Here is a 72,089-nt window from a genome sequence, read left to right on the forward strand (position 1 = left end):
GCCAACTATGATTGTTTATCTGAAAACGCCTGATGTATGCCGTGCAGGAACTGACAGACTTTGCAATGCGCTCTTCATTCTCTGTTCGGGACAATCCTAGAAAGGCTGATACTGCCGCTCGCTTTGAAATAAAGCCAATGAACGATACATGGATTGAATAAGCCAGGATTTCCTCTTGCTAACAAATGATTCAGTGTAAGGCTGGCAACACTGGTGTTTGTTAGGACCAGGGACGGCGTATGAAGCAGGATAATTGTGTGGAAGCGAGGAAACTTTTTTTTGATAAATGAGCGTTAATCATATTCCGGGAAAGTGCCTAAGGATATCGTGGCAGTGAAAGTTATTATATATATTAAGGGAAATTTGCTTGCGGGAGGGAATAAATGTAAAATATTTCTGGATACTTAAACGGAATATCGGCTAGGTTGGTATTTATTCGATACTTAATAATAACACGCTGAAAATATCTAAACACAATATTAATTCGTTTGCATAGTTTTTTACGTATTTATCTGTTTTTTTCTAAAGATCAAAGTTACCTTAAAATTAAAATGTGTTTGTTCAAGTGATGGGAACCAAACAAAAGAAAGTAATGACATTTAAAAAAAAAACATAATTGAAAAAAAGTCATGCATACAATGCTGATAAATATGTGCGAGCCAAACGCTTTTCATTTAATTTTCTTTGTTCCGTGAATTAATTTTCAACGTCAAGCGTAACGCAATTCAATTACTTTGGGTGATCCTTGATCCAATTTTAAAACATATGGCAAACCCATTTTTTCATGCGTAACGAATATTTTATTATAATAATAGATTTAGTATGTTCTCATTAATCGGTCTAACAACACCCCTACAATACCCCACCCCCACCCTAGCGTCCCCAGTAAACTCTTCTTTATCTTGCTGACGGTAACCCCCCAAAAAACTGATAAATGAAATCAATGTTTATTTTGTGTTTAATTGCCAATGAATGCTGAACTAGAACGGATCAATTATGGACATCGGATTGCTTATTTTTTCATTAATGAATTTTGGGCAGTGTTTCGGTTCCATAACAAGTCAAGCAAATATTAATTAATGTAATATACTGATTATCATTCACAAGTAAATCATCAAAATGGCATCATTTACGAAAAATGTGCCGCACTGTCAACAAAGTGAAAGTGTTTGAACTATAAAATACAACTTTCTTTTGAATAAGAAAATTAAACGTCAGAGAAATATTGAATCGAAAAAGCGATCGTGATTTAAAGTGACATTATTCAAAATCAATACATATACATGTATCACAAACATCAATTTTGACTGATAAACCTTAACGTACTAACTAAATAATGCATTTATGGAAAATACTTATTACTGATAACAAGATTTTAACGGTGTATATATAGCAGGAGGCACAAAAATTTAATTAAATGATTGGTGAATGCTAGAAGATATCACTGTGACTTACTATAGTCTCATAAGGTAGAAATACCGTGTTTTATGCTGATTTCTTTCATATTAAACTTGGTATTCTTCTTAAGAACCATTGTTTTCGAAATCGTATTCATTTTTTTTTTTGGATATTGAAACATTACCATTAATTGCTGTATATTTCGTTTGGGAGTAAGGGAGCATCTTTAAGATTGAATGTAAGATGGCGCCTAAGTTCTCCCTACATTTCGATCAAGGGACCGCTAGTCACGTATATACGATATAACAATCACAATAAAGACTGATAACATTGGTATATCGACTATTTCTCAGAGAAATATTTAATTCAAAACAAGACTCGATTGTGCCGAACTTTGTTAAAATTCAACAGCGAACAGGACGGCCATTTTTAATATACTTACGACAAGGCTAACCCAATCGTAAAGTTACAATCGCAAGTTACGAAATCGTAACGTTACTATTACTTACGATTCTTAGTAAGACGCTCGGAAAATCGTAACATGGTGTTACGATGCGTTTACGATTACGATTTACGCTACGACCGTTGATAAGACGCTCCCATCATTGCTAACTTTAAATCGTAACTGCTCTGTAAGTTAATTGGATACTCTTGAGATCTGGTTCCAATATCACGAAAATACTTAAGTCAATTCTCAAACTCAGTCTTAACTCATTTCACCATATAAAAGCCTAATTTTCTTCAAAATTTTCCATGTTTTATGCTTTTTGAAAACGTATTTTCTAATAGAATTTGTTGATAAAAAGATTTTTTCAATATTTCAAAGAAAACTAATTCTAGAGCAAATATATACTTGAGTATTTTATAAAGAATGCAGAATTGTACTCAAATACATTTTTGGCTGTAGAATAGACTTCCTTTGGAATTTGACCAAAGATATGATAGAATGTGTTTATAAAACTGTAAAAAACATATATGATTTTTAAAAAGTTTGATGCTATTTGGTATAATGTGTTGAGACTGAGTTTGAGCTTTGACTTATATTTTCGTGATATTGGCGCCTGGTGTATTTCTAACAAGATGTAGGACAACTGTGTTAGCTGTTCTTGTTTATATCTAGATATTTGAGCACATTATCAAATATGTAACGCTTAAATGGTAACAACGATGCCGTTAACAGCATTGTTAACTTTGTTAAAATTTTGAACATTCGCCAAGTTGATAAATTGCCCGGAATAAAAAGGGTGAACAAATTTATAAAAAAAAATCATTGGGGTTTCTCACGGTCTTTAACTGATATTGTATCCATATATGGCGCCTTTTGTGTATAGTTATAATTTGATATAGCTTTAGACGGGTATCTAACGACTAGGCTGAGCATGGCGTGAATTCAAGCATGTCAATGAAAATACCATATGTTTGCTTGATATCTGCACAAACCTTCGGTCGCATTTCCAAAGTTTTTTTACTCGCTTTGCTCGTTCGTCATCTACGTTTATGATATTCAACTCTGGCATATTTACATTCCTGCGTGAAAATAAACATTAATTCTTCCTTGCATCCGATAAAGTTGAACGTAGGCATATATTACCAGAACAAAGTCTTGAAGTTCGGAATGTATAAAGTACGATTGTATATAACTCCGAGATAATGATTCCCTTGAATTCGCCGACACGACAGGTTTACGTCGTCTACAGAGGGCGGATTCGTAATGTATTGCAGTACTGCACCATAACTTCGATCTCATAATTGACAGTATGGTACAATATTAGTGCCACAAACGCTGTAAATGTTTATTTGCCTGGACCGTGGTCGGTAAAGGACCTTCAATAAAATTCAATTAATTTGTATTTACTTGATAAAACGGTGGCATTGAAAGTTCAGAGGAAAATTGTTATTGGTTTTTGATAATTCCCGTCAATAACTGATCCTATAAATCTACATAAACAATTTCGTGTTCGACTCTAAAATTAATTTATGGATACTCTATATTATCTTTATGCTATGCGATAAAGGCATTTCATGATAATTATGATTTAATTTCCCGTTTCTTTATTGCAGGCCAGATTGTAAGAAGAAATAAATATGGTCCATTCGTCGAGATCAGGTAGCCGGTGTTCCAGATCTTCGCGAGGCATCATTTCTATCATCTAATTGGACAACGCACTGTTTGAAAGCAGAAGCGCAGTGTTAAATGTTATAAGAATGAGCGTTATTTGTGGATTATTTGTTAATCTGCGATTCCCCCTTTCCCAACATACAGAAATACCAGGAGATAATCAAAATTCATTCATGATTTAGTCGGAAATTGTTCATGGAGGTTTGTTGCTTGTAATAGCAATTGGATGTCCAGAGTACGATAACTCTTAAGGGAACGATATGGATATTTGTTTTGGCAAGATGAATCAAAAGAATGATGTGAATCGACAAGCTCAAAGTAGTTAAACCGTCTGCTCTTTGGACAACAATGGAATATTACGTAATAAAGAAATAATACGAAATATCATGCAAGTGTTTGAATGACGCAGTGCTGTTTATTAAGTGAATTCAATTATGTAGAAATGGAGGGTGTTGACATGTCTTGCCTAAATGGTACTGTGTATCAAAGTGATGGAAATACACAATTAGTGGTGGCAAAAACCGTATTGTTTAGCCTTATAGATCTGGCTGTGGTTCTCGGAAACAGCCTTGTGATAGCCGCCGTGTTTACTACCCGAAAACTTCGGACGGTGACGAACATTTTTATTGTGTCGCTAGCGTGTGCGGATCTACTGATCGGGTTTGCGGTGTTACCATTCTCAATATCGTTGGAAGTGGACGAGTGGTTGTGGGGCCAGGTGTGGTGCAGCATGTGGCTCGCCATCGATGTCTGGCTGTGCACTGCCTCCATCCTCAGCCTCTGTGCGATCAGCTTTGACCGCTATATCGCCGTGACCCATCCAATCAAGTACCCGACTATTATGTCGGCGTCGCGTGGTAGATGGCTTGTCGCATCTGTTTGGATTTTATCATTTGTGATATGCTTGCCCCCTCTGCTCGGATGGAATGATAGCAGTATGCACAGAAAAACTTCCTCGACCTTTCTCAACGAGTTGCAACGCTCGTTTTCATTACTTAATCGTTCATCCCTAAATCAGGCTAATATGCAAGACATTCTCCCGGGACCGCAACAGGATATTGTCTTCAATCTCACTGGTGATGATTACCTCGATGGATTGTTTTCCAATATTAATACAACTGAAAATTGTTCCGAAGAAAAAGTAATGTGTGAATTAACAACGACTACTGGATACAGAATTTACGCCGCTTTGGGGTCGTTTTTCATTCCTATGCTTGTCATGGTATTTTTCTATTTTAGAATATATTTAACCGCTATAAGAACTGCAGCTTCAATCCGCAGAGGCGTGCTTACGACGAAGATTAGCAATGATATTTCACAGCCGAATGGGTACGGAGAGGACGAAATGTATCTACGGGTTCATCGAGGGGGCAGCTCATCATCATCTCGCAAAACAGCGAAACACTGTGATTTAGGCGTTAGCTGTAGGACACTTAATAGCGATACCGCGTCACGATCTCCAAGACTTGCTGCTAAGCGAAGTCCCTGTAATACGCTAAATAACATCGAGTCAAGTGAGCGATCAGTTTTTAAGTGTAGCAGAGATGACAATTTAGTGAAAACAAATGGAGAAAATGAGAAAAGTTTAAATGGCGTTTCCGGCGTAAATAGATTTGTCATGCCTGTTGCGAGACAAATTTGCAGATCGAAAAGAAGGCCCGAGAAATTGACAAGTGATATAACCGAGCTAGAAATGTTAAGCAAACACAACGACAATGGACACCCAGCTATTAACGGGCTTACACCAAACATTTCCCCTCTTACGTCCAAATCGTCCTCGCCAAATTCGCCTAGGCGCTGTAAGCTGTTAATTAGGGAAACAAAAGCTATTTCTGTAAAAGGTCATGCAAGAAAATTTAAACGAGAGGCAAAAGCTGCAAAGACATTAGCAATAATTGTAGGAGCTTTTATAATATGCTGGTGTCCTTTCTTTACAATATACCTTATGGGGGCGTTTTGTCACGAATGTGTAAGTGAATTGGTTTTTGCCGTATTCTTCTGGCTCGGATATTGTAATTCTGCTTTAAACCCGTGTATTTATGCGCTCTTTGCCAGGGATTTTCGTAGTGCATTCAAACGGTTAGTTCTTTGTCGTCGACGAAAGGGATTTACGCATGCAACGCGGGCAGACTTTGTCACCGGTATTACGAGAAATCGATATGCTGCCCCACATCACGACAAGGACAGCGGCGAGTCGGATTTTTAAAGTTTATGTATCACAAAAGATTGTTATTTAAATCGTTTGCTTTATTACCTTAATGTTTTTTAACCATTGATAAATATGAAAAGATTCTGTGTCATTTATTATCCATGTAATGTTTGATCGAGTTGAACTTTGTCAATGCAAATTACATTACGGTACTACCCTCCCAGAACATGAGATGCTGTAGAATGGTATATATTTGTAAAGCGACCTGTAATTAAAGCTGCACTCTCACAGATATACCATTTTTACGACTTTTGTTATTTTTTGTCTTGGAAAGAGCAATTGTTTGCGTAAATATCTGCAAACCAATTATATACGATTGCTGACAAAAAAATCAGATCGTAGATTTTCATATTTCAAAAATTAATGTTTTATGGCTTAAACCTTTACTAGCGGTTTAAGAAAAATTCATAAAACATCAATTTTTGAATTTAAATATAAAAAATATGCGATCTATTTTTTTGTCAGCAGTCTGATATAACTGGTTTCCATGGATTTTTGCAAAAATTGGCTCGTTCCAAGACAAAAAATAAAAAAAAAGTTGACAAAACGTTCAATCTGTGAGAGTTCAGCTTTAATGCGTCTAATTTAGTGTTCAAACGTCTTTATCAACGGACACCATAAATATGTACATATAATACACGTAAAAAGTTGTTCGTCAAAGATCTTCATGAAAGAAATAACGAGATGTTTACGATGCGAATAACATACTACTGATGATTTAAGTGGTAGACTAGTGGCGACTGTTTTAACAGAACTGGTTCATACACAAGGACATAGCCAGCGTTACGCACTTACGCATGTGCATCACATCAATTTGAAAATGCAAAAAATAAATATAGCCAAAAATGGCATCAGAGTCGAGGGCTAAGCTAAATATTGATATCAGAATAAAGGGAAGATCAGCTATAGTAAGCCTAGTTTCTCTGTGCTTGATAGCTTACTGAGCCTAAAGCAATCGCTTGGTAGCTACAAAGTCGGCGGCCTCGAACCTATAAATCTCTTCAAATACACATCAGTGCTAAAAATGTTAGTTCCATTTTCAATTTCCGCCATTGGGAGCCCCCCTACGGCTACAGGGACATTTCCCCTCCCACACCCTTCCCCTTTCGTGCATAACATTCAGAAAAGCCTGACCACGCCCCTGGTACATATGGATTTTCATTGCTTATATATAATCCAGCAAATATCAATGTTTCCTCTGAAGTTTATGTTCAATCATAAACAACATGTTTACTTTATTACATAATGCGATATACTTTACCTGCTTCAACCTCATGGTATTGAAAAATGCACTTTTTATTACGAAATAAAGTATGGCAAATCATTATGAGTGTTTAAACTAAGAAACTGTCAGCTTGAACCCTTAAGCAAATTTTGTTGTTCGGTCAAAACTATATTATTGTATTTGAAGACCTCAATTTTCAATAGTGTTTAACTTACGCCTTTAAGCGATTTGTTGTTGCGCGATTGGTTGATTTTTTCTTGACTTTACCAGTTCGCACCCAACTAAAACCAAAATAATTTAATACACTTTTTATGGTCAAAACACATCAGTAAGTCCCCTGAAACTAACGTTAAAAAGGCATTTACCTTTTTAAAACTTTAGCGTAAATATACGTTACAAATGTTTAATAATTTATTTTATTAATTAGAATTACTAAACTTCATTAGAATTGTGGTATGTGGATCTCATAAAAAATGAGATAGAGCTGATTTGTCATGGAGCAAAACGTTAATAATAATAATAATAATAATAATAATAATAATAATAATAATAATAATAATAATAATATTAATAATAATAAATAATAATAATAATAATAATAATAATAATAATAATTATAATAATAATAATAATAATAATAATAATAATAATAATAATAATAATAATTATAATAATAATATACCATACATTGCTATTCATTTTCACATGTGGTAGAATAAACCCGTTAACTAAAAAGGACTTCCTTTCAGGACTCTATGACAAAAACCCTTACAACTCAAAATTCCTTTATCTAATTGATTACCTTGTAGCACCCGGACGTCAAATTGTACATAGGTGTACAATACTTTTCATCATAGTTGAATAACATTCAAACATCATATCAGATAAATATTTGAGTTAGTAAACGTCTAAATCGTTCTCTGGTATATATTTAATTCAACACTTATAAACACACACATAATTATACAAAATAGGATAATCTTCTTTGCTGATCGTAATATACTATATCAAACTTTTTAAAATTATTTTCTAAATTTCGATTCATTAGGCCGAACGTTTCGAAGCTGAATGACAATTTAACGCCAGAAACCACCCATGCTACTATTAACAGGCTATCTATTGGACATTACATCGAGTTAAGTAAAGTGGATTTCTTTTTAATTGTAACTTCAAACGTAGAACATTATATTTTTCAATGGTATTTTTCAACATGAAGTTGTCCCTCTACCTTGACCGTCTTCTGGCAATTAGTTTCTGGGATGTCCGCATTTCCCTTTGACCATTGTTCTATAGTGCCTTAAGGAGGTTACGTCAACAGTTATTTACAATATATGTATAAGTATCAATGTACAAGTCCCTGAACTTTGTGTTTTTAATCATGACCATCGTTAAAGAATTTGCTTTTGTGAAATATGATTGCATACATGTGTTATGACGTACAGATTAAGATTGCATTTTTTCGAAACGTTGTGAGTTCACGAATTTCCCCTTTTCCCCAAGGTCTTCGATTTATATCATACTAATATTAGTGTTTGAAATCTAATATATGATAAACTAGAGTGTCATGTGAATATCTATTTTCTTGCATCAAGTATTATCAAATAAATGCTATGGGACTTTAGTCCTGTAGAATAAATTGGAGACATAAATTGGTGAGATAATTTGGAGACCGCAATCCATTGTGGTCGCATGAAATATGCTTGATAAAAAATACAAAAGCCGCGCGAGCGCAAACAGTTGAATGCCAGTGAAGGGTACGGCAACTATGTAAAAACCGACAAAAACGTCATAAAATGGCATAAAAGCATTTGAACGATTGCCAAGCGACTTGTCGAGCAGAGAGATCACTAATGTAAACGAGATGTTCTTGCCTCAGGGGTTATGTCCCTTGAATGGCACTCAAGAAGTTTGTCCAGTGTACATAACCAAACGCAAATGAATGGAAATTGAATATATCAATTCTAATAAACGATCATAAGAAAGCAGCTAGAAAATGCACGGTGAAAATTGGAAAGAATTAAAACGATTTCCTTAATATTTATACATCTTCTCTAAATACTAACCCCAAACACCAAACACAGACTCATCCAGATACCTTGTTGTTCGCTCAGAAATTATCATATATATATATATATTAAATGTTTGTGCGATAACTCTTAACTCCTTTTAGTCGAGGAAGCAAATCGCACATTCAATCCGGCATTTTCCGTTCTGAGCTTTCAATGAAAAAAAATAGTAAGAAAATATATCATTCGCTATCAAATCAACATTTCAGAAATTGGATCTTAATAATCTCATGTAATAGATATCTAGCAAAACAGTTCTTATATTTTTGGCATCGTTCATACATTCAATGAAATGAGTGATGCCAAAAATAATTCCAATACTTGAACCAAAGGATTACAGGATCTGCTACAACAGCAGAACCACACCACCGTGGACAGTAAACAATCAGTCTAGCTTATCTGCTCTTTCTAGCGTGGTGTATCTCATTTATATAGGATTGCTGGTCTCATTTACTTGAAATCGCATAAGCGTAACAAGCTAAATAGCTTAAATTCTTACTTAATCACGATTTTACAAAATTAAAATTAGGTTATTTCGATTATCACAAAGAAACTTTGTTTAACATTACTATTCGAGCATTCTAAACGTTTACTGTAATGGCAAGTTTGACAGTTTGACATTCTCCATATATGTGTGTGATTGTGTCCCACCTACCAACTACTACCGCTCGTATGTATGCGTGTGTGTGTGCGTGTGTGTGTGCGTGTGTGTGTGTGCGTGCGTGTGCTTGTGTGCGTACGTGCGTGCGTGCGTATGCGCGTGTGCGCGCGTGCTTGCGTGCGAGTGCGTGCGTGCGTGCGTGCGTGCGTGCGTGCGTGCGTATGTTAGCTGTGAAGTGTCGTGTCTCTGTGAAGTGCCGTGTCTCTTTGAAGTGCCGTGTCTCTATGAAGTGCCGTGTCACTGTAATGTTTCGGATGACGTACATAAATATATATAAACAAAATATTTGACAACTTGAATATAGCATATATTTACCATCTGACTAGTTTTTTTCTTATATGCTGTACTGTTAGTATTGTTCCATATCATCACAAACGTTTTTAAGATATGAGTTTTGCCCGTACGTAAATAAATGTTGTTTTTCCCCGCATAATATCTGGACCTTCACATCATCCCTCATGAAGTCATATCATTTTCTACGAACTAGACAATGTAGATTGAATGTCATTTTATCGTGTTGGTTTTCACTATAGAATGCTATATTGCAATTTCATATAGTCCCTCGTGTCATCCACGGAATCCTATACGCTCTCGGGGATGATTCGGGTAACGATATGAAATTTGACATATAATAAATTGATTATCATATATGCATTCTGAAATTCCAACGCCCAACTTTTCAGTTGTATGTATCAGTTTCTTATTGTTACAAAGGTATGGACTGGAACCTTTAAAAACGTGATTTCAGTGTTTTTAATTGTCTGATATAAAAGGCCAACCGAGACCATATCTTACCAATAAAATAAATACATACGTCAAGTAGTCTCAATGGCCTAGTGGTTAAGGCATTTATAATATTCTTGACCTTGAAAAGATAGATAATAAACATATAAATAAGGAACTATTTTATCTGTGCATTTATTGTCGGATAAAATTAGGTTACGATAGCTGTTCTAATTTACCCACCGTTGAGAACAACGAGAGAAAGAAAAAAGAGGAAATGCACTTGAATAATCAATTTATTTTAGCAGAAATGTAGATTTCAATGAATGTTAATATAAGTATTAAAATTCGACATGTTGCATTTTATTGGTCGAGTCCACCCATTTTGAACAGCCCCATTGCATACCATTAGCCGTTATTAGTCGCGTGTATAATTTGCCCTGTCCCAGGATATGATATTATTAAAACATTTCAACGGATTTACCGAAACAGTATAAAGGTAAAAAACGTATAGAAATACACAACCTGTTCTATAAAGATATCATGTAATATATCTCACTTCGAACGCCGTAAACTTTTTTCCCAGATCCTATTCTTCATCTGTGGTCATATCATATCCTATACTATGTACATTATGTCACTGTGTTTCATTTTTTATGGTATTTGTAGGCTAACGTGTTTGTACGTTTTCACTTTTTGAAGAAGCTACATTTCAGTGAAACGTAGTGTACACATAATGGATTTTCTGGTAAAATATTATAACTTGTCTCTCGTTTGGTATTATTATTAAAATGTTTTCAATAACTTTAAGTTATATAACTTGTTCGCTCTTTTAGCGAAACATTTGACTCTCCAAAACCATGCAAACAAGCTATAGAACTGTAGTTTCATGTAATTGTATTCTTAGCTTATGCTTAATTTTATATATCATGGTATAAATATTTCCTTGTTTTTTAGGTTTAGTTTTACGATTCCCGTGTATCTGGAAACAATTCAATATACTGCTTCTTAATTAATTCAAGCTGAATTTAAGTATCGTATTCAAGCACTTGGGTTTAAACTACAAAATAAACATGATTCAATTTCGGAAATACTGAAAATAAAATTATTTCAGAATTCGGTTGTACAATAAATTATATAATCATGTCGTAATTGATGAAACTGGTTTTGACTAGTTATTAATGGCAGTTAAATTAAACAAGTATTTACAGCGACATCAGGAAAATAGTTTCGTATTAATAATATTAATAAATGCAATTTGTGTACCCAGATTGGTTTTTAACCCAATAAGAATGTAAATTTTAACAAAAATGCCCAATGCTGTCATGGCATAAATTAAACTCCTGTTACTAATACAGCAGACTTAAATAGATGTTCAAGGGAAAAAAATGAAATCTTGGAAATACCTAAGAGGCCACACCACAAGATGATTTTTTAAAAAAGTAAACGCAAACAAATTATCAAAAAAAGAAGATAAAATCACTCAATTCAACGTGCAAGATGTAATGCGTGAAAGTTCTTATAATAATTGTTTTTTAGTAAAAGAACAAACATTTTAAATGTAAAATGATCAAACCAAAAATGACAACAACAGCTGCGGTGAACGGTTTGTTCATCCTGAAACATTTGAGAAGTTGCATTTCTGTGACAAATAAACTACACAGGCATACTTGTTTATGTCTTACTACGAAACGTGCTGTATTAAGTGTATCCGTTGATACAACACTGACGGCTATACATGTTTAAGCTTCACGTGCATATTGACGTGTATCTGATTATGAAAATTAGTAAAGACAAATGCACAGAATCCTCCCAACGTTCAACGAATTTCTCTAGCAAGAACGGTATCAGTGTGTGTATACCACGTGATAAATTGCGTCATAAATGTTACGTCGGAAGGCAATATTTTGCCTTGAAGGAAGATTTTAAACCAAGATATAGAGGATATTTGTTTATTTCAGTGTAAGATCGTATTTTATTTCACGAGTGTCATCGAAAAACATATTTTCACGAGTGGCGACACTAAAATAAACAAATTTTCTGTTTCTTTTATGTTTATTTTCGGAGTTTTATTAGTTTTTTAATTTATTTCTTAATAACCCCCTTTTTGGAAAGGGTGGTATTTACGCCGCTACCCGTGAGGCGTCCCTCACGCAAAATTATAGCTGTCAACTGTTCTATTTCCCGTTTGTTGAGAAATAGTTATCTGCTATTCATTCTTATAGTTTATTATTCACTCGTTTTTAGTGCAAAGCTTTTATGAACAGTTATCAATGAAGTTTTATAAGTGCACTTATGTTCCAAAAAAATAACGAAAACACTTTTATTATAAGTGGGGCATGAATACATAACCAAATTACTATACCGCTATATATGAATGGAAATTTGGAAGGTCAAATATGTTAGCAAAACAAATGCGGATACTCATTGGATTTTAAACATTCTTCTTAGTTCAAGACTGCATGTGTTTCATAGTCAATTAATATTCATTCATCTTCCTGTCAGAGACCAGTCTGTTACGCTTGAAAACCGGTTTGTTTTCCAGGTAAAGAGTGAATGCCACGCTAGTTTGTTGACAAATTTTGAGGCGTGGGTGAGGTAAAAAATATCGGATTATCTGTAATTTTTTTGTGTGAATTTTCCGGGAAGCTCATTTTACGTATTACAACGTCAAACAGTTCAAAATACATTTGAACGATGATATGAAATTCTTTTTATGTTCGAACAGTTGCTTTCGTCTGTAATTTGTCTGGTATGAAAGCAAATGTTCGAACATTCAGCTTCAAGATCAAGAAAATGTTTGAAAAACGGGATTACCGGTAATAAACGGTACGTTGTTTATTTCCAAATATATATTTATTTAAGTTTATTAAACATTTCTTTAATTTTTAAACATTTTTGTGCCAACATGTACTGGTTCAAAGTGAAGTGTTTTGATCAAGGCAAGTAACTACAAAGGAATTTAAAAGTATTTCTGAAAGTTGATATTTTCACTCATTATTTTGCAGTGAAAATATCAAATTGATATTTTCACTGTTGTTTTTTCACTGTTAAAACCCTATATTTCATCGAAAAGCATGAAAGAAAACTTCACAATTTCTTCACCATTTTTAATGAATCATAGCGCAGTCTACGCCGCTTAGCGAAGCCCCGTTTACGGAATTTATCAGAGTTTGATTGAGAGATTAGTACCTTAAAAAACTTCGACAAACCTTTTCATAATACGGCCGTCTGACGGAGCACTGTCAAAACATTTTTTGGCAACAGGTTTGTCGAAGTGTTTGATGAAACTAATCACATTATCAAACTCCGGTAATAAAACGAAGGCTGGGCTTGTTAAGCGGCAAAGACTGCGCTATGTATCATTTAAAATGGTGAAGAAATAGAAAAGTTATCTTTGTTTAAATGCTTCATTCGAAGCAAAATATTGCCTTACGACGTAGCATATATGACGTAATGTATCACGATGTATACACACAATGAGTATGCTTTACAGGTTTTAATATAATACATACGGTGAATGCCAAACATGCATCTCATTTAACAAGACAGCACCATGTGCACAATGAACGCTAAACGTATAAGTAACTTAACAAGAAAACCTTATGCGTACAATGGATGCTTAGTTTATATGTAACTAAACAAAACTAACCCATGCGTACAATGCATGCAAAACATGAAATTAATTAAAGAAAGACAACCCTATACGTACAGTAAAAGTTGCTAGTTATTAAACATGGCAACCCTATACGTACAGTGAAAGTTGCTAGTTATGAAACATGGCAACCTTATACGTACAGTGAAAGCCAAACATGTCAGTAATTTAACAGGACAACCCCATGCGTACAGCGAAAGCCAAACATGTAAAAGTACAACAGGTCAGCCCCATGCGTACATGAGTATCATACAGTGAGTGTCATACATGTTAGTTGGTTTAAACATATTTTATTGAGCAAATTTATCAACATTTCAAATTAAAATACATAATAAAATTTCAGTATTGGAACAGTAGAAATAACTTATAGAGTTCCTTCTCCTGTTATGATAAATTACAATTAGCATTTGAGGCGGATACTAGTGATTAAGTTATAATCATATTAATATACAAGCTCATATAAAATAATGTTTAAAATTTAGGCAATTGAATGAGAGACTTTAAATGCAATAACCTTTATTATAGAAAAAAACAAACTTTATTCTAAATTCATCAACTGTATTGAAGTAGAAAAAATATAGTATGAGAAAGAACGAAGAAGAAAAGAAGAAGATGCAAATTAAAAGATGTGTGAGTTTTGGTGGTTTGAGTCGATCACTGGCTTTCAAATCTTTTTGACAAATAAAGAAAACGATAAACTGCATCAAACAGAGTACTGATTTGCTCTTCAGTCAGTGTATCATCACCATACAATAAGCAACGGAGGGTAACCTCAGTTAGAAATTGAACAGTATTAAACATATTTTGCCTTTGTTCAGTAAAGAGAGGACAAATAAAGAGGTAGTGGTATGTAGTCTCCCGTCTTCCACACATACAAAATTGTGAGGGAACAATATTTTAACATAGAGATGGTGTTTCAGGGAACTACAATCGTTGCGTAGGCGAGTGTGCAAGCCAGCGTTTCCCGTAATAAAATATCCTAAGTGTTTTGGGCTTATCAGAATAGAGGTATGATTTAAAACCAGCGATATTGTTTGCGTCAGCTGGGAGAGAATTCCATGCAGATATTGTAGAAGGAAGGAATGAATTCATATACAAAGATGTGCGGGCTCGGAAACTAGATAAATTGGATGAATTTCTAAGTGTTCTTGATGAAGCTTGTCCTACTGTCTGGGGAACCAAAACCGACAAGTAATCTGGCGTATAACCATTTTTCATTTTAAAGAAGAGAAGAAGTTTGTGTTTCTCGCGTCTAGTACTTAAAGTATCCCAACCAGATTCAATTTGTAGTAATTGCAGAGAATCAAGTCTAGTACAACCAGTAACAATACGTGCACATTCGTTTTGAATTGTATCCAGTTCGTCTGTTTCGTATTTTGTACATTTATCCCAGATAGCATCTGCATACTCCAAGATAGGCCTAATAAAGGAAAGAAATATTACCTCCATCGACCGCCTATCAAGTAGATAACGAAGACGTTTCATTATATTAACTCTGGACCAGGCTTTATCTTTGATGTAGTTAATATGAGCATGCCAACTGCAATCATCAAAGAGAAAAATGCCAAGAAGTTTGTGAGATTCAACAGAAGGAATGGCTGTGTCGAACATATTTACTGGTGGGTGAATGGGTTTATTTTTTTAACGAGATATGACCATTGATTCTGATTTTGATGGATTGAACTTAACAAGCCATTTGTCGGCCCAGAGAGATAATTTGTTAATATCAGTCGGTAGTTTTAAGGCTGTAGACTGAGGGAAGTCGACAATAACAAAGAGACCCGTATCATCCGAAAAAGGTTTATATTTGAATCAACCTCCTTAACAATATCATTGATGTATACGAGGAACAAAATAGGACCTAGAATTGATCCCTGTGGGACTCCCGCTTTAATTTCAGATAATGAGGAAGTAGCTCCTGGAATACCAACGCGCTGAGACCTATTTCCTAAGTAATTGGAAAACCAAGACAGTATACGACCAGAAAGTCCTGCTTGTTCAAGTTTGTACAATAGACCACAATGCCAAACCTTATTAAACGCTTTACTTATATCGAAAAAGACAACTCTTATTTCCATCGTCGAGAGCTTGACAAAATGTATTATAGAGATAAGTTAACTGGTTAACAGTAGAGTCACCAGGCATAAAACCTGATTGGAAACTGGAAAAGAAGTGTGAATCACGAAGAAAATTTAATACATGTTTAAATAAAATTATTTCAAAGACCTTTTCCATTGTATTAAGAAGAGAGATTGGGCGATAGTTAAAGGGGTTTGAAGGATCACCTTTTTTGAAGACGGCGCAGACATTTGAACATTTCCATTTTAATGGCATAACCGAAGAATCAAGCGAAAAATTTAACAATTCACATAACGTTTGGCTAAGTTGGACAGATGCTTCACGTAGGATACGATTATTAATGCCATATGGGCCCGATGCTTTACCTGTCTTGAGACTATTAATTGCATCCTCAACCTCAGATGGTAAAATGATTAAGGATTCTAGTTTTCCTTGTTCAGCTCTAATTTCGTGTTGGGGAACAGCTTGACTAGAGTCGTCAACGTATGTTTGGCGGACAAAAAAGACATTGAGGATATTCGCCTTATGTTGTTCATCCGTAACAAGTTCACCATCAAGTGGATTGACTAGTGACGAAATGCCCCTTGATGTTGTTGGAGGATTTTAAAGTTTTCCACTCACTGGATTTGAGATTCGAAGCAAGTTTATAAAAAAAAGTGATTTAGAAAATGTTAGTTATTAAACCCAGACAAACATATACATTCAATGAATGTCATACATGTATATTATTTAACCAGACAACTCAATGCGTACAACGAATGTAATACATTGAAGTTATGTAACACCATATGCCTTGAATGAATGCCATAAATATTAATACATGCACATAAACACTAAATGTCATTTAGGTAAGTAACTATATACCCCATGCTTACAGTAAATGTCATACCTGTAAGTAACTATAAACCCCATGCCTACACTGAATGTTATTTAAGTAATTATTCCAATAACCCATGCTTACAGTAAATGGTATACAAGTAAGTATCAGAACACCCCATGCTTAAAGTAAATGTCATTTATGTAAGTAATTGAAAACCCCATTCTTACAGTAAATGAAAAACATGTTAGTATCCTAAAACCACATGCTTACAGTAAATGCAAAACCAGTAAGTATTTTAATGCCCCATGCTTACAGTAAATGCCATTTATGTAAGTAATTCAATAACTTATGCTTACAGTAAATGACATCCTTATAAGTAACGCAATACCCCACGCTTACAGTAAATGCCATGTATGTAAGAAGATGAATACCCCATGCTGACAGTGATTGTTATACATGTAAGTTACTCAATTATCCGTGCCTACAGTGAATATCATACATGTAAGTAACTCAATACCCCATGCTTTCAGTGAATGGCATACATGTTAGTATCTCAATACTCCACGATTACAGTAAATGTTATACATGTAAGTAACTCAATACCCTATGCTTATAGTGAATCTTCTTTATGTAAGTATCCCAATACCCAATACTTACAGTGAATGTCATACATGTAAGTATCAAAATACCTTATATTAACAGTGAATTTCATTTTTGTAAGTTACATTATTCCCGATGCTTACAGTCAACGCCACATATGTACGTAACTTAACACCCCATGCTTACAGTAAATGCAACACATGTACGTATCTTAATACCCCATGCTTATAGTGAATGTCATTTATGTAAGTAATTCAACACCCCATGCTTACAGTGAATGTCATGCAAGTGAGTAACTCAATACCCCATTCTTACAGGAAATATCATACATGTAAGTTGTTCAACAATCTATGCCAACAGTGAATATCATACATCTAATTATCTCAATACCCCATGCTTACAGTTAACGCAATTAATGTAAGTAATTACCAATGCTTACCGTGATTGTCATTCATGTAAGCAACCCGATACTTCATGCTTACAGTGAATTCTATACATCTAAGTAACTCAATACCCCATGCTTACCGTGATTGTCATACATCGAAGTAACTCATTAACCCATGCTCAAAGTCAATGTCATACATGTAAGTTACTCACTACCCCGTGCTTACAGTCAATGTAAAACATGTATATAACTCAATACTTCATGCTTACAGTGAATGACATACATGTAAGTATCCTAATTTTCCCATGCTTACAGTTTATGCCACACATGTAAGGAACGCAATACCCAATGCTTTCAGTCATTATTATACAAATTAGTAGTTCAATACCACATGTGTACAGTTATTGACATACATTTAAGTACCCCAATTCCCCATGCTTACAGTAAATGCCATTCTTGTAAGTATCATATTACCCCATGCTTACAGTAAATGTCATTCTTGTAAGTAACTCAATACCCCATGCATACAACAAATGCCATACTTGTACTTATCTCAACACTCCATGTATACAGTTAATGTCATACTTGTAAGTAACTCAATACCCCATGCTTACAGCAAATGCCATACTTGTACTTATCTCAACACTCCATGCTTACAGTTAATGCCATACATGTAGGTAACTCAACACCCCATGCTTACAGATAATGCCATACATGCAAGAAACTCAATATCCCATGCTTACAGTAAATGCCATACTTGTAAGTATCTCAACACCCCATGCTTACAGATAATGCCACACATGTAAGTAACTCAACACCCCATGCTAACAGTAAATGTCATACAGGTAAGTATCTTATTACCCTATGCTTACTGTGTATTTTATTCTTGTAGTAGTTCAACACCCTATGCCTACACTGAATGCCAAACATGTAAGCAATTCAACACCCTTTGCCTGAATTGAATGCCATTTATGTATAAGTTCAGCAAGGCAACTCCGAACGTTACAGTGATTGCCGTACTTGTAAGTAAGTTAACAAGAACACATGAAAGCTTGATTTAATATGACGGGAAAACACATTCTCCGACCACTTTAACTGTTTTTTCCTCAAATGAAATTCAAACTATTGATTATGAGATAATACTTTTTTCAATTGTGCATAATTAAGTATTCTACTTGCATTTACATCAACTCTAAATACATGTCGGTGTATTTGAGCTAGATAGTTACTGTCAGTGTATTTGGGCTAGATAGTCACTGTCAGTGTATTTGGGCTAGATAGTCACTGTCAGTGTATTTGGGCTAGATAGTCACTGTCAGTGTATTTGTGCTATATAGTCATTGTCAGTGTATTTGAGCTAGATAGTCACAGTCATTGTATTTGGGCTAGATAGTCACTGTCAGTGTATTTGGGCTAGATAGTCACTGTCAGTGTATTTGGGCTATATAGTCACTGTCAGTGTATTTGGGCTAGATAGTCACTGTCAGTGCATTTGGGCTAGAAAGTCACTGTCAATGTATTTGGGCTATATAGTAACTGTCAGTGTGTTTGGGCTATATAGTCACTGTCAGTGTATTTGGGCTACATAGTCACTGTCGGTGTATTTGGGCTAGATAGTCACTGTCAGTGTATTTGGGCTAGATAGTCACTGTCAGTGTATTTGGGCTAGATAGTCACTGTCAGTGTATTTGGGCTAGATAGTCACTGTCGGTGTATTTAGGCTAGATAGTCACTATCAGTGTATTTGGGCTAGATAGTCACTGTCAGTGTATTTGGGCTAGATAGTCACTGTTAGTGTATTTGGGCTAGATAGTCACTGTCAGTGTATTTGGGCTATATAGTCACTGTCAGTGTATTAGGGCTAGATAGTCACTGTCAGTGTATTTGGGCTAGATAATCACTGTCAGTGTATTTGGGCTATATAGTCACTGTCAGTGTATTTGGGCTATATAGTCACTGTCAATGTATTTGGGCTATATAGTAACTGTCAGTGTGTTTGGGCTATATAGTCACTGTCAGTGTATTTGGGCTAGATAGTCACTGTCAGTGTATTTGGGCAAGATAGTCACTGTCAGTGTATTTGGGCTATATAGTCACTTCCAAAGTATTTGCATTTGTAGATCATTGGGTCTGCAAGAATTATAACATCATGTATTTAGTTTCAATGATCCAATGATCGTTACAGGGAGGCAGGCGCCAAGAACACCATTTAATATTCATGGAACCAATAGATCGAATATTGCCTGAAAAGTTAGTATTATAAAAGATGTATTGACATATTTTTATTTAAACAAAATATCAGTGAAATTGCATTTCTCATGTATTACAAGTGAATTTATTTACTCTTGTAAAAGTATTATATATTATTTAATGCAAAATATTTGAAGGGAACTATACTTGCGCTGTTCCGTTGTGTCATCAAGAAATTTAACTTTGCTACTCACAAAAGGTACTTTATTGCAATTGTTTCCCCTGATATGGGTTTTTAGTTAAATGGTGTATACAGTGATATAGAGGTGTGCAGCAAGTTATTTATAATATTGAACATGTTGTACATGCTTTCAGGTAGGTATCATTTTCGTTGGGGGGAAAGTGAAGTAGATGTTGTAAAGTAGTGTTTGTTTTTAAATAATTCAGTGCAAAAACTTCTCAGTATTATTTGATATGCTCGGAACAATTAAACACACAAATATCATATCATCATAAGGTATGCTATTTGGTCAATGCAGCTGATAAAACAATACTGCCATTAAACAAATAAAGCTTCATTTAATTTTTTATTAAGACTGAATCATCCTGGTGACTTCTGAAATAAAAAAGCAACATTAAATATTGGCTCCTTGAGCATGTTATTAATTAGACAACCCTTTAATATTTATGCCTGCATGGGGTTGTCTGATTTAACAAAAACATATTTTCAGTTTAGATGTTGTTTTGTTTACTTCATTCTTATTCAATCATATTACGTCTGCATGAGGACCGGCCATTTAAGGCAAATGATAATGTTATATTTATTTTAAGGACATTTAGTTGACGTTCATTTTGAGCTCAAAGCTACTGCCAAAAGAAAGTTATATGCTATTTGATAAATAATGGAAAATACATCAAGCTAAACTATTTTAATTTCTGTCCATTAAACGTTGCTTTTTTTTTTGCTCAATGTGTTGAACATCGCAGAAATAACGACATTTTGCGAACGTAGCATATCTTAAATATCCATGTACTTATCAACACGGACCGTTTGTAACAGCAATGCGTTCAATTACCGCTGAATAAACGTATTTGCGACTTATGTTTGCGATGTGGTTCCCCGCATGCTGTGTGTGCGATGTGAAAGAACAGGGATACAAAACAAAACATTTAGCTTACGTGAGCGACTGAAATCAGGAGTGTGATATGATTTTTAAATCTGTACAATATAAATATTGGGGCTTTTAAATTTTCTGTTTTAAAAACTTCAAATTCAGTATAATCATTAATATTTGTTTTCGGATTCTTAATATCAAAATATTATGTTGTGTAAAAAGGTATTACTTTAAAACTGTATACATTTTCTAACTTGATAGTAGATCATATAAGTGCTTATTTCTATGTTTACTGGTTTATAAAAGAATTATTGCTTGGTATCTGACAATCGCATACACATGAAGATTTAATGTTAAACGATTGTACATGATGTATTTGCTTTTAACCGTGTTAAAAGGTTAAAACTTTACTTGCTTATAGAGCTAACTATTCGCTGGTACTGGCTCTGTATAAGGTCATATCTTTCAACAGAAACTGCAGCAAAACATTCAAGATATAAATATCACCCGTCGTATATCATCGTTTTGTCTCCCTATTTTGGACTATACTCGTAGTTTGTTTAATAAATGGCACAGTAATGTTCTCAGTATAGCGATGACGTCATAAAACTGTCTCTACTCTGTGAAGGTGTTTTATGTCGCCCATGGGGCATGGCAAGCACATAGGAATTATTGGTCAATAGAAGAAAATGATCGTTTTTGTTTTTGACAAAAATGTGTTTGCTATTGTAACAAATATAGTTAAAATACCACTTCTTTCCTGGAATAACTCAAGAAGTGTGCAAAACATGCTTTTTGCTGCTTACATTCTGATGTAGGAATACTTGGTTACCTCCATTACATAATTTATTGTTTTGCTTCAAACAACTATTTAAATCATATAGTCATAAATATGCTAAGTTATTGATGGACCAGGCTTTCGTAAAAAAGTTGTACTCTTTAGCTTTCTATACAATCTAGGGAAAAACGGGTAAATTTATCAGTTTAACTGCATCTTAAGCATCATTTAGTCCCAAGTTGTCAATCAAACGATCTATTGACAAGTAATATGAAAACATTTGTAATATATAATGCACGTGCTACTTTGTTAGTATGTTTCTGACGTAAATTCTACATTAAAATAACAATTTAAACGCCGACCGTCTCTCTCTCTCTCTAGGATTATAAAGACAATAGATCTTAGACTTAGTAGTAGCATACTTTATTATTTTATTATATTACAGTTGAATAAATTTAGAGGCTGTCTCATAATTGAGCGTTTGACCATTTAACACAATATAAACAATGACGTCATGTAAGGTTGAACAATTCAAATGCAACTTTAACAAAGAAATAAAATGAATAGACGATCAGCGAAACAATTGGTTTCGGATCATGTATCGTTTATACCGAAAAAGGAACATTGTTCGATATTTGTACGGGTTGAATACCGGCTCCTATGTATACATCAACGCAAACAAGTGCAGTCATAATATGTATCTAAAGGTCATTGACGGATTTATCGCGTCCTGTGAATGAACAATGAGGCGCCAAGCCTGTCAGAATATTCATGCTCTTATGTATTCATGTAAAGGTCATCACCTTATGCTTTTCGGTGGTTTGTAGAGATTTATAATATCCAAAATTACGTTATATGCGCCTAAAAATTGGCGCGTTTTCCTGAAACGTGTAATTATTTAACGTGTTTAAGGCATATAATACAACAAAAAAGTGTTTGTTTCAGTGTAAAATAGCAATATATTTCACATTCGTGAACACAAAAAGTTCTTTCGTTTGTTGCTACATGACTCGTGAAATACACGATTTGATACTCACTCGGTGAAATATATTACGATCTTGCATTGAAACTAATATTAATCCTCTATACATTTAATTTCAAAATTAGCTACATCTGCGTGCAGTTAACTTACACCTACGACCGTATAAATACGGTAATTGATGATAAACATGACTCATATCAGGACATTTTAAAACAGCCGGTAATGCATAATTATCTCACTAGCGTTATCAACTATCAATGATTTTCTGAAAATCAAAATTGGAGTATGACCTTTTTAAAAAAAAGAAAGTTCGTTAGCTTTAAGTAGTTGATATTTATTTTATTAATTATCTTGCAGATATTTATGGATAAAGGTTTACACAGGTTAGTTTCAGTATTTAATAATATGTAATAATATGTATCTTTACCTAGCATGATGATTGCATCGTATAAATATCTGTGTTTTCAAAATGCATGATTCGGATGGAGTAGTTTCGATTTATATATATCTGTAAAGGGGATATCGTGATATTTCTATATATTTAAGAGTTTTAATATTTATTGCAGCTGTGATTTATCTATTCTTTAAGTGTTTACGAACTTTGTATTCATTTAACATTGTGATTCATTTACTTAAAATCAATGTACTGTAATTAACTTCCTTGTTGAAAAAAGCAAAACATATATATGAAGAATGACTTAGTTGATGCATTATTCATACATTCATTCTTATTTGGTTTTGTGTAGATAATAATCGACAAATGGAATCGACAATAAAGGATGACAGTAGTAAAGAGGGTCATAACGCTGGTTCTACTGCTGATGAACACGCTAATGTACATTTATATCCACGTCTGGATGGAACAGGACCCCTCGGGCCACCAGACATGACGGGCTTAAATGGACGAATGCCCATGCAAAGCCATGTTCCACCGCCTGGAGGTCCTAGATTTATGTACCCACCTGTACCTCAAAATGTGTGGTACCCACAAATGCAACCACACAACATGTATGCGAACTACCCAGAAAACACGCCGTATTTAGGGCCACCTCGGCCACCAGGACCGGTTGGACAATTTCCGATGCAATATTTCAATCCAATGCCCTATCCACTGAATTATCCTACATCGAATGCTCCGTTAGCAGTTCCTTCTGAATTTAAACCACATACAAAGCCGAAACCCGATGATAAGAATGCCCATGCGGATAAGAAGCAAACCAGGCTGAATAAAAAAGCTGTAATCAATGAACCGTTTGAGGAAGAAAAAGCTGATGGATCCGACCCTTCTGCACAGCTTTTACTACGTTGTGTACCTAAAGAGGTTAGCCGAGACGTATTGGAATTGTTTCTTGAAAACAAGAATAGATCAGGTGGAGGGAGCGTGAAAGAACTGACCTTAAATAAGCGATCGGGTGTTGCCTACGTTACGTTTGAGGATTTCAGAGGTAAATCAAATTTATATGGTTTTCTCTATAAGATATCTGCTGGATACAATTAGGAAATGATCTTTGTGCATCTGGATATTCGATATCAATTTATCTATTCTATACATCTTTAATATGACGCTTCGCATTCGTTAATATAACAAAGTGTAAACATGTATCAATCAAGTACCAACATAGTCCATATACTTGGAAAGCGTCATCATATATTCAAAGGTTTATATCCATAACAAAAGTGCAAACACAAATATACTGTTACTGATTTGATATAACATTTTCATTTCATCAATTCCATATTTTAGATGCAGAGAACGTTTTGCGAAAGGCAAAACAGAGTGGAACACTTTACCTTCCAACTTCAAAATGTGACTTGGAAGTCATCAGATTTGAGGAGACACAACATGCACATTACTTCAACGAAATACCACACACCAGTGTCTTTGTCAAAAATATTGCAGTTGATTCTTCCGACGAAACTCTCAAGAATTATTTCGAAGTCCGTTGCAAAGCTAAACCTACTGATGTCATCCGAAGCCTTTCAAGAAAAACTGCTTTGTTTGAATTTGAAGACACTATAGGTATCTCCGATTTTGTTCTTGTAATTATGAAGTATGCTGAAAATATTCATTTCTTTGTCATTTTAATATGCATAGCTGCTAGTAGATCAATCTATGTAAGCATATCTTTTATTACAGACATTTCTTCGATGACAAGGGCATTTGGGCACAACCGACTTGAAGGAAATATCTTGGATATGATAGAAGTTCAGGAAACACGTCAGGTGAAAGTTACGGGCGTGAAGGCTGGAACGTCACCACAAGTACTGGAACTCTACTTTGATAACCATGCACGGAGTAAAGGCGGAGAAGTACAGACCATTGAAAAAGTCGACAAAGACAATTCGTTTATTGTGACATTCGTGCATCCAGAAGGTACTGTCTGTACTGCCTAAGCTAAGTATGTTACATCAACAGTATTTTCGTTACAATTTAAGGTTTGCTTCATGTTTATTATTACACGTTTATGCCAATTTCTGCCAAACGAAAACACATACAAGCGTATAAACACCGGATGTTACGTTGATGTTTATACATTTTAGATGCAAGACAAGTTGTACATGCCCAACACATTCTTGATGGCCTAAAACTGTCTGCTAACTTGTACAATGCCCTGCTTGATACGGACCCGGACTCGGTCGTGACTATTCCTGAGGTCGTTGATGTCAGTGGAATAGACCAAAACATCGTTAGGTACGTACTATACTACAATGGTACTTTTTATTTGTTTGCATTCGAGTAATCTAACTTTAATCTGGTTTAAGGACTATTCAAATACATGTGGACAAGTGAAATATGACCGAAACAATATACTCGCACCAGAAATGAGAAAGAAGAAGCAGACGATAATAATACAGAAGTAATAGTTGACAATCAGATAAAAATAGCATGGAACATGGTAAAATATAGCAATAATACCAAGTTAAATATTAAATTAGTTCATACATATTGACTTAATGCAATATAAGAGTCAGGTCTTGACTTCAAACGAGTTTATTTCTATTTTTCTTATAACATCGGGATTTTGTTAAAGTTGAAAGGCAGTATCTATATTAAATATCAAATTAAAAAAAAAAAAACGTTCATTAATTTCGTCAACGAAAGTCAACTAAAAACGAATATCAAATTTTCAAGCGCAATGGATTTCGCTGTTTGTCTTACATTAAGTATCAACTGTATTATACCAGTATAATGAAAGATTATTATTATTATTATTATTATTATTATTATTATTTAATATAACTACCTTAATGTTTCTCTCAATCCATATTAAATGAAATTCAAAAATGTTGCAACAAAGTAGTTATTAATAATTATAACGTTAGTCACAATCAATGCACACTGTTCTACTTTGATTTTGGTCATTTACAAATATGATTTGTTTTATCTATACGTCTATACCTTTTGTTACATCAAGTTTTATTATATTAGATATTTAGTCTAAACTAAAAAACTGAAACTAAAATCATTTGATACTGAGTTGAACTTTTTCCCTTAGGTATGTCTTAACAAATTTGAAAGCAAATTCATATGCTTCGGATATAATACTATACGCACACGGAAGGAGACAATTTTTTCAATAAAAATAAATCGCAATCCTCAATATTATACACTAAATTGATATTTCCTTCCTTAAGACTAACGGTAAGTGTACGTATATGTATACATATAATGTACGGTTAGATTAAACGATGAATAGAATTGGAGGGTTAAATAGTATTTTTAAAGTCGTTTTGTTATCAAACAAATACAAACGAAAATGCATAGTTTGAGCAACATTAAGGGAAAATTTCAGTATTATGGCGTTACCTATTTGTCTAAATTTTATCTCAGTTATGATGAACATAAGTATTTATGTTTAAAAAATAGCGTAATTACAGTACTATTGATATGTGCAAATTGTCGGAGGTCATGGCGAATACCAACGGACAACTGATAAGCCCCGCTTAATCTGGTCAGTCGGGTATCGACCGGCTGGTTTGACTGAAGGCCGCGTCATGTTAGTTATGGAGTATTACAAATCGGACATTTAATCAAGTAATAACATTATTTACAGAACTGTTACATAATACAAGGAAACCAAAGTGATATGCATTAGAACATCTGCTTTACGAATATGCTTAATCAATGCATACATCAATTTCACGTTCTGTCTGGGTATTTTCGTGGTGTTGTTTTTTTAAATAGCATGTATGTGTTGGACTCAAATGATTAACGTCGACTCACGTATAACGAGCTTGGCAGAGTGAATAGACACAAAAAGATTTTGAGCTTAAGTACAAGGAGTTTGTCATTTCCCAATGTAGTCTTGCCGTATCGCTATCGGCGTGGTGTCAATTATTATGCGCGTCAACAGTTGTTGCATTTGCAAAATATATAAATGTGGATAATTCTAAGTAAATATAAATGATAAAACTGCTGGTCAGGGAATTCTTCAAAATAATTACGAATATAATTTATATTGCCTTGTCGACTTTTATTACTTATTACACTAAACACTCGATATATGCTAAAACGTCTCTGGGACAAGTTAATCGATGGTTATTGAATGTGTTTTAGTTACATTGATTAAAAATTAAAGACACCTTTTCAAGGTTTCTCCAGAATTCAAAAGAGTACCGCAATAAGGTAGAGAATTGCGTAAAAGACGCATTTGGACAATTAATCTGGACAAATGATGATGGCGGCATAAGGCTACAGGTTTCTTGTGACGTTAAACCAAATGACTCAGATGCATTAAGAAAGATTACGTTTTGGAAGGAGAACCATACAAAGTGTTTCGACTGGGTTAGGAAAGAGGTCATAGCGATAGAAATTAATGATGCGTTTAAAGAGGTAAGGAAGAATATATGCAATTGAATATTTTATTGTTCATCTGTAGCAAATAAAGTACTGATGGATGTTTAAAGCTGTTTTTCCCTAGATAAATATATAAAGAATATACAGCTATACTTATGATGAAATATAATACATAATCCCAATATCGTGTTTATTAGATCCTTGCTGGTGTGAAAATGGACATGGAAGGCATAGTTGTGAAGAATCCTGATCGTATTGTAACATTCGTCAAGAAGGGAGGTCTCAGTATCTTAGTTATCGGAGAAAGACAAGAAGGAGAACTATTGGCAAAAACCATTAAGCAGATCATTTTAAAGCGTAAGCAGGACTATGAAAAACGCACAAAGCGTGTATCGGAGAGCATTCCATTGAAATGGTTTGAACGTATTATTTTTAGGGACAAACGAGTGTCAAAACTTCTTGGAACAACCGATGTTGAAATCATACATGGAGAATTGTCAAACGGAATAACATTTTCTGTACGTATTTTTTGTTTTGTTTTAGAATTTGTTATGACAATCTACTTTCTTCTTAAAAACGTTGTGTCTTTACCATAGTTAATATCGATTACTCAGTATATAACAACAATAAAAGTTGTTATGTATTTTGTCATTTAAGGGGACTCACGAAGACGTTCAGAAAGCACTGGTGAAAGTGAGCGAGGCGAAGCATCGCATAAGAAAAAACAACATTCAAGGTTTGCAGCGATTTAAATTAAAGTGTATCTTTACAAAATGTGTCACTGTGCGCCTTCAAACAATGCTGGATTGAATAAATGCATTTGTTGTGGTTTATCATTTATGAAAGCAAACATTATTATCCTTTAACAGTGTTCTCAGAATAGTGTGTGTCTTTTTATCAAGTTTTGCAAATGTTGTTAGACATTAGTTTATCTTCATCGTCATATTAGTTTAATAAAGTTACTAGTTCCAAAATAAACATACTTTCAGGATTGAGTGAGCAATGCTTAGAACTTCTCGGATCAGTCGAAATGCAAGAGATAATCAGACAACGTCTGTCACAGAAGGACATTTTGGCGGTATGCAGTAGAGACAGTCGGGAAATATTTACATTCGAGCTTACGTCCGGTGACGCTGACCATGCTGTTAAAGTTGTAAAAAGATGCGTTACAGAATTTTCTCTGGATCTGACCGATGAGCAAATCCAATGTTTGGAGACTGATGAAGGTGCTCACTTCATCAAACAGATTATGGGTGAACACCAAGGATTATTGACTGTTGTTATTTTACGCACTGGACGTGTTCAAGTGACTTGTCTGTTCTCGTTATGCAGAGATATTGAAAATGAGGTTGAAACGTTTGTTGAATCAAATGCTCGGTACGAATTGTTTATTCGTGTACGCCCTGAAGTTTTTAGGTGTATCAACATGCATGCACGATATGCTCTAACATCAGCCGAAAAAGAGCACGACGTTACAATAACAAAAATCAAGGAAAAGGGAAACGATGGCTATATGGTAGCTGGCAAAAAGACCTCAGCGCAAAAAGGGGTAAAGAAAGTTGAAGAAGTATGCAAACATGTTATCAAACATGAAGTTTCCGTTGAATGGCCTGGATTTGATAAATACTTACAAAGCCAAAACGGGAAGTATGATTTATCACAAGTTGAACAAGACGAAAAGTGTTTGATTGTTTTCCCTCATCAGCAAGAAGAAAGGCAGCGAGATATTTATGATAGAACTGGTAATATATGTTTGGCAAATATATTCACATGCATTTTTATTTCATTACCTCAGATTGTATATTGCATTTCTTCTCAATATTTATTGAACTTAGATTAATTATGAATATTTAAAGCGAAAATGCATCAAGCTCCATCCATTTTTGTGATAAAAAATAGTTTCCGTGTCCATTTTGAAACTACAGAACGTATCCTCAAAGGGGCTCAAACTTACAACCACTTGGGTAAAATGAGAAAGTCTTAAGAAGTATTAGACTACACTTAACCTCAAAATATGTGTGATATCTTTAATTATGCATCTTTTTTGCAGACAAGCCAAGCATCGGAATAAAAATTGTTGCAGAAGGTTCAATAGTCTATCAGAAGGTTAGTCATTTGATTGCAATTAGGAAAGTGCGCAAATCGGTTTGGGTTATAGTATTTTTTAAAAGTTAATTACAAATGCATAAAGGCCTAAGACACATGATTATACATCAATGATTAAGATAAGTTCATTAATGCTCATAAATAATATCTAGCAAGCTAGCAAGCAATCGTTGATCACATATATATAAGTATATACAATGTATAACAAACTAAATGCTGAAGTAACATATAAGTATATATAGCAAACTAAATGCTTTAGTTACATGCTCAGAACATTTACCACGTAAGTAACATATATACAATGTTGCGTTATTTTATTCAAAACCATTATGGACATTTATCGCTATTTTCTACAAAAAGTGTTGTCGGTATTTTCTACAAGTTTTGGTACAAATGGTCTATTCCTTTAACATTAACTTACATAAAAAATTCTTAAATCAATATGAAATACACCTCTAGCACAAATACAACTGATGAAAGTATTCGCCTACATATGTGCAATTGGTTAAGAAAGGAATATAAATCATCGTGACCCTTTGTGTGATATATGCTATACTTTATTAATGTTCTTTTGAAGGTTGATGTCATTGTCAACGCCACAAACCAGAAACTTGATATGTCAGTTGGAGTCGTCTCTCAGCAGCTACTGAAAGTTGCTGGTGCAGAACTTCAAACCGAATGCACACGTAAATATCCAAACGGAATTAAATTTGGAAAGGTTGCAAAAACTACTTCTGGAAAGATGAAACACTGCAAAGCTATCATTCATGGGACATTGCCGCGCTGGACAACTGACAATGCACAGAAGGTAAGTTAACATTTTAAAACTTTTAACTGCACGCCTATGTCTTTGGCGTTTACCCAGTGTCATTAAACTCGGTCTATGTCCAAAAATTTTGCTACTGAGCTTGTTTCTGTAGTTTTTCACATAAGTATTGTATACGAAACATTTAACATCATAAATGGCCATTTAAAATGCCATTCGTCAAAATTACTCACTGAACCTGATTTTGACCATATTCAGAACTTTTTAGAAATCCATGTTGTGATGAAAGCGAAGTTCTATTTTGAAATAGTAGATTTGATTTGATGATCAATTTAATAATACCCAGGTCTTTGAAGAGATGAATGCTTTAAATAAGCTTCATTCGTGATGTTCACCAGCGTTTGAAGATAAGTTGAGATGTTGCTTATAGAGTTGGGATCGACAAAGGGACTAAAACTACTTTTCTGACACAGGAAACGGGACGAAGGATATTTCCCTGTTTAATATCAATTTCTCAGCCCAAACAAATTATAGGGTGGTGTCATTTTTAAACCACCATATAATATTTTCCTTAAACATCGTGAATTATTTCTCGATTAAGGTTCTTGTTCCATAAAGGATATTTGTTTGTTTCAGTGTAAGATCGATTTATATTTTACTGAGTGAGTTCCAAAGGCTATATATCACGAAGCCAAGAGTAAAATATTTATCTTTGGTGGTCACGATGAAACCCATATTGCGATATTACACAGAAACATTTTTTCTGTTATTATATGCCTAAATAAAAATAAAAATACATTTCATAATAGGTTGTTTTTTACAGAAAATAGCACCAAATTGTATGCGAACGGTACGTCATTTCGGAAATGACGCTTTTGATATTCTGTTCAAGCCCTGTGCACGCTGACGCACGCTGGAACTTAGAGCAGGTTTAAATTACCTAACATTGGATCAAATGAAATGATATTTTCTCTGTTAGGGACAATGTAATACGAATTTTATTTCTCTAATAAATATCTAAAGACCAACGGAAAGCATATACTATTTTTAACTTCTTGTATTCGGTGCTTAGACATAATCCTAGAAATGTTCTTTGAAGCAAATTATGTCAGGGTCTCCAACCTAGACCGAGGGTGGCCACCCTGATTTTTAATGACCACTTAGATTAATGAAATGCTTTTTGTGTACATTGTGTAACAACAAAGCTGTTTCGTGTCAATTAATTGGCTTGTATTAATATTTGCCGAGTAAGGGTAACACTTTGAAGTACCCTCGTATGTACATGTAGGTGCTGGAAAATCTGATGACGGAATGTCTGAAGACTGCAGACCAAGATGGGTACACAACAATAGCCTTTCCGGCCCTGGGAACCGGCAGATGTGAGTACCCCAGCGACGTCGTGGCGGACACCCTAATAAAAAGTGTGATGGAATACGAAAATGATCATCCTGATACGAATATTAGATGTGTCAGTTTCGTTATTTGGTCAAAGGATGTTGAGACAATAAAGGTATGCAGCCAGGGCAAACGTTCTTATATCATAAGTATAATTGTGCATTAAATTATGTTTATTTATTAAATATATCTTTTTAGTTAAACGGACATTTAAGACATTCAATGATGAAGATATTTTGATACATTTATTGAATGACTGTTTTTATTAAACTCTTTTAAGAAATAAGAGATGATAAGGCTTTGTAATTATTTTAAAGAATCACTGTGTATTTGTATTTTTTTTTTATTTTAATAACTCATTATTATTATGTTCATTCTCGACACATGCTGTTTCCAACGCTGCTACATTATTGCACTATACTCGTACATGTATTTATATCTCATACAACAATTCTATTGAATTCATCCATTGTCAGTATAACACAAAAATAAATATTTTTACTCGCACTTACATTTTACATACACTTGACATATATGAAATAATTGTATGTGTGTAAGTCTTATAAACATGTGTTATGTTCTGTTCAGTTCTGTTCTGTTCTGCTGTTTGCACGTTGTTTGTAGCTCGTTCAGTACTTGTAGGGCCGTATACTTTAAACATGGTCTATGCATATGCTTGGTTAATGAGGTTGATGATGTTGAAGTTCCATTGCAATATAAATGTTTGGTCTTTAATTGATACTAAAGCATGACAATTCATTTTTAGGCATTTACCAAAACCAAGGAAGAAATGTCAAAGCGTCAAAAACAAAAAGACAGACGAAGAACAGAACCTGGTCTGTACATCATATACCATTTTAAAATATATTTTAATACTAAATTATGTTGATATATTACAAATAGTAGTTTAAGGAATACACATATCAGTGAGTTTCAATATATACAATATGATTAGCATTCCTCTTTGAAACTGCTTGGAATCCAAAGTTGTGCTTCTGACGTAGAAATCTACGAAAACATTACCCAATATTCAATGATAAATATGGAGGTATTCGGTGTCGAAAATGTCCAATATTCTAAACACATATAACTTCTTTCTATCAGACTCTCGCCGAAAAACGCAAACAACAGCTTTGACAGTTTACACAAATAAACCACAGAACATAAGACGTATTGAATCGCGCATAAAAGAATTTAGAAAAGAAGACGAAATATTTCCGCCTGCGTCGCTGTTAGAACAACTTACTGATGATCGGGTAAGCGATGTTACCGGAAGTAAATAGTGCACATTAAATAAGCTTCATCTTACAATTCACGGAAACAGACAGTCTTTGTGAAAAATGCAAATATTATATGTCTTAAGAGGATAAAATTATGCAATGACAGGGTTGCGACTACAATTTCTGTTATCAAATTCTCAATCAAGCCGAGACGACTGCTTTCATAAGTTTGAAATTTTGTGCTGTCGAAATATCCTTATATTAAAATGTATTTATGGTTCTGCGGAAAAGGTTAAAGAACAATATTGTATCGAAAGTAATATTCATATTTATTTTATAACAGACCATATCATTTTAATGATAAACTATGTTATGAGTTAGTTCTTGTATTTGCAGATGGAAGTTGTGAAGAAAATTGCAAGAGAAAACAAAACCAAACTTGTTAAAACTGATAAAAGTTTGAAAATGATTGGTTATGGAAACTCAGTCAAACTAACAAAAACAAAGGTAGAATCATACATGGACAACGTTGAAAAGGACCTGAAACTAACCTTGCAGAGCTTGCAAAGCTTGAAAGCAAAGGGAGGTAAACATATTTACCACTTAAATAATATACCTGCTGGATAGGTTGTGGCCTCAACTAGAACATTCTTTTTTTTGTTGATATGTATCATGGGCTTTTCAGGATAAAAATAAGACGCTGGTTTTTGGTTAATAATAATCGTGCTATAGTGTCTACAACTAGATTAAGCTTAAGTTTTCATTTGTTGCTAATATTCTCTTTTTAAAGGAGTGTCGATACTATTTTTGGCCAAAAACAAATACGAAAATATATTCGTTTACAACAAATTGCTGCTTTTTTAAAGGCTAAACCTTTGTTGTTTATATTTATTAGCAGTGCCGTTTCCAGCGTCATGGTCGAAGACAGATATAACCGACCCATTAAAAATAGTTAACCTTGCGCCTACTGATCCTGATTACGTGACAGTGTCGGCGAAGTTTCTGGCAGAAGCAGGGCTTTCGCCAGCAAATATTGTAAAGGTACACATTTTTCACTAACGAATACGTATTCTCTATTAAAAACAAACCCCCTTTCATGTATATATATTCCGTAGTTTGTTAGCTTGGTTTGCATATGTTCGGATGTCGATGATTTAAGTCCCCGTACTAAATAGATAATTGCTTACCTTTTAAGCAATCATTTAGGTATCATAACTTGAATAAAGTAATTTCCGGGTCCTTACATCAGCATAACGTTATACTAGTTGTCCCCTAATAACATTTTTAAATCTTCAGTAAAGTTTCATCCTGATGTAATGAGCGATATTCTTAAAAAAATACTAAGCAATCACAGCTTGTTAAATGAATAGTTATGTTCCGTTGTATAACATGATTGTGATGACTTCGTCATATATGAACACTTTCTTAATAAATAGTGTGACAAATGTGAGTTTGAATAACCATAATCTAGTTTTTTTAAACCAGTGAACTCTCTGCTTTATTGACCGTTTCAGTGCGGTAAACTCGAAATGTATTGATAACGAGTTTTAAGGTCATGTGTAATATGTTTTTGGTAAATGGGACGCTGGGTATTTCCAGTTAATCTCTATTAGGTCTTGAAACTCATGCCAGTTTAACATAGACATGGTTATTTGTACTGGTATATGCCTGCATTTTGCAGTGAATGTTTCATTAATACCTCCATATAGATTGAGAGGATACAGAATCCAGCCCTTTATGGACAATACTTCGCAAAGAAGAAGCATATGGAGAGTGCCGGAGGTGTTTCAAACGAGAAGATGCTTTGGCATGGGACTCGTACTCCTGAGGTGGCGGCAATTATAAACAAAAAGGGGTTCGACAGAAACTACAACAGTGGTAAGTGCCTTTAAAGATACACTTGAAAATAGAACATATCGCAAGTCGAAATATTATTTACTAAATTATGTCAGATAATTTATGACACGTTTAATGGTTGTTAGTGAATGACATAATTTTATATTATGCAACACTCAGATTTTATGAGATAAAGTGTTTTGAAGGAAAACTGTAAGAATTAGGATCCTAATTTGCTGTTTTAGTAAAATAAGTTGAAATTCAAATTTAGTATTATCATGGGAATTTTTGCGATATATGAGCTAGTTTTTTTCTGCTTTTTTTATATAATTTAAAGATCAAAATGCCAAAACCAAATAATGTGGTTACAAAACAATAACACTAAAGACGTACCTCAGAAATTTCAGAATAGCATCGTATCAAAACATTTGTTATATACTTTTGTTCACAGAGAGCGTTTAAAAAAAGGCCAATGAAAAGGAGTTTATGTTTCTGTTTAACATATTTACGGGGCATATTCTAACACTTTGCAGTTCATCGCGGTGTTTTGAAACAAAATGCAGAAAGAAAATTGTTCAGGCTAGCATGGTTACAATACCCTTTGCATAATAGTTTGTTTATATTATGTAAAACAAATTTTAATCTTATTAGGTGCACTCATTGGAGCAGGAGTTTATTTTGCCGTCAACGCCAATATGTCAGCCAGTGGCTATTGCAGTCCAGACAAGATGGGTCAGAAGTATATATTCCACGCCAGTGTTCTTACGGGCGATTCCGGTCGTGGAAGCGGTGGAATTCGTGTTCCTCCGCCTAAAGTCCCAGGAAACCCACTCATCACGTTTGACTCGACTTGCGACAACGTCGCTAATCCAAGCATGTTCGCTGTTTTCCATGATGCACAGGCGTATCCATCCTTCATGATTACGTTCAAATAATACTACAAATTTAATATTGAAGCGGTAAAACTTACATTTATTGACAAAATTGGAACAGAACACCTGTCAATAAAAGAAAATGTTAAAAATGCACCAAACTAGCTGACGAATTTCATTTTTATTTAGATATTTTGTTTTTGACACTGAGCGAAACATATTATTAAACCATATATTTACAGACTTCCAACTATGTACAAACTGGAGAAATTGTTTAATATTAATTTGAATATTTTTTTTACATCTGTGTAAATGGAAGATTATGATTCATCAACAGACATCTTTCAAGATTTTCTCTGACGTATCGTATTATAAGTTACGTTCCCTTTGTATTTAAACAAGGACGTCGAATGATGGTGAAAAATTGTTTTATATCACTCATAAATATTATTAATATAATATTAAGTTTATGTTTAAATACCATCAAATGTTAATATCATATATTAATTTAACTTATTTGAGTCTCTTTTATGCATTTATGTATCATGTACCTCAAAAATTTCATGAAGTACAAAGTTGAGAGAACAAACGTTGTCTTGACTAAATCGTTGACCATTATTAATAGGCAAAATCTGATATTGCTCTTTAAAGCCTTTGTATTAAACTAAACCTTAACTGATGGATAGTGATGGTTTGTGCTTAAAGTATGATGTCAGTGTAATGTACTGTGTAGGATGTATTTTATTTATTTTGCCAAGCCTTGTTATAGTAATAATAATAATCATTATTATAATAATAATAATAAAAAATACTTCTACTACTACTACTACTACTACTACTACTACTACTACTACTACTACTACTAATAATAATAATAATAATGATAATATACAAAAACAGTGAACATTTAATTACCGATGGCCTAGATTTTGCATCGCATCAGTAATTATACAATAGTCCACTTTCGTTAATTTTACAAGTTTGTATTTCAAGAGGCGCTAGCCGAGTACTAATGACTTTCTCATTATATCCCTTTCTGGTTTGTTTCACTTAAAAGACAGGTTATGACATACTGAATGGGATGTTGATGACGCACTGTTTTGCTATTCGATGTTATTTTAAAATCGCTCTTACGGCAGAGTAAATGCGGCCGTATTGTATTGGTATATATAGTTATATATAAACATATAGGTGGTATACAGACAAGTGTATTTTGCGAAGTGTATTGCTTGTAGATGTATGATGAGCATATGAAAAATCAAAATCGCTATGAATAATAAATATGCTTATCGGTTGTTACTGGTCGATTTTATTAATGGCCGTTAGATCTAGCATGTAAATGTTCGAAATATTGTGAAGTTTTGTAAACCTAAACTATATTAAAGCCCAGTATTATGTTAAACATGGCCGATCGAACCACACAACTGGTCATATCTATAGAAATCTAAATATTGGCATTTTTATACAAACCAATGTATTGGCATATCTAAAGAAACCCACAACTCCGCTGTGTATAATTGTTTTTAGGAAATATCTGTTCATTTTGATGGTCAATGTTCCTTGAATTAAAGCATCTGTTCCTTCCAGCATGCGTGTAGTTAAGTATTTTTGTCCGCGCCTTGCAACATACAAATACTTAATGTAAAGTTAGATAAGAAAATTTTAAACAAAATTGCAAAATGTGTGTACTAGCTTTGATACTTTAATATATATTAGGATTATTCAAATTGCTAGTGGTGTATAAATTAATGGAATTAAGCATACACCTAATGCAGATAGTTATAACAATTGTATTATTATTAAAATGAGAACAAACTCGTGTAAGCTATACGATATGTATTGGCCATAGAAGACACATGTTTGATTGTTTGAGTATTATGTTTTCCTCTTGAAAGCTGCTTTCAGACAGTTTTTAAAAATTAATTCGGTCAAACAATGAACATTTTAACCCTAAAAAGAGAATAAGAATTAGATGTTATTTGATTGGATGACAATGTGTAAGAACCGTCTACGTGGCCTAGTGGTTAAGGCGCCCGCCTACGGAGCGAAAGGTCTGTGGTTCGATTCCTGGCCGCGTCATACAGAATGACGTTAACAGTAGGATCAAGTAGCTCCCTTGCCTGGCGCTTGGCATATAAAGGGTGTTGCTTGAAAAAGAGGTATACTCGGTATTGGTTTAACCCAGGAAAGTTGTTCACCGAGCACGTAAAAGAGCAAGGGTATCGCACACATACTTCATTCTATCCAAGAACTGTCTTTTCCGCGTGCTGTCCCTTCAGCAAAAACAAAGAACCTCGTTGGAAATAAGTGCTTCTACTGACACGGGTTATCCTTAACCCCAAGGTCTAAAACATACATACATACAACATAACTAAATGAAATTAAAATGTTTTTTTCGGGGAAATTCGACATACATTGAGCAATTCCGGTTTTGTGCAATACAATTTGCCTTGTGCATTTTAACTTTCCTGGCAATTGAAATACACCTTATGTAAGCTAATCTAACTGGTTAAACTATTTTACTTGTTTACGATAATAAAGGTGAAGTTCTTTATCAGTCATCGAGATAAGATGTTATCTGATTGGATGACAAATTGGGAAGAAATAATTTGATAAATCAACACAGATGTATCTGATTTTAATGAGGCAAATATGTTGACTTTGCGCACCTAGTTATCAACCAACAGTCATTGGTTTGCACCGGACCCATTTTTATATTCATGGAATTGATACATTGTACCAGTATTCAGACCTAGACAAATGCTTTTTGAAAACCTAAAAACAGTGCGCCGTGAAATAGCTCGAACTTTATGACACCTAGGGTAGAATACACTCTGAGCCTGTTTGCATTTCTGTTTTTACCAACGTTACAGTTTCCGTATACCTATCAGAACGTCGGGTTTTGTTAAAATAAAAAAAAAAATCGCGCGTAAAAATTATTTTTACTGGTTGAGTTATTAAATCCAATCGGTTTTGACCACTTATTAACAACATATTTGCGAGTTCTGGTTCTAATAACTTCAAACTTTGCATCAAACGTGATTGGTTTAAATCTCAACATCGCATAAAGTGCAGATTTACAAATCAATTTGATTTATGGTCGGAAACAATGTATTTAATACAGAGTTAATTAAACTTCAAGTTCATTTTTATTGCATGGAGTAAATAAATCCCAATCGCTTAAAAATATGTAAAAATGATATGCTATTGAGTTACTTTTGTGTAATATTTTAATCAAAATATGTTTGAAATGCTAGGTATTTCAATCAAAATAAATGAAAACGAAAACATCCACATTAAACTGATATGCTGTGATCCGCCGAATGTCATCCTCGGCCCTCCTGCATATCATTACCTATAGGATACCCTGGGCAAATTGGCTAGGGAAACTTCGTAAATCTTGAATATTCATAAGCATTTTCCGACCAATGAAATAGCCGATAACAAAAAGGAAAGAATCTCCCTTGTGAAGAGCCAACGGCATATTTAACAATATCTTTCAAAAACGATTTGTAAGCCGTGATCTCATTGGTTTATTTTGAACCGAGATTACATCCGTAACGTCTCGGCCATTTCCGCATCGTGTCTCATGCGACCAATCAAGCGGCTGGATTTCACCTTATTAATTATTCATGAGTATGAAATTTTAACAGCTGCTTTGCCCAGGGTATCATATAGATTATGATACGCTGGGGTGCCGAGGATACCGAATGTCTACCTTGCGAGAATATTTTGATGTAATGGATGACTGTGTATATACTGGTTATTTATAAAGATGAGACAATGAGAATATGTACTTAAAATGTGTCAACCCTAAATTGTCCTGAGCCACAACAAATGCAGAGGAAATGGCTCCTGCTGTGACACCAGTGCAATAAACAGGAGATGCACTGCAGGCCCCAATTTCTCGAAACTTCCTAAGCGTAACAGGCTTAAATTGCTTATTTCAATTAGCCAAACTGCATACTTAGAGTGATCTTTTATAAATTAGAAATGGTTTATTGTGATAAAAGTACTATTATTCCTATCTAAAGTATTACAACTTTTAAAGGAGTATATAAAACGCAAAATATTGAAAGACAAAATAGTGGGTTTAGCTTAATCCTGTTATAAGGGACTTAAGAAGTTTCGAAAAATTGGCGCCAGGGGATTATCATGTCAAACCTTCCATAAACTAGGCTTTTAAGTCCTGTGACGTGTTAGTCAATTTGTTTTTTCTAAACTGTTTATATTTACTACGTTAAAATTCTGCATTCGTTATCCCGTCACTCTGGTTGGGAGGAACGAACAGATTGAATTCGTGAATATTGTTAAAAATGTATGTTTCATTGCTTCGTTCCATACGTATTGATAAGCGCATTCTAAAATAGTATTATGTAAGCACTTATTCATACGGTTTACATTTTATACAGCACGATACTTCAAAGTGATCCTAGAGTATTGCGAACCTATTTCGTTTAATATGGGCGAGGGGGGGGGGGGGCACTCACATGAAATCAACAACACTAATTCAGTGATGAAATGTGCATTATATCTCGCCATTTTCATCCCAATGTTTCCGGCCATTGATAATATGAACCTCATTTGTGCAACAGAGCTCTGCATCAAAATCATTCACGACGCCATCTTACTTTGGGAATATAAAATATATCTGATGGAAAGTCTCATTTTCCGAATATGAGGTTTAAGTTATCGGACGTAATTAATTTGACCAGGTCTCCTATTAGTACACTTAAATCACCCGCTTTTAAATAGTGTGCCGATGGAAAGTTAGAATGAGTTGACGTCGATGTGTCATTTATAAATGCAATGTCATCTACTTTTAAAGTCTCGTATTTAGATGATCGTGCACTACCAAGACTGGCTTTCTTTCTACAAAATCATGTTGGTATTTTTGATTTTATACCTCCAGTATATCATATTGAAAATATGCTTTCTTGCCTTCTTTTATAAAGTATTTTAAGAAGGAATACAGTCCAGTGCGGGTTTAACAATGTTGGCCAAATGATATTCAAATATGCGTCCATTTATTACCCAAGATGTACGTTTCTAAGAAATGCTTTAAACACTAATTATTCCTGATACAACATGGAACATTTTACAAGCACCAGCCTGTTGGTATTGAAGTTAATCCAGTACATGTACGAAACTCAAACTGTTCATACGTAATACCTTATGTTTCCGATGTGATTTTTCGAACTTGTTAAATGGTTTGCTCCATTTCTTTCGTCATGAGTATGTGCCAAGCCATAAAATGTAAGATTGATCTTACGGGAATGCGTCTTTAAGCTTTCATGTTTTTCCATTTATTGAGAGCTATCCACGCACTGTTTTAAGCTCGAAAGATAAAACACTAACGGTTTATTAATTTGTTTGTTTTGTTCTTGTATCATCTTATTTGCCTTAAGACTTTTATGACATTCAATTAGATGGTTTATTGACCTTACTTCATTGGCAAAACTTGTTAACTGCTATATAATAATAAATGTTTTAGCTTTTTTAAATGATTTGACCTTACTAGTGTACCTATAATGCATAATATGAATAACAGCAATTATCAAAAGAATAAATGCATTTCTCTCCATTAGATCCGTAGAAGAATCAACCCTAAATAAAGGTTATCCATTGAGTTGAAACACATTTTCTATTGTTTTAAAATTACGTCGATTGCATAAAAAACCTGTCGACATCGAAATAGACCCGGGTCCAAAGTCTGATGTTGGATAACATAGCTGCAGTGTGTATATCAAGCATGTAATAAATTCATGGCGAAATCATTGTTATATTTCTTTTTCGGGCTTAGCAATTAGGTCTCGTTTGAGGCTTGTATACAAGTATCCAATTGCCTTGTGTTGTTATCCTTTTCTTGTTATATCATTGTCAATGAATATCATAATAAAACAGACGTCTCGGTTTCATTGAATATATTCATTTAATCTATTACAATTCCTCTTAAACCCGTATTCATTTGTTCAAGATTCATAAAACACTTTCAATGATGAATGTATAATATCCTTTCGGAAGTTGCTAGCGCTTCTTGGTCATTTTCTCGCTTGTCCTACTGCATTCATACAGCATTTACGGAGGACAAAATGCGATCAATACTTATATTTACATTTACAAAAGTATTCATTGCGATTAAAAAATTAGCAGTATCTTCAGAAACTGAGTATTTGTTCTTAAAGACGTGTAAACAACAACACACGTTTGTATAAATGAATAGCTCATTTTTGTAACGTCTTATATCATTGGTTAAATGATGTCGCGCTTATCCAATAGGAGCGCAATATTGAAGTAAGCAATGACGCCATAACACCTTGCGCGTTATACAATATGAACGTCAAGTTTTATCTACAGAAGAAATAACTAAGCGAATGTAAAATTCTAAAATGTATATCGAATACGGCCCGAAAATATAATTATTATACTTGGGATAAAGCAATGAAAATAGCCAATATTTAAAATTCGTACATCGTCAAAACGAAACAAAACTAACAATATGTTGACCTTTGATTTTGATTGATGAATATAAAAGATGCAACATATTAACTGTTAGTTTTCTGCTATGACATGACAAAAAGAAACATACTTTAATTCGATCGATTGTGAACAAAATTAATTGACTGAGTAGCGATGAGTTTACCCGTACTAGAAGTCATTGAAGATAAATATAGAAATGTATTTAAAGATAAACTATTATTCATTCAATATATAAATAGAAATATGCTTCATGACTAGTTATGTGCAGTATCATTATTTATAAACGAAGATATACAATTTCTGCGTTTTAAAGATGTAAATTAAATTTAAATTTCCAAATTCCAAAAATCATAGAGTATGTATTTTTCGTTTTCGTATATGATGTTTTAGGTTTCAGAAAACAGCACAAAAGACAGAATCTTAAACAATTGATTTATATAAGTATGCAACGCATATAAAACTATCCGAGACATACTAACGAACACATCACATTATATTCAGCCCGACTCATTGCGATATTGTGGTCCCTTGTGCGTAGGAGGTTAAATAGCCTGAATGTGAAATAACACAACCTACCAAAAAGCCAACAACCCAACTTACCACTGGCGACGTGGTCTGCTTGCAGGTCACATAACCTTCTATGTTCTTGTGTAGGCCTCATTTTTATCACTTGGTAAAACAATAACTGTTCTACTCCCCTCAACCAGAAATATTCTCAGTTTTAGCAGACACATTTTATTCATCGAAAAACAAATTCATGTGTTTAACTCAAAGCCTTAGATCGACAATTTGTCTAACAACAACAGCGTCATGTCAAACATGTCTAAGCAGATGTTGCAGCGTCACTTCGTTGATCGCTGGTTGTTTTTAGTTTAATCGTTTTCAAATGTATATGCACAATATATGATTATTATTGCTACATTATAATATTGTATCAATTATGCAGTTGTTTTTTGCCACACGATATGAACAACATTAAAAAAACCCGGCACTTCCTACAATATGTCATAGTATAGATTGTAAAGTTATGATATGATCATTTTTGTATGTGCATGCATAAAATACATTAGTAACGGTACGTACCATGTAAATTTCAAGTGTTGAATTACTTAATAACATGACCTTGACTGTCAAAGACAGATAGACCAAAGAGAGGGAGAGAGGGAAAAACGGACACATTCCTTGTTCCCAAGTAAGTATTGGTAAGGTTGAACTCGTTTTCTAAACATTTGTATTAAAAATGTTACAAGCAACTACTTTTTTTCTGTTCTTGTTGAAAAATATGTATTCGTAATATTTGTCATTTATATTACAATTACAGTAATTCGTGAGTATTAAGTGGGTTGTAGTGTGTAGTTACAATGAGTAACTGTTGTCTTTGTGCATTTAACAAACTACAAGTGTTAAGCATCTTCGATATGTGAATGATAGACCGTGTGATCAGGAGTCATTGCGATAATGTGACGACGCCTGTAGAAAGGGGTACAAAGTCGGCAATTTCAATTTCGAGAAAAATGTGATTAAAGTTTTGTTTATTTATTCCACTGACTTTAATTGTTATAAGTCACCATTTCGTTGTACAAATTATTGTACAAATTGGAATTGAAGTGGCATTTTTGAATGATGGACTCTCAATCTAATCCCTTCTGTATGTATAATGAAGGGACTTTCGGGGCAAAATGAATACATTTGAATTAAGATTCAATCGCGGGGAACGAAACAGCGTCTTGTACTGTCCTGTCAATACCATTCCAGATCCTAAATGCAGATTAGAGAATGCTTTAGAGTAGAATCTGTGTAAAAGGGACACCAGATTTCGTTTAGAAGAGAATTAATTGAACGGAAGGCTAGTAACTAATCGAACAGTTCATTATTTATCTGTTTCCATTGTTTTTATTTATATTGGGAACATTAATCCCAACTTAATAATACGCATTCAAGATGTAGCCGTGGGTATGACACACAGGAATAACTAAGTGTTTTCCTGTGTAGTGTGAATTTCAACATGATACTGATATTTATTAGCTGTTGCGATAATATTAGAAATGTGTTTGTGCCCAGACCAATTCTAACTAACTGTTAAACTAAGATGCTTGTGGTGATCAGCGAATTAGATGTTGTTATTATATAGCAGTGTTTGATTTTTTTCGTTGCCTCTGTCTTTGGTGCAATGATCCTTTTACTGTTATGACAATGTTTGGATAAAATTTAAATCATAATTTAGTGTTCTTCTATCATATTAACATCACGTGACGAAATATATTACGAAGTGTCGTGTGCACTCATGCTAGTTATAGGTAAACGAATCACTTGCTGTAACATTGTTGTAAATGAGGACAAGGAGAGGACCTAACACGAATCATTGAGGTACAATATCAGCAGGTACTCGTGAGCCTCGAGTTAAAGAGTTCTAGCTATAAAAGGGACAATCCAAAACACCAAGATTATACTTCAATAACACACACACAAAATGCAACTACGTTTATATAGATAATGAAGTAAATACAACATTACAACTATTTCATTTTAAACATAGAATTATATTTTACAAAGCAACTATAAGTCTAAACAATTTACTTTTTATTATATGATATAAAATGACATTTGATTGTAGATTTTTAAAACATCACGCAAAATTGTACTGAAACGTAACGTGGGACGTCATGAAAACTGTGTCCTAGTTTGGAACAGTAAAATGGCATATTTATTTCATTGATAAATCTCTATTAACCACCGTAAAGCATACTAATAATGTACATAAAATAGCTTATTTCTCAGTTTCGTTAGTTTCGAAGGTAGGACTTTTCCGTATTATTGCCATAGCAAAGAACACGTGAATGTATAATATTCGTTGTGATTTGAAAACACTGCCATATATTTTACTTCATCAAATATAGGCTTGTGGCCACAAGTGTGAGGTTATGGTCATATAAACTATTTAAGCACCTAGGAGACTCGGGTTCCAGTAAACTCATGTTAAACTAACTGTGCCGAGGGCGGTAATCCGATCATTTATCGGTTAAGCTTTTTTGATGAGTGTGTGTTCTGTATGTGTTGCTTATAGTTGTTTGTGTATCTAGTTCATTGTTTTTTGGTTTCTTGTCTTTGTGCCTCTAAATAGGATACATTTTTTAATTGTGGACTACCGGCCTTTTCCTGTCGTTTCCATTGTATCATTGTACCCTAAATCTTCAGTTTAGTCCTGACTTAAGATTGTTTGCATCGGTTTCGGTGTTTACGCCGCCTAACTTTCTAAATATATTTTCAAATATATGCCTTAAATAAACAAGATAACATAAAACGTTAACAAGAAACAACAAAGTTGTCTATGTTTGGTAGAAGACCTTCAGCCTTCGTGGTGGGATTCAAGTTTTTTCTCTATTTTTAGTAACAATGACCTTGATTTTGACCCAAGGGGCTCCATGTAAGTCCTTCATAAAAACTTCCTGCAAACCATGTTTGGTTGCAATATTATCAATTGTTTGTTAAATTTAAATGGCTTTCGTGCATTAATTCTTTTTATTTGGACATAGATGCATTAATAAACGTTCATTCATTAATGTTCATAAAATGTTTGCATTAAAATAATGAGTGGCTAATATATAAAAATATATCGGAGAACACTGTAGCCCCGAACCGGAACGTCTTCAGCTGTAAGTTTGCGTGAGGGGCGTCCCAATGCCAGCGGCTTAGAAAACACTCTTTTCAAAATAAAGTATTTAGAAAAATAAAAACAAATACACAAAAGAAAACTCGCTTCGCCAACCGTGAAAATATGTTGTTGTTTTTTTGACACTCGTGAAATAAACTCCTCTATGTATAATATACCATTTTCACATTTTCCCTTATTTTTTGAACATAAGTTGCTTGCAGCAATAACCCGTCATTAGGTCTTGTTACTATTTTCCAAAACGTACAAGAATCTTAGCTACTTTGAATGTTCACTGCTTGTTAGTTTGTAACTATGTCGCCAATTCATAATTTTGCTGTACAAGAAAGGACTTTCCCCTGCCTGTCAATCTCCCCTATCCCCGATAAACCCGTTGTGGTCTCCTCATACGAAGAAGGGCCGCTGTTTTCGTGTAATTTTAACTGGACTGGAATTATATATGTGTACATAACATCTGATGATATTTAATGTATACAAATTTTAATGCAAAACATATTCACAAATGTACGTACTAGGCTGAACATCAATACACTAATACTTCCTGAAACTTAAGGACCAGAAAGACACAACCGGCTTAAATACTTCTTAAATATTTAGATTATGAACATCGTAAATATACGAAGGATTGTAACAAAGGAAATCTGATATTATCAAACCGCGCTATAAAAACTACTGAAGCATTTGGTGTTTATCTTTAAAATACATTACTAACAGGTAAACAAATATAAGGCGGTGTCGAACGCATGGTATTAAATGTGCTAACTTTACTAATTAAATATAATGTACAGTGTAACAATTAAAACTGTAGGATATATAGTAGTGATGGCACTGTGTATCTTCAGACATTGTTCAATGGGTTAGTAAGATACTTATTTTACTGATATGTCTTCAAATATGCTAGTTCTTAGAAAGCTCCATTTACCTTAATGCTAAATGTTGATGATTAATGACCCATATTATACTGGTTGATTTGAAAGGTTTTTGTGTGCTGGTTACTAATATGTGACTAAATGGCAAAATCTACGTTATACATTCATTTGTTACAGTTTGTATAAATGTTCTTTATTTCTACTGATATCGGAAGTAAATGATCTATTACCCAATGACACTTTTTACATCTTTTTGTTAACATTTAAAACTTTAATTCTTGAGACATTACTTTAAATATATAAAATTGTCATATAAAAGTGTTTTTTTTTACATCGAAACATTTTCTTTCAGTTAACCCAGAAGCATTTTTTCGCCTTTTATCGACCATTACCGCCCAAAATGCGATAAATGGGATCAGTTTCGAAAAGTAAAAAACAAAAAATGTAATATTTGGTAATTTTGATTAAATATAGAAGAAGAAACTGTATATACCACACAATATATATTTGAAATAGGCGAACACGACCCGTGATTTAATTAATGTAATACAATGGCTTATATAACAGGTTTATTCATTTCTTAGTTTTATCCAACTATATCTATATAATTTACTAATGTTTTGTAAATATATTAATATCATATTATGAAGAATATATATCTATAAACAATATAACTAGTGTTCAATGGTTTTAATGATTTGTTAAATAGTATTTAAAGTTGCTATTATACTCATTATGTACAATCAACTTCAATAATAAATGGCTTATTTAGACTAAGATAATACATATACATATATAATATAGGGTTACAAAACTCAAGCTTGAATGTACAATTATGCATGGTTGTCATCGATATGATCACTTTGTAACATAATCTGTTATATACCTCTAATATAAAGAGTACATTCGTCAGTATAGTCATGACTTACACTATCTATAAATATCATAAATAATAATTGATATAAACTAAATCTATATGGAAGAGTACATTTTGGTTATTCTAAATATTCAATTTAAACCCAAGATGCAAAACACTAAATCAGTAAATGATTAATCTTTCAACATTTTTCATCAAATAGAATATTAAGTACGTACATTATCTAATCTTCAAGGTTATATGGTTTCGAAAGCATCTTCCTTCAATAAAATATATCGATTGAGTAAAAATAAGGAACATTAAGAGTTTAAAAAGAATTATCATTCAATGAAAAATATCGAGGTCGCACAATTGTGTAGATCAATATTAAAAAAAAAAATAAAACCGTGCAATTTCTTAACGGCTACTTTTGCAAATTAAATAACCTCGAAATTTGTCTTTCCAACAACGGTCGACATAATACACAATTTAAAGGACGCGTATTTACGATTCTCAATGAATTGTAAATCAATAAAATTTATCAAGCGTGTAAGTTCACGAATTTCAATTTATGATCATATGATTTTGGGCCTTCGGACATATATTTGGTCTTACAATGATTTAATGTATTTGAATAAAATGATATTTCAGGAAGAAATTCTGAAAAATTCATGATGCGTAAAATTGCGTAAGATACGTGTTTTCAAGTGAGACCATGTATTGCGCATTTTGAATACTAAAGTTGAGGTCATTCACATGACGTCGTTACAAAAGCCCATTATTCGAATGACGTGCAAAATTAACGTATCAATATAAAATAAAGCTTAAAAGTAAATTATTTTCTTATCACAGTATCTATAAGGAACATAAATTAAGATAAAAATAATGAATCAGTTTTGTATTAATAATACATTTGGCCGTTGTAAACACATACTATTAATGCAATCAAAATATGTCGGGACGAAATCCATGGTTGCTATGAAACTTGGGTAAAACAATGGTCATAAATCATCGAGAAAATGATGCACAAATGAAAAACCTTTAAAAGAAAGAAGTATGGAAGAAATTTATTTACATAGAAAAAATAATCATTTTTGGCATTTTTTATTTATGATTATTTCATTTGTAATAATTATGTCCGAAGGCCTAAAATCGCGCGACGCGGCCCATATGATAAACACATCTGAGCACAATAATTTGATTTTTAAAAGTATGATGATATTGTTTCATTTTATACCAATCCGCTTTTAATTAACTGACAAAGAAGGCAGAGCAACAATTCCGAGTATGTCAAAGCATTGAAAAGAACAAAACCACCAGGTGTTACCGTTAGAAATAAGGTCGTCATATTCAGTCATTGCAAAATCAAAGAGAGGTTGATAGCGTTTAACAGCATATTGGCAAACTCCTACAAACAATTGTAGGTCGTAAAATATCTGTGTCAAAACATCTTTTTAGAAGATGTGCGTAAACTCTATTGAAATTTTCATCAAAATCAAATTAAAATATTAAAAGTTTATAAATCAAGTTACCATAGAAGTCTAGATGGGAAACCTTTTATCGCAGATGCATTAAGTGCTAAACTTCTGATTAAGTTCTGTATTACGATAATCAAATGTGGTGAATTTGAACTATCGGAAACCTTGCTTCAATAATTGACTACTTAAATTTAAGTTACCGTTGTTGAAATTATCGACTCGTTTGCAACAATCAAATTAACGGGGAAATGTCCCATTTGACGGAGTACGAGGTACATCTCCATCCATTGTGTGGAAAGTTAGCGATATCGAAATCAAACCATATTTTTTATCTCAAATTTCAGCTATCATTATCCCATTATCGATTCTTATATGCCAGGCAAGTAATAAAGCCACACAGTCACAAGTGTTGGCTTTATTAAGAGACATTTCTGGAGAACAAATGCTGCCAAACAAGGGAGAGGTTTCGTCAAGAAAATAGTGTGGATAAATTTACGTAGTACTTGAGAATGTTATCTCGAAGAAGTTGAGTTTTTCAAACCGTATAAGATTATATTTTTGTAAATTGAAAGTGATTTGAATATTGCTTAAAAGTCAATATATATGGAGGTTGGTAACTTCACGTACTTGAGAATTTTTAATGTGAACTTTCAGTTAACCAAATTTAATACTTTACTATTTAATATTCATAATTTTACACAGTTGGGAATTATAATGATATATGTTTCCTCACGTGTTTTTATATTTGCGCTGGTTCCTAAATGTACGAACTTAGTTTTCTTTGTTCTTTCCGTCAATATAAGCTGATGAATAATTTCAACGCAAACAAGCTTAACAAGTATTTCTTTGAAAAACTACAGAAACAAGTCCTGTAGTCAAACATAATCAAATCGTGTGTAGTGTTTTAAAGGCTCATCTTGACAAGCCATAACATTTTACAAAAATGCATGTCTTTGTGTTTTATGATCAGATATGTGTTGCATTCAATGAGTCAGACAGAGATATATAGAAAAAACTATTTAATTATTCAGACCCGGTCTTTCGATTACATCCAATCAACGACGTAACAACTGACAATATTCTTGAAGTTTCTTTGAACGACATATGGAATGCGGTCGGAATAATCCCATTTTCTGATGCAACAGCAAAAGTCGTCTGCAACCATTTTGGATATGGGTATCTTGTTTTAATTATTTCCAATAGTATTATAGTCACAAAACTGCTATGGACGAGTTTCAAAATTTATATGAAAAACTACAGAAACAAGTCCAGTATTCGTAAGCTTAAAGGTAAACCAGTGAATTTTTAAGTCTAACAATCTCACCCTCTTTTCCTATAAAAAATTAAGATGCATGGCATTTTTTTCATAAATGTAATAATCGCTAAGCTATAAACATACGTTGTTAGTCAGCACAGTTCATATTTATAACATTTTTCACAAATGTAATAATCGCTAAGCTATAAACATACGTTGTTAGTTAGCACAGTTATCATTAATGGTCAACTTTCCTGTTATTGTCTGCTCTACTTTTTACCATGAACCAAAGAATGTCAGTATATCTTATGGTGCATGCACATTTATTTTTCCCATTTTAAATAAATCTCGGCCATGTACAAATATAAAAACAATACAGAACATATTAAATTTATTCAAATATCAATTACATGGTCGTTCTTGTTTAAAATTATTAGATACCGTGTGTTACGTTAAACTACGACAAACGCTTTCAAATAATACATCCAATATACTTTTATGTACAAATAAAACTAAGATGTTGCTAATCCGTTAATTTAGTTAAGTTTAGAAGAGATAAATACAACACTAAGGCCAAAAACAACAACAAAGTCATGTAACTACTCAAATTACTAAATGGGAATAAAAGAGTTGCCCTTGGTTCAATTAAGGCTAACAGTTGCCTGCATTAGTTGACGTTAGCAAACTTTTTTGTTTTTGTAATTCTGTTGCATCGCAGCGCGTAAGCTAGCCGCAACACCTTTAATGAACGCAAGTTAGGTGTCGCCGCAGTAAAATTATAGATGGTAATTGATAATCAGCTATTTCTTATTAAACAAAATATAATTTATGTTTATGTTAAAAGACGGACCACCTTGCTTATAAAAGTTATAAACATTTTTCTACTCGAAACAAGTTCAAAGTGTTTGACCATCACACCTATCATTATTACTATAAAGACTACTGTGGTCAGTGTTTATAAACAGTTATGGGGTAATGATCTAAAGCAGGTAACATATCCATACACACTGGCTGGTTACCGATGGTATCAACACATGTTTTTGAGAACAGAGTTTTAGCAGCAATTAATTAGCAGCATATTGTATTAACATTGTATTTTAAGTTGCCTATGCAGTTCAGTATATTTCATTTGAATGTGTGTAATTTAAATTTTAAGTTAAAAAATTCATTTAAATCATTTCACAATTATTTATTTGACATAAATCGAATAATTATAATAATTTTAAGTTTTCTGTTACAACATCATAAACAAATCAGTTCCATTATTTTATAAAAAAAATGTAAATTAACGTTAGCTAAACACTCATAGCTAATACATTTTTAAATTATGTTATGACGCTAAAACAAATTGCAAAATAAAAAAGTTATGCATATGCCACTTCAAACAAATACAAGAAATGTAAAGAGCACATTAACATGGCATACAATAAAACAAATTTGATTTTGAATCTGTGTAGTTTCTACAAACTGCACACAAATTAAACAATCACGTAAACTATACACCAATTAGCACACTATGGAATCCTTATTTTGCAAACGCCCAGAGATACACAATATATAATAAAAATATAATACTCAATAATAACAATATATACAAGGGAATTTACATGGATTTTTTGTACACTTAAACAATAAGAATGGCATATTTTGCGATGAAGGTCGAGCAAGCACTGAACAAGTTTCTTTCTACATGGTGTTGCTTCTATATGAATGTCTCGTTATGTTTACAAAACATTAACTAGATTTCGTTATGTACAATTTAAAGTGGTCTCACCAACATCATCTCTACTCTTCTTGTTGATAATTAACTTTCTGAAATGTGTGAAAATGACGTGTGTGCGTACTGGCTAATATGTTCCTTTGGTAAATATCTGACCAAGGTTGTAATATGCACACACTGTTATTTTTCCAATTACCAAAACATTATAACAACAAAACAAAAAGGGCTCCCTTTTAATTTGTTTTTTATTTTGATATCATTTTTTTTTTGGTAAATTAAAGATAATATAGATATTTTTAAAATACTGAATATATGTAAGTACATAGAAAAACACTTGCTTCCACTTTCTTAATTACCGAAGCCTTTTGACCAGCTCCTTATGGTCCAGTACGAAAGCATTGTTAACATCGGATGTATAAATGTATTAGTTTAGCCAAAGATAGTCATCTATATTCCCTTGAAGATCTCGCAAGCGAGTTTCATGCTGCTCGGTCTTTAAACTATAAACATTGTATTTGTCTAGTTGTTCAAATGCTGTTTCTGGTGGTATCCAGATTTTAGGACTTCTGTACCGTGTAAACAGAAGCACCGCTAAAGGGTTATATCAAAAGTGGTCCGATCTCATTTAATAAAAACTTCCTAAAATCAACTTTATTCGATGTGAACAGGTTCTTTAGCACAGGGAAAAGGGAATTGTTGATATAATATGCATACTTTTTGCAAACGATGTTACGAAGTTAGCTGACATCTCTATTAAATTTAAATTACAATTAAATTATGTTTTTGAATATTGTGTACAATCCGGGATCACATTTTATCAGACGGAAACGGAATTGCTTTTAGAAACAATGGATAGCGTTGTTATACGAACATTTGTCTTATAATGGCACCCAGTAAAGGTTAAATTAGTGTACATGAGGCTTATGATCACGCCTAAATTATCCTGGACGAAGGTAGAAACAAAACTTGCTGCACGGGCCAGGAAATAAATTATATATGATATTTCCGTGTATCCTATGTATTTTAATGATATAAAAGATCATGTAATGTTAAATGGTTTTAAGGGTGTTGAATTAAATAAATTCCAAATGTATCGTTTACTGCAGGATGATGATTTTGTTTTATCAGAATCTTACAGTGAGTTACAAAATGGTTTGTTATTGTGGTAAAACTATTGCATTTAGTGGCATTTTAGTGTTCATATTATTACAACAAAGTTCATGTGTTTTGAAAACAGGTAATGTTAAGGCGAAATATAAGATTGATGTTTCAAGGACAAGAGCTGTATATTGTGAAAACGTACTGGTGGATCATGTAGTAAAATATTTGAAACGTTATCAGGACAATCTTCGAAGGCCGTATGCAAGCCTAATTCACAATTAGCTAGATTTTCTGGTATATCAATCATAAATCACTACCAGTCTTTGACATACATAAACTGTGTGAGCTATGGCTGTGAAGTTTTGTAATGACATTTAAGGTGTTTAAACTCAAACCCAAAATAACTTGGTAGAACACCATTCCGCACTAGAAGAGTAATATATGTATTTAAACCTGATTACTTTTGAAGGAATGTATCAACTGTTTTTTTTAGAGATATAGAATTCTTGTTAGAAGACATTTCCATCCATATTCAGGGCCAGTACAAACATTGGTCAACAAACATTTTTTTTTATTTTTGCAAGCACAATCATTTAAGGAGTCACTTAAGTGCTTTTTGCACCTGACATCAGCATATTAACAACATTTATTATTACTTTTGTAAAATATGTTTTTGGTTCAATGCAAGCTCTTAAAATCAATCGTCGTCGATAAACATCTTAATCAAATTAACGGTTCCTGCTTAAAACCAATCCTTGAATTTTCATCAGTATTATTGAATAAATGTAATGAATATGAAGAAAACAAAAACACACGCAAAGCCTTCATATGAGGCAGTAATGAAAGTTACATGTCTAACACGCTATGTGTTAATTGCAAACCTAATTACAGACATTGGCTTGATTTCACTTTTCTCATAGTTATGTTCCATTGCATGTGATCAAATGAAATATGACATTTGTTCTACAGTTTATCATTTTTCTTATCGTGAGAAGTAAAGAGAAAGGGCGGTTACTGATGTTGGAACAATTCGTAGCCCAATCCGTTTGAATGTCAATTTTATACGAACGTAAAGGATGATAAAATGCACTATTTATATGATTGAATTTACTAGATAAAAACTTTCGTTATGTTCCAAAGTTGTAAAATATTATTTTTTTTCTAAACGTACTCATGCGTGCAATAGTTATGATATACCTTTTTGCACCACCGTTTTAACCTGTTTATTTATATTAAGTGTGCATGAATATACGTAAAATAAATTCATTGCGTAAAGCTTGATACATAACGCATATGAACTTTATTGGGATAATTGTACTAAATATTTTACGGACCGCACCCATGTTAATTTCAATAAAACATAGTGACATCCGATGGCGTTGCGGTCCAACGTGCTGTTATTAAACGCGGACTTAAACAGGGAAAGGGCTTTGTATACATAAGTTAACATTTAATGTATAGCTGAAGCACAAAAATACACCTAGAGACAATAAACATACCTTGTTAACTTTCTAAAAAAGTTTAAATCACTATTTTACCTATTCGCTCAGAGATTTGGAAATGTAAGCATGCTGTAGCATTCTTTGTGCTTTTACAAGGCCGTAAAATTGATAAAGACATTTAAAAAAAGTAAATTACATGACATGGAAGATAAGTATTGATAATGTCGACTATTAAGAGAACGTATAAAAGATATCGTATGTAAATTGACGTTTACGTAATGTGTGCTTTGATGCAATCGTGTCTTTCAAATGTTAACATAATTTCACATGTGACGGCTTGATATCTTAGGAATTCTGCAAGGTATTGGTTAAATAATTACCTAGTTTTTGGATTATTTACCTTTACTCCGCTTTCAATATAAAAGTTATACGCTATTTTGGGACGACTCAATTCAACTCAAATTTTATTCTGTTAAACAATGCAAACAAATTAGGTATTCACATTGTATATTGTAATGTCTGCCCAGTTCTATATTAAAGTTTCAAACAGTCATTAAGGGGACCAATATATGGATAACACTGAAGTTTCAAACAGTCATTGAGGGGACCAATATATCAATGAAGCTGAAGTTTCGAAAAGTCATTAAGGAAAACAATATATAGATGACATATCATGACAGTGAAGTTTTAAACAGTCATTAAGGGGACCAATATATGGCAACACCGAAGTTTCAAACAGTCAATAAGGGAACCAATATATGGACGACACTGACGTTTCAAACAGTCATTAAGGGGACCAATATATGGATCACACTGAAGTTTCAAACAGTCATTAAGGGGATCAATATATGGATGACACTGAAGTTTGAAACAGTCATTAAGGGGACCAATATATGGATGACACTGAAGTTTCAAACAGTCATTAAGGGGACCAATATATGGACGACACTGAAGTTTCAAACAGGCATTAAGGGGACCAATATATGGATGACACTGAAGTTTCAAACAGTCATTAAGGGGACCAATATATGGATGACACTGAAGTTTCAAACAGTCATTAAGGGGACCAATATATTGATGACACTGAAGTTTAAAACAGTCATTAAGGGGACCAATATATTGATAACACTGAAGTTTCAAATAGTCAAAAAGGGGACCATTTTACTGATGACACTGAATTTACTTACAGTCATTAAGGGGACCAATATATTGATAACACTATATATATCATGGATATTATTGGTTATGAAGATACCATTTCTGCAATTATTCTTTATATATGGACATCAGGATTGTTATTATTCTATCTTTTATACCTTTTTATGTAGGGATAGGAAATAATTTACAGTGCACCAACGTATATATTTCTGAACCATACTTTGCAAGCAGAATATTTTGTCGGCGACAGAATAGCCTGATCAAACACTTTCACTCCAAAAGTCCGGGAAATTATCCGCTTCTAGAATTCGATAAATGGCAGATTTAAAACTGTGGTAATATATTGCTGAGTGCCCTTATAGAATTTTACACTTTGCTTGTCTTTACAACGTGATGCACCTAATTTAAAAAAAAATTATACCTGTTTGTATTCCATAATTTGATATAGGACGATTCAAATGGTCGTTATTGTTAAGTTTAGTGTTGTGCATAACATCAAAGTTTATATGTTCTAGCGGTACTTGATTTTCCTTGTATAGTAAAGATTCAAAGTAGCTTGCCCAGTCATTTGACGAAATAGTATATCACTCTACAGTTACCGGTTTTAGGATTATCCCTATATCGCAAAAGATTTTTTTAAATGATACTCTAGATACCAAATAATTAAGAAAATCTATATTATTATTCGTCCATCGGTAATATTATCTCCTTTTTGCATCTGTACAAGTTCATTCCCGCCACGCTGGCGGACAACCTTCGTATTCAAATGAACTCTATCAATGCATGAAAATGGGCGCAACATGTCACAGATAATAGTATAAATGTCGTTCACATATGACGTCAGTGCCACGTGGAATGTATATCCTAAGTAGCGAGCCGTGATAAACTATTGATATTTTTAAACAGATATATAGGTTACGGATCATTTCTGACATCAAAAGAGTATAATTACACAGGAGGCGTATGGTTGATGCCTTTATTGGATTGTGAAGGAAATGCCACTGAAATAGGTGCTTGTGTTGATTCAGTGTATGAAAATACAACAACGAACGTCGCGGACTTCGAATATATTCATAGGATTAAGTGTTCAGGTACGACTGTTGTTCCTATAGTTTGCTTTCTTTTCTTTAAATCGTTGGAATATAAAAAAAATGATAGAAGTTAAAGATGCGCTCTAAGTCCCAAATAAGATGTACTACAATTAATACAGTTGTTTTAATTTACCGAAAATGAGGAATAAATATCGAAAACAGTGGTTCTTATGAAGGATACCGTGTTTAATTTAAAAGAAAGATGCAGAAAACACGATATTCCTACCTTATGATACAATAGATGATCACTGTAAATATTTTAGAACCCATCAGTCATTAAATATTTGTGCCTTTTTGCTATAAAAAAACGGTTACAATCTTGTTATCAGTAATTAATACTGTTTTTTAAGATGCATTATTTAGTTTTCATTCAAGATTTATGTTTGGTATACATGTGTAACAACGATTTTAAATATGAGTGTCACTTATGAATAATCGTGGTATTTATACAACATTCAAAGATACACATTCAATATTTTTTTTTGAACTGGTTACAATTGCGTTAGAAGGCGCAGGTTTTTATGATAAAGATGAACATTAAATAAAAAGTACTTTGCGTGTACAGGATGTTGTGCTTTTTTATTTACTCATGATTGTTTTCAAAAGAATATACAGTCAAAACGTTCATTATTTCCCGTGCGAAAAAAACTGTATAATCGTAGTCTTATATCGGTCAAATCACCATCAAAGACACTGTGAAATATAACTGGCTTGTGGCAAGTATCTTACAATGATACATGGTATCACTTGACCGGTAACATCAGTGATATAACAGCTAAGACACTCTGTAATATCTAGTTATAAAACAGTTACGCAATTTGCAATATAACTGTCTTTGGGCAAGTATCTTAGTACGCCAAATGATATTACTTCAGTGGTTGCATCAATGATATAACAGCTAGAATACTCTGCAAAATGACTAGCTTTGTGCAGTTCTCTACTCAACAACTCCAATACAACAACAGCACCACCAACACTAACACCACCAACAACATAACCACAAACCACAACACAACTACCACAACCACTACTTCCATAAAAAAACAAAAACAACAACATCATAATAGAAAAAAGTATTTATGTTGGACGCCTTAAAGTTTTCTTGCAGGATATAAAAACACGTCTCAGTCTAGATGCATTTAAAAGTAAAATAAAAGTATTTACACGCAATTCGCAGATCATTCCTGAGAAAGGTGAACTTGAATATCAGTTTTGGGGATGTTTCGAGTCAAATATTGCACTGTAAATTTTTAACTCTAAAACAGGTTTTATTTTGCATCTTTGAATTTAGTTTCAAAGGGTATGGAGTTAGTCTTCCAGAGGGTCCTCGGACTATTCAAAGACAGTCACTGCAATGCTTCGGGAATGAAACGAACGTTTTGGAATGCAAATCGGAACTATTTAAGTGTATACATTTAAACCAATACAAGGGTGGGGGATGCGCGTACGATAAACACGGTGTTCTGGGTCTCTACTGCAATGGTAAATCACATTATACATATTTCCGTTAATACCAGGACATTTGGTGTGAAATGAGTGTTAACTTTATATTTTAAGTCCTTTTTTCTAGCTAAAATTACGGACACAATTTTCAGATTATAATATTGAGGATGTAAGGTTTAAACAATTACGGGCGGCAACGCCGAATCAAGGAGTATTGGAGTTGTTTGTCGACGGAGAATTGGGGACACCTTCAGTAGAACTTGGAATGGTTGAAGCGCAAATCATTTGCAAACACTTCGGATATTTGTGAGTGAGATTGTGAATAGAAAGAACAATGTATGTACTTTACTGCGATGAGAATTATCATTTCTAAAATGTATGAACATTTATTCAGAACAAGAAAATGACGTGTTTTTCTACCGATTTGAGTAATGCTATAAACACGTTTACACAGTCGGAGCACAACCTAAATTACACAATCAAATTAATTGGAGTTATCCGATGCACAGGAAATGAATCGTCTCCGTTGGAGTGTGCGTTCCAACAACAGGGTTACATGAGTTTTACTTACATAGGCTTTACGATAGTTAATTGCTCAAGAGGTAAGTTTGAAAAATAATTCCCTCAGCCTATATGTATTGAGATGGTAGATTTTATTCCTGATATATTGGAATTGTTGAGTGAAGCTAATATTGGTGCTACTGTGTATTGGTTTACACATATAGCACAAACTAATACGGAAAGACAACAGGTCATTGACAGTGTCGCATGTATAATTTAATTAAATATCATTGAATACTCTCAACATAGTCGAAACTGCTTTTTTTAATTACCGAATGTTTGAGTGCTTCCGAAAAAACCTATACTAATTCGCTATCAGAATATATTGATTATTCTTTATTCATTTAAGGAATTGGTGTCATTATCGGGGTATGGACGCAGTTGGGCTGGTTAAAGTGTGTGGGGACCAAATATAGTATTTATTATATTTGCACCAATAGTTCATTATTTCTCTCCAGAGCTAAAACATTACTTAATTTCATTTAAGAAAACCTTACAATATTCTCACCCATTCCGTAAATAAAACAACCCGGCCGTAGCCGGAAACAGCTTTTCATATGATGTCATAATAACGCGGAAAAAATGTAATCACTTCATATTTGATACCTTAAATCACCTTAAACTCTTAACGTAGAATTCAATCGCTTATGACAACAATTCATTTAACAAATCATAAATTAACACTTTTATCAACACGTTGATTTATGGTTTTCGTGGCTCCTTACACAATACAATGACAAGATAAACAATTTTCAATTGTTATAATACGCGATCCGAACATATTCATTGATGTTGCGTTCATCGTAAAATATTCGCAACTGCCGAATGGTCGTTTATTTATGGCATTGAAGCTGAGTTTTAAATTTAAACATTTGAATGTTAATGAATGAATGAAATGATTATATCGCCATGCATAAAAGCATCCCATCATTTGTAAACAATGAAAATATCAACTTAATAGTCCAGGTTGTATTCACCCGTACATGCATGTTATAACTGTTTTGGCATGATTATTGGCAATAATTTAGCATACAGTAAACTGTATTTGAAGCATTTTTTTATCGAAGTCGACTTTTTTTGCCATAGAATGCCGCAAAGACAGATACGGGCTTGGATCATGCGACCAAGAATGCATGTGCATTTCGGCAAGACTGTGATGATGTGTCGGGTGAATGTACATGTACATCAGGATGGACAGGGACACACTGTGAAACAGTTATCAACGAATGTCTTTCTATAAACATCTGTCCGGGTTTGGAATGGAATGCGTTAATCAAAGTGATTCCTTGTGCAGTGGAGATAACACGGAATGCAGAAACATCGATGGAGGGTTCAAGTGTGATTGTCTGGAAGGATATGCTAGAGACAACAATGACACCTGTTTAACTTGTATGCCAGCGCATTATTTCTTCATTAAGTCCTTTTAACAGGATCAAGCTAAGCTCACTAATTTTGTTTTGGTTTAATTTGTATTCTCATGGTAAAGAATTCTATGAAAAAAAAATAAAGGAAATAGTTTGAGCGATAAAATATTTTTAATTTTGTAAAATATGTTTTAGTATGCATTTAGGTTAAAAAAAGAGATTAAATCTGGTTAAAATTATGTTCGAGAAATTGCGGTCTGTTATGTAGTAAAACATCAATGCACACACAAAAAATGTGTTGCGCAATTCACCTTATTATCAAATATTATTTAAGTTGATGTTTAAGTGACATCTTTTACTTCTGCTAAAATTACCTGTAGTCACAGAAAAAAGACATGTGTTATAAAATGATAAAAAATAGTTTGACAAAAAGGAAAGGACTGTAAGACAAAACAAAATTGATGAAACCTGCAATAACAAATAAGATAAGGAAAACGTCAAAGAGGAAAAACCAGAAAGTCCAAGATCAGAATACAAACATTTACAACTTTATTAAAAACAAAACCATCTTAAAACATCTAGAATCCTTCTTTTTAGATTACTGTAGACATAGTACACCACTTGGCAAAACATCTAAGATGAAACTATTAGAAACATTAAAGTGTGTTTTGATTTGAGTTTATACAAAGCCTTATTAACTGTGCACTTATTAGTGCAAAAACATAAAATATTATGACGCGTCTACACCTTTGAAGGCCTTACTCTATTTGACATTTTCTAAAATAATCAGAAATTGCATTTTAAGGCAAAAACAACCATAAGCAGGTTTAATCGCTGAAATATGTATCGTTTATACAGCTGAATTTAGAAATGTTATCAGTTGTCTTCCGGTCATGTGGGTTATTCCATAACAGCTTACATACATATATGTACAATGTCTACCAGTATAATGTTCCACCAATGTTACACATATAAATCGTTTTCTTTATAGCATTTCGATTTAGGGTCAATCTTAAATTTCGAATAAATCAAATCCATTTTCTAAATTGAGTGATATTGATTTTATATTTCAGTTACGGCTAGCTCAAACACCTGGCTTATAGTGATACTGGCATCTGTGGTCGGTGTCCTATTGATAATCGTGTATGTTGGAATATGGTGGTGTGTAAGAAGAAACAGACAGAATGGTAGGATACCTATACAATTGCATAAATATCTCCTGTGTTTTCTGCGTAATTGATGTACAGATAAAATGTTTTTAAAAGGTGTAGTTAATAGCTTTTCGCATTACTGAGATCTAATATATTTCATAATCTGGAATTATAACAGGCATACCAAGTACGTCAGCTTCGGAATTACAGACTACACAAAGGTAAGAATTTTGAACGTAAATACAATGTTTGTCCATACCGATATACCCCATGGATCAGATACATTATTCATATTAACGTACGTTAAAACAACTCCAGTCCATACCGATGTCTCAATGGGAGGATTCGTTAATTTATTTACGTTTGTGAAAACATCTTTTGTCTATACCGACATCATAGGAAAATTAAAATCTCTGTCATTTCAACTTTAATCGATATTTCACTTCAAGGCCTACATTAATCACAACCTGTATGCCTGTTGTACAGAAAATCGATTACACTAGTTAGTAAAAAACACTTAAGATATACTCTGTACTAACAAGCATAAATTTTCATCGAGCAATTGGCAATAATATTGGCGCCTGATAATTTTGATATTCTCTCTCGTTAAACCCTTTCAAACCATACCAAAATAGTATGTGGTCACTTTGCTGTCCTTAGCCGACAGAAAGATAATCCAAACGATAATGAAGTACGTTTATTTATCGTAGCGTGGTTAAAAACTGAAAATACAAATAACACAATCTTAAACCTAATGTAATTAATCAATACATATCGTACATTTTTTATATTTATAACATATGCAAGTTACATTTACAACACGGTGTATTATCCATTTTAACAAGTTGAATGTTGGTCACACACATGAGATTGACAATATATTGTTATATTACTAAACTTCCAAAACAAGGTAAACCTACGTCGTGCACACACTAGGATCAGCGCAATAGTGGAGGATCTTCTATACAATGTATTGCACTAGTATCTGTAAATAATTACAAACAAGAATAATCTAAATCATATTCAAATAAAGAGAACTCAGCCTTAGACTAACCAAGTCTTAGTACGCCTACATTGATAATTTAGTCTTATAAAATTGAGTTAAGCACCAATTAATTAATAAAGTCATAGTTAACAATCAGTACGTCCGAATTACTTTAGAATAATGTTCATCCGAATTACTACTCAAGTCTTGGTCGCAGTGTAGTGGCTTTAAATGTCAATACTGAACTCACTTACAAAAACATTATAAGATATAATAAACATAATTCTAATAGTTGTATTACAATATAATTACACAATAGGTCAATAGGATTAAGTTTAGGGAGAGCGAGTGCGAGCTAATATGCAAATTACCGAAAACCAAGGTAGCACACAACCGTTTTTAAGAAGTGTAAAGGTTTAAAACCCAGTTTATAATAATTGAAACAGACAAAAGCGACTTGAGAAAACTTAAATGACTTTTAGAACAAACAAAATATGAATTATATGACAAACGTTATACTGTGTTCCAGTACACTCACCAGCCTATAAACCCCCACATAATTGTACATATGATAACAAATAGACATTACAACTTTACATCGGATGTCCAAACGGGTATCCACCTAGTGCAGTCAGTTATAAACAGACAACAGTGTAAGGTTTGATGTCTGGTGGAGATGGAGGAAGAATGGACCAGGTGTTGCAAGAAGACATGTTAACATGTCTAAAAGATTGCAAATTAATGAAAAAAGGAAACAATTGTAAGAACCAATTAATCCAAGTTTAATGCGGGAATTGAATATGGCATCAAAGTCATTCCCGAAATATCGTTTTTCACATTTTAGAAAGGTGCATATAAGATAAGCGTTGATGGGCTTTGCTGCAATGCATCAGAGTCATAAACCGTCATAGAAAATATTCATACACAACTCACCATACAGGTCATATTCAAATTAACCTCTTCGTAAATCTTAATCAAAGAATGCTATATTTCCGAATAACCGTTTTAATTATAGTGAGTTTTAGGTATTGTTTTGTATATATTAATGAGATTGAGTGGAATAATGAAAACTAAGTATTTTATTGAAACGGTAAACCTCTTCGCACTCCAATGGCGTTATGTTTTCACTAGGAATAAAGCTAGTTATACCAAGCCTAAACGTTATCGGTTATTTGCCTAACCTATTAAAATTAAGTACAAAAAAGGAAAAAGAACTTAACATTGCATGTTCTAGTTAAACGGACGTTATGAATACAGGCTATCATTTTTATTCGTTCTTAATGTATTTTTTTCAGTATGGAAGATGCTGTAAAAAATTCAACCGCATGTAAAAACTGCTCAGAAAATCAAGAGTCGTCTTATTGTACAATAAATGACGCAGGAAACAACGAGTTGTTGCAAAAGTTGCCAGCATCCGCCCTGGACTACAAAACACTACAGTGTAACGAGGTCGACAGTGACGGATATCTGAAGCTAAAAGAAAAGCGTTCAGTGTAAAACACATGACGAATGACAATCATGCCAAGGCGGGGTCCCTTTTGACTAATGTTTATTGTATAGGCATACACTATTGTAATTATCTATTGTTTGTTTACGTGATATAATCATTTGCCAAGCCATAGTGAGAGTGTTGAATGTTTCAATTTTAATTTTGACTTTTTTAATTTTTCTTGATTTATTCTATTTAAGAAATAGTTATTACTTACTCTTTTTTGTTGTCCAATAAGTTAAGCGTGTGGTTGTTTTATCTGAACTTGTTAGCCAAATAAAATCACACATAGCTTAACATATTTCGTTGCTCATTTGTAAATATACAGTCTTCCTTTTTTAATCAAACAATATTATGACAACATTTAAAACGTCGACGTTCCTCGTAATATATACACGTTTACTTGAAGTTACTGCTCATCATGACGTTAACGTCAGTAAACTATGCATGATATTAGTGACATACTTTAAAAACCTGAGGCGGAACGAGATTTGAATCATCGGTCACACTGCTTTGCAAGCCTTGTAAGCGCCTTTCGCATCTATCCTCGGGTCGGATATTACAATCCACCCTACATATACGAAAATATATATGCCACATAGAATGCGTCTACTGGCTAGGATGGATGGATCCATGAGTTAACACAATATGTGTACTGATTCTACGTGTCGATCAAGAACATACAATTATATATATATATATATATATAAGTATATATTTCTATACGCCTCATGTAACATTTTCTGCGTGCCCTACGCATTACATTCCCTTGAGAAAATTTTTAACACAGTCGTAAATAATCTCAAATGATCGATTGATGAAAACAAGGTTTTCCTCTTCGTTCACTAGTGGTAAGATAGATGCACCGAGGAGACTGAGTAGAACGAAAGTTTCTTCTAGATACAATACGTCTGCAAGCAATTGCGTCCCAAAAAATTAATGTCACATAAATATTTCGTGCGTTATATCGATGTCGCAACGCATTCATTTATGTTATGATGTTTTATGGTCTAGCATATCTGTCATTGGAACAAACAACAATGATTGCAAATATTTTGCAAGAGTTTGACACTGATGCACCATTGTCTTGCAATAGTGTTCACTATATATCTGTATCCATTCAGGGAACACACTTTGTATACTATACATGGACGGACGCTTTGGATAAGAACCCTAAGATATTGAAAACTGTCGTCACATAGCACACGTGTGTTCCACTCGCTCTCTTCAAACAGGTAAACTAAAGTATTTACGTGGCTCTTCCAAATAGATTTTGATGGCAGCTTCGATGGATTTACAATCACAATGTTAACAGTAATCCATCCGTAAACCATATTAACATAGAATACAACATATAACAGGTACAAAAACATACATGTGGGTTCCAACGTGTGATAAATATAATGGATAGCTACGAATAAACAGATTCTGGTAGTGCAGTGGCAATTTAAGCTTGATAGGTTGTGCAAAATCAAAATCTTTCAAATTTCAATATCCCAATTAAGTTTATGTAATTAAGCCAACTATTGCTTCGTATATATCAGATCTAGTCATTATCGTAAACCCCAATATTTTTTTACAATAAAGTGATGACACCTTTTATATGTGTCATAGACATTTTCCCCATAGTTCACAGCAAAATAGTGTTATTGGTTTGACAAGTTTCTTATATAGATCGATAGAGATTAATAGTTTGATGCCATGGGGACCAACTCCCTGCACACCCATTGAATACAATGCATTTCCCGCCATTTGTTTTTCTTTTGCGAATTCTATATTTTAAATTATAGTCCTGCCTTATTCCAAGATGGATTACGTAGCTTTATTGTTCAATGTACATGTTAACATAAAGTATTCCTACTGGTGGTGCCGTTCATCGTTTTGTAAAGACAATAGTGTTTGATTTCTTGACAGTAACTTTCCAATTTGTATAGACAATATCTACTAGGCGTTGTAGATTAAGCAGAGTGACTTATACTAGTGAGATATCATCCGCAAACGATGGATTACCTCCCTTGACTGACATAACCATACTTCCATAATTGCTTCTTTCAAAGACGACGGCTCTGATTTAAGTCCTTGCACTCTTGTCACACATTTAAGGTCATTGCACGAGTTCATTAAAAGTCTCAGAATCTTCCAGTGTATCCACATTTGCCTGACTTGAAGAAGAGTCCCTTGTGCCAAATGGAGTCAACGCTGCTTTCTGGTCCTTGCAGGCAACGTATGAATTTCTTCCACTTTTATGGTACTCGTATCTTGAAGGTTAAACGAGGTAGTTATACAACTGAGGTCCTTTTGGAAACCTTGCTGCTGAGCTAATGGAAAATTTTGACTGAGTACTTTGATGCTTGCATTTATCATGGATAGAAGTATCTTTTCAAACAATTTACAGAAATACGTTATTAATAAAATCGGCCGTTTACTGCTTGGATCCGAATTGTCGATCCACGACGATTTGTAAGATTTTTGTAGCTTCTTGAAATTCAGTTAATGTTACTTGCTTAATAAGTATATGACTATTAACGTATTCGCAAGCATAATACTCGTAAACATCGTCTATTATTGACTTGTCTTTTTGCAAAATTTTGTAGGGTTTGCTGAACACAGCCTGAAAGTAATGCCGAAAACCGTTGGCTTCTTCGTTGTCTTTATATAAATTTTTGCACATTTGATTTCGTTTCATCTTTCCAAATGTTTTCCATTACGATTTTTAAGTAACTTCTAAAATTATTTATTTTCCGAGGTTCTGTTTAATTCATCCAACGAGTTATTTTCATATTCATCTTGCTTTTGTTTTTGGATGCGCCTGAAGTTTGTGTTTTCCTTTTATACAAGTATTATGACGAGATTTCATGTCCGCGTTGCTGGCCTTTCTCAATTCACAATCGCTGTAAATGTCTGGCGTGAGTATGAGCGTTCTTTACGGTTCGCACCAGTAATTTATAGGAAAAGGATTAAAAGATAAAATGGAACTTAGCATTCAAATAAATATATATATATTGAATAAATACTTCTTCTTCTGTTGTACATTTATATACATATATTCATATCACACAGTCATTATGCAGTTAGAGTATTTTAAGCGTTCTTTATTCTAGAATTAGGTCAATACTGTTTCCAATAACTATTTCATAAAGCATGATAATTATTATTATGTTCGAAGCATATATAAACCTTGTACACTTTTGGACTTAATTTACCTCCTAAGAACATAGAACACCCAGTTGATTCGCTACAAGGTGACTAGCTCACGCAAACCTGACACAATACATTTTGTTAATGTAGCATTCATTAAAACTCTCATAATCCACCATACCCCCTAATAACACAAAACAAACGGGTTTTTTGCAGCAAGGTCACCATCCCATGTAAACATAGCACAGTACGTTTGTAAACTACCGGTGCAAATTAGTGAGCATGGCTTGAATAATAGTATCTGCAAACAAAGTTTCAAATTAAAGTACATTTCAAAACACTTACATTTAAATACTATATAAAAACTACAATAATGTACTTACAGACACACTTTGTAAGTCGTTGTTAGCATGATCACATTAAGCATTAGTATGTGTATATAAGTAATAGTGAAGCGTCCCATACAAAAACAAAACCATTTGAAAATAAAATGTTTTCTTAAAAGGATAACCAAATTAAAATGCCGAAGATATTTGGGAAAAACTTGCAATTGTAATCAATTGCACACCGGCAATCTACCACATTCTCGTTAAATTGAAGCATTAAATGTAAGCAGAGGTACAGGAGGAAACTTTTTACAGGCATTATTGTGCACTCGTTCTAAATATTCTGTGCATGCAATTCTAAAATTTCGGAACCCTACAACTTTATATAGGAACAGGTTTTGCATCAACAATTTTGAAATAATTATGTTTTTTGTAAAACGTTTAAGGATTATGTCGTACAAGGAATGATATAATTAAACAAAATCCTGTTTGCCTTTAAGAGCCATTCTATCGGTCATTTCTTTCAGTGACATAGTAGAAGAAGAGTTGACCACACCATCAATACAAATATTTAGTACACCTTCATTTTTCTTAATTATGATGCCAATGTTCGTTTCAAGAAGACAACCGCTATTTCTAAAAACACTAATGTTTGCTCTGTTTAAATCAACATTTATTACAATATTCAATCAACAGTTTAAGTTGCGAATGCATGCCATTGACAGTATCATCAGCAAATAAAATCATATCAAACGAAAGCTTTGTTCTGCGAACTCCATTTTGTTCTAGAAAGTCATAATTCCGAAATTTACAAGCTTAATTCATTAGTCCACATGTTCAAAGGTTGAATATAACATTATTGAGGCAACCCTAGGGGGCAGTTAATACTCACACTGAGTTCATAACTGTTTTCATTCGACGTATATAGCTTTTATTGCATTGAAAAAAATCCCATTTATTTCGCGATTTGGCAATGATACATACAATTTACTACGGTTATCATAGTAAAACGCCTTTTTAAAAATCGACAAATTTAGAATACACTTTACCATGTTTAAGCTAAGGTAATTTGATAAAACAACAACTAAATAAAAGCATTATCGATTGTCAAGTAATTTGCACTGAATTCCGCCTGTGATTCATTTATTTCGATACAAAAAACTTTGTTCAATACGTGAATATTTCTTTCATGCTTTTCGGTGAAGTAATGAGGTTAATCAGTGAAATAACAGCTATGAAATATATCAATTGGTTTAGAGCACTGCAAAGGTGAACAATTCAAATTTAAGAACTTTTAAAATCAATTTGCGTTACTTCCTTCTGATCAAAATTGAAAACGTCACTTTTGAAGTATAATACGTCAAAGTGATAATTCGATCTTGAAAAAAGACACATTGTTTACCATATAATATGAAAGTGACCATTCCTATTTTTTAAACATTTTTTTTTAAAGCTGAATGCCCGAACATTTGCTTTCGTTCCATACGTTACTAAAAAACAAATGTTTGAAATAAATTCGATGTCATAGCATATATCAATATATATTTGTTTTCTTTGTCTGACTTTGTAATACGAACTTCCCGGGAAATTCGCACAACATATAACTGAAAAAAAATGAAACACCACACGTCAATCGTCATGTCACCGACGAAGCGTGGTATTAAGCCTATTGTGGCAACAAAATGTCAACAAGCGACTAAGACTGATATATAAGGGTGATTATATATTTGTGTAGCGAGTAAATAGATATTCAATAGCGGCAAATTTCTATCTAGGTTAACCTGTTATTGTGCATTACCAATACGAGCGTTCAAGTCACCCGATATAAGTATTTTATAATCTCTTGTAGAATATATGTTAATAACTTCTTTAATGTTTTATACCCCCTTTACATTATCTTGTCTATATGAGGGCGAACTTTCTGAAGGAGTTTGTTTATTATATTCTGCCAGTGATAATATACTGCGTGTCAGAGTTGATATACAGGCCTGGGTCCTGAACATAAACGGGTGCGTTTGCTGGGATCTGTCGTTAATTGGGCCGGGGTTGAGTTCTACATCGCTACTATCACTGTTTCAGAGCGCTCCACTATGTATATACATGAAATTGACTATTTTGAAAAAAAAATATTACCACTGCTCTATTTTTCTCTACTGTTTATGAATGTTTCTTCATTAAACATATTTCTCTTATAAATGTCACACATATTTCAGGTTGGCCCTTAATCGCTCACATGCGAAAGAGTTTTTTTTGTCATTATTTAATTGCTCTACAATATTAAGAATAACTTTTTTAACAATTTGGTAGAGTACCAGTAGACAGTGTTACATACCAATTATCTAACAGTTACGCTTTTTTGTCAAAAGATTTTTAAAGCTTACGTTCCGGTTGACATGCAAAACAAGCGACCATGGGGTGGGGTTAATTTTGACCCAAAGATAATTATTTGAATCTTTCCGGTTAACGATTACTAAACAACGTTACAAACCAAATATCTTAATTGTAGGTCGTTTCCTTTTCCTATATATATTTATGCTAAACAAGTGACCGCCGAGGCGATGACAATTTTGACCCCAGAGGCAATATTGTGAACACTCTTTGTAGGTTGTAGACTACTAAATAATGTTTTACACCAAACATTTAACCTCTATGCCTTTCTGTAGCTGACAAAAAGATTTTCAAAATGTTTCCCTATATATATTTATCTATCAAAGACATGTGACCTATATGGCGGGGTTGTTTTTAACCCAGGGGCATAATTTGCACGATATTAATAGAGGACTTCCATGTGATATACTACATTACAAATATCATCGGTTTGAACCCATTTGTCCGCTTTGGGCTTTTTGGTTTTTGTCAAGATTTATTTTGAAGTTTTACATTTTTTCGTTTTCCATGGCAACCAGTTTTGTATGGAATTCATGCAATTGAACAATTTTGAAGGGCACCACCAAAGAAACATCCCTGTGAAGTTATATAAAAATTGGCCAATATGTTAAGGATAAGATGTCGTTTAAAGCAATTGTTGATGGTTTCCCTATTAATCTCTAAGTGATCCCTGGGGCATGATCAATTATTTCCATGGTCATTATTTGAACAATATAGGTTGAGGTTCACTAGGCAATGTTGCAAGTATTTGAGCTCTATGCATTACAGTACTTTTAAAAGTGCTTTGAAAGTTTACCAGGGATCTACATGAAAACACAACTTCCAAGGAACATCCAAATTTTATTTTTAATTGGCCAGGCGGTTTAAGAGGAGATGTTGTTTGAAGCAACTGTTGTCGATCGACGGACGCACGGACGACGGATGTCGGACCTTGGGTGACGGGAAAAATGCACCCTTTGTGCTCATGTTAGCTAAAGAATATGCGAAAGCACAAATATAAGTCTGCTCACTTATATGCAGTGTACTTAACAGATCTAATCAGAAATGTACATATTTCAATTGCAGTTGATGTTTAAAAACGTCAACATCATTTTTGTTTTTAAATAGTCGATCTTACTTGTATGCTAACAATTTACTTTAAAGAGTTTTGGTTCAGTTTGTCTGACAAATGTATCCCGTGACGCGAATACCACGAGTTCATTAGTTAGACCTGGTGAAAGCCTTTATATTATGAATGCAGCATATACTGTTACTAATGTGTAATGCAAAACAATGTTATTGTTAATGCATGTGATTAAGCCGATTTGGCTGTCCAAGCAAATCATTGGCAGGATCGGGAAAAGGTAATCCTGACTATATTTCTCAGAGCTAAACGCGAAATAAATTGTGTTAGCATACTAACCTTTTTTACTAAGAAGGAGCCAAAGTTGCATCAAACTGCTCCAAAATTTCATCAATCGCGACATCTACGAATGCATCCATTTGATTATTATTCTGGTTCTATGACTATGATAGTTGTACTAAAATGTTCATAAGCAGTTGCCTTTCAATTGGCTGGTCGTATCGTAAATGTTGTTAGAAAATGTTGCCTTAACGTGAATATAATTACACCACTTGAATAATTTAATCGTTCATTTTTTGATATTATTTTCTATATCTAGTAAGAAATTGAGCATAATTTGTATTGCCATTAATGTACACATATATTTGTGTGTGTGTGTTTTTTTAAATGATTCATTGTGACTGTCACTGTCATTATATACACCCAAATTATATATATCAGCCGGTATTGCATTACAACTTGTGTCAGAGCTCAAATAAATTCAATTTTTTGTTCGATTGAATATAACAATAATTTGTATCACAAATTCAACAATTCTTCATGAAGCACAAGAACAGCCAGTATACACCAATACACCAATATATCATCATGAAGCGTAAGGACACTCGGCTGAACATCAAAACGATAATACTTCATGAAACGTAAGGACCGCCAAATTCTAAACATAAAAAAACAACAATACATCCTGAAGCGTCAAGACTGCCAATAAATATCCAGCCTAACATCAGTACAACAATGCTTCATGAAACGTGAGGACCGCAACTGACCGGCCATGACATCAATA

At 33.5% G+C, this 72,089-nt stretch overlaps 3 protein-coding genes and 1 long non-coding RNA gene across 4 annotated transcripts in view; all 4 read left to right on the plus strand.

Moving 5' to 3' along the window:
• LOC128211708 (putative nuclease HARBI1) overlaps positions 1-161 on the plus strand; it is a 14,033-nt gene extending 13,872 nt beyond the window's left edge. Inside the window, exon 4 of the mRNA XM_052916726.1 lies at positions 48-161. Within this exon, the coding sequence (XP_052772686.1) occupies positions 48-161 (114 nt within the window). The remainder of the gene's footprint in view (positions 1-47) is intronic.
• Positions 125-5,776, plus strand: LOC128212263 (octopamine receptor 1-like). Its single transcript, XM_052917631.1, has 2 exons — positions 125-424; positions 3,460-5,776. The coding sequence occupies exon 2, from the start codon at positions 3,918-3,920 to the stop codon at positions 5,721-5,723; it is 1,806 nt and encodes a 601-aa protein (XP_052773591.1). The 5' UTR covers positions 125-424; positions 3,460-3,917; the 3' UTR covers positions 5,724-5,776.
• A 17,469-nt stretch (positions 5,777-23,245) lies between these two features.
• LOC128212513 (protein mono-ADP-ribosyltransferase PARP14-like) lies at positions 23,246-37,293 on the plus strand. Its single transcript, XM_052917999.1, has 18 exons — positions 23,246-23,388; positions 23,752-24,450; positions 24,750-25,025; positions 25,143-25,379; positions 25,547-25,697; positions 27,599-27,839; positions 28,001-28,321; positions 28,461-28,539; positions 28,793-29,545; positions 29,854-29,909; positions 30,487-30,717; positions 31,964-32,185; positions 32,837-32,906; positions 33,175-33,326; positions 33,687-33,876; positions 34,186-34,331; positions 35,000-35,168; positions 35,778-37,293. The coding sequence occupies exons 2-18, from the start codon at positions 23,766-23,768 to the stop codon at positions 36,059-36,061; spliced, it is 4,263 nt and encodes a 1,420-aa protein (XP_052773959.1). The 5' UTR covers positions 23,246-23,388; positions 23,752-23,765; the 3' UTR covers positions 36,062-37,293.
• A 24,154-nt stretch (positions 37,294-61,447) lies between these two features.
• LOC128211163 (uncharacterized) lies at positions 61,448-64,313 on the plus strand. Its single transcript, XR_008257228.1, has 3 exons — positions 61,448-61,673; positions 61,816-61,858; positions 63,918-64,313. It is a non-coding gene; the product is annotated as an uncharacterized LOC128211163 (long non-coding RNA).
• Positions 64,314-72,089: the final 7,776 nt, after the last annotated feature.

This window comes from Mya arenaria, chromosome 12, assembly GCF_026914265.1.
Source record: "Mya arenaria isolate MELC-2E11 chromosome 12, ASM2691426v1".
NCBI classification, from domain to species: Eukaryota; Metazoa; Mollusca; class Bivalvia; order Myida; family Myidae; genus Mya; species Mya arenaria.

Coding starts and splice junctions, on each gene's coding strand:
- LOC128212263 (XM_052917631.1), top strand. CDS start 3,918: ATGACGCAGTGCTGTTTATTAAGTGAATTCAATTATGTAGAAATGGAG.
- LOC128212513 (XM_052917999.1), top strand. CDS start 23,766: ATGGAATCGACAATAAAGGATGACAGTAGTAAAGAGGGTCATAACGCT. Junction 29,910..30,486: donor GTTCAATAGTCTATCAGAAG/GTTAGTCATTTG, acceptor GTTCTTTTGAAG/GTTGATGTCATTGTCAACGC. Junction 30,718..31,963: donor CAACTGACAATGCACAGAAG/GTAAGTTAACAT, acceptor ATGTACATGTAG/GTGCTGGAAAATCTGATGAC.